This window comes from Channa argus, chromosome 9 (assembly GCF_033026475.1).
Source record: "Channa argus isolate prfri chromosome 9, Channa argus male v1.0, whole genome shotgun sequence".
Taxonomy (NCBI): domain Eukaryota; kingdom Metazoa; phylum Chordata; class Actinopteri; order Anabantiformes; family Channidae; genus Channa; species Channa argus.
Window position 1 is genome coordinate 10,867,290 of NC_090205.1, and position 69,890 is coordinate 10,937,179.

At 38.2% G+C, this 69,890-nt stretch overlaps 3 protein-coding genes across 6 annotated transcripts; all 3 read left to right on the plus strand.

Annotated features, from left to right (window-relative positions):
- The first annotated feature begins 722 nt into the window (after nt 1-722).
- On the plus strand, nt 723-5,323 carry atp6ap2 (ATPase H+ transporting accessory protein 2). Its single transcript, XM_067515357.1, has 9 exons — nt 723-862; nt 1,863-1,993; nt 2,091-2,219; nt 2,314-2,409; nt 2,494-2,631; nt 2,993-3,046; nt 3,137-3,286; nt 3,379-3,498; nt 4,496-5,323. The coding sequence occupies exons 1-9, from the start codon at nt 787-789 to the stop codon at nt 4,688-4,690; spliced, it is 1,089 nt and encodes a 362-aa protein (XP_067371458.1). The 5' UTR covers nt 723-786; the 3' UTR covers nt 4,691-5,323.
- Nucleotides 5,324-7,697: 2,374 nt separating this feature from the next.
- Nucleotides 7,698-24,027, plus strand: senp7 (SUMO specific peptidase 7). 2 transcript variants are annotated; one of them, XM_067515356.1, is made up of 23 exons: nt 7,701-8,022; nt 8,597-8,685; nt 9,526-9,591; nt 9,673-9,779; nt 10,656-10,907; nt 11,993-12,114; nt 13,030-13,145; nt 14,120-14,450; nt 14,886-15,001; nt 15,961-16,110; nt 16,245-16,278; nt 17,084-17,311; nt 17,591-18,030; nt 18,367-18,494; nt 19,801-19,917; nt 20,013-20,129; nt 20,736-20,831; nt 20,926-21,137; nt 21,255-21,301; nt 21,437-21,480; nt 22,527-22,595; nt 22,718-22,868; nt 22,990-24,027. In XM_067515356.1, exons 2-23 carry the CDS (start codon nt 8,629-8,631, stop codon nt 23,125-23,127), a joined length of 3,138 nt encoding a protein of 1,045 aa, XP_067371457.1. In that variant the 5' UTR covers nt 7,701-8,022; nt 8,597-8,628; the 3' UTR covers nt 23,128-24,027. The 2 variants fall into 2 exon arrangements, 1 of the variants encoding a protein (XP_067371457.1); XR_010915149.1 differs by lacking the exon at nt 21,437-21,480 and having other exon boundaries at nt 7,698-8,022; nt 22,990-23,082.
- impg2a (interphotoreceptor matrix proteoglycan 2a) lies at nt 22,994-43,420 on the plus strand. Of its 3 annotated transcripts, none has more exons than XM_067515355.1 (20): nt 22,994-23,082; nt 29,134-29,300; nt 29,400-29,425; nt 29,514-29,546; nt 29,884-29,930; nt 30,258-30,316; nt 30,419-30,574; nt 31,251-31,309; nt 31,427-31,447; nt 33,074-33,270; nt 35,013-35,056; nt 36,391-36,562; nt 36,917-37,854; nt 38,143-38,430; nt 38,520-38,739; nt 39,574-39,784; nt 40,952-41,140; nt 41,995-42,196; nt 42,790-42,869; nt 43,357-43,420. In XM_067515355.1, exons 2-20 carry the CDS (start codon nt 29,211-29,213, stop codon nt 43,397-43,399), a joined length of 3,075 nt encoding a protein of 1,024 aa, XP_067371456.1. In that variant the 5' UTR covers nt 22,994-23,082; nt 29,134-29,210; the 3' UTR covers nt 43,400-43,420. The 3 variants fall into 3 exon arrangements, with proteins under 3 accessions (XP_067371456.1, XP_067371454.1, XP_067371455.1); XM_067515353.1 differs by lacking the exon at nt 22,994-23,082 and adding an exon at nt 25,126-27,143; XM_067515354.1 differs by lacking the exons at nt 22,994-23,082; nt 31,427-31,447 and adding an exon at nt 25,126-27,143.
- Nucleotides 43,421-69,890: the final 26,470 nt, after the last annotated feature.

Here is a 69,890-nt window from a genome sequence, read left to right on the forward strand (position 1 = left end):
ACAAATATCAATAAAACTGAATCCTTAGGAATGTGAAACTAATCGATCAATTGTTGTCTATTACAAATACTTGGAACCTAGGGTGATGTGTTCAAAATTGAACCAAAGATATTCACTTACTGGGAGCAATTGGAGATGCTTCGAAAAAAATCAGTGACAATAAGCGATTCAAACTGCAAATTATTTTTGTTGTTCAATTGTCAAACACTAAAAAAGAATGGTATGGGACCATGTAAAAGCTATGTATTGTATTTGTATTCTGTTCCCCCTGAATTGGTGGGGTTGACTAAGCTAGTAAAATTTATTTTTCAAGTTAAGCAATCATTACTTGGAGTCCTAAATTAAATTTTACCATTTACCTTCTTGTTGTTTCAGTTGAAACTGTATTTATAATCAATAAAATCTGTGAAGTGCCTATAGATTCCGCTCTTGTCCATGTTAAAATTTGTCATAAGGCATTTTCAAAAAATTGTGCCTTTCAAAAAATAGAAGGTTAAATGTTAAAATTAAAAAGAAAAAAGGAGGAAAACATTGTTCGTTTGAACCAAGGGAACTACAATTACGTGATAAGAAATAGACAGTCTCGATAGAGCACTTGCATAAAGCTCGAGTAGTGCCGATGGTTTTTAACTGTTGCAATGTAATATTTAAAATACGTAAAAATGATAAAATAGAAATAATTTTATTTTGAGTTTCCTATTAAATGTGATTGTCGCAAAACGTCCCATTGTCCTTTGCGCTGTTGTGACGTCAGCTCAGCTGATCTCTGCTGGAGCAAGAAGAAAGATGTCGCTGAGAGGCTGCCGAAGGATGGAGGCTCTTTATTCAGTGGTGTTGGTCCTCTATTGCTTTGTCACACTCGGTAAGAAACGTGTAACGGCGGATGGTCGTGATTCGCGTGTCGGGAAGCCTGTTCCCGCTTGATTTAATCATAATAGCAGAATATATACACAAGGTAGATGAGAGCTAGCTAACCAAGTCAGGAACAACGTTAGCATCGCGCACTAGCTTAACGTTTGCCACCGTCCGTGTTTTCTGTGCTTGGTCTAAAACCGTCGCATTAATGTGAACAGCATTGTGAAGAGTCATATTTTACTAGTACTAGCGGGGTAGCAACTAACTATTAATATGCGGATCATAGTGAAAGAAACTGTGCACTGTTGCTTGCATTATCTTAGCGCATTAACGAAACGTAAACGCTAGCATTTGAGTGCAGAAAGTGTATAGCAATAAAAACATTAGTCTAGATAATATATAATGACGGGAAATTTACATTTAGTTGCGTCCTTGTGTCTGGTAAGTTATTCACAGAAGAGTTTCCCGTCATGTGACGGGCTCCTAACTGGTAGTTCCTCTTCATGGTCAGCTCTCTGTCACGAGTTTGTGCCTCCATATACACACACCTCTATGATGTTAAAGGGTTTTCTTTACTCTGATCCGTGAAGATCTAGTCGGGCTGATGAGAAACCTGATGCTGGTGTTTCCTGTAATGTAACGTTAGAATTATATGTAGCGCTGCACAATCAGAAGTGACACGGTTTCTTTCACGTTCCACTGTTGCAAAATAGCAGAGAAAGGAAATGCATGGCCAGTGGAGTCAAAGTCATCTGTGTATTTGGTGTTGTGTCAGAAGTTATCGGGAGGTGGCAGTTCTGCGAGGTGGGCTCTGCATATGTATGGATGTTACTCCAGCTGACAGTTCTGTGTCACAACTCTGTGACCTGATTAAAATCCCATATGTAATTGTTATTGTCTACAATATTTATCAAAATGTTATTTATATGTTCAGTTTCATTCAGTGTTTTTCATTCACTAGTTTTTATGCTATATAGTCTACAGTTTTCTTTCTTTTTTTACCACAGGTGTTCATGGGGACACATTAACAGTGCTGCAGGCTCCAGAGTTTGTCTCCTTTCAGAAAGGAGACTGGCCAATCTCTGGAGAAAAGGTTCCTGATCTGGTGGCTTTAACCATGGGCTTCTCTGTTCAAGAGGTGCTGTTGTTAAACAGTGCTCCACAATGTCAGTTGCTGTTCGTATTTACGGAGTTATGATTAGCAGAGTCTTTACGGTGGGTGTTTATTTGTGCAGGATCTGTCCTGGCCAGGCCTCCAGGCTGGTCCATTGTTCCAGCGTCCTCGAGCTAATGCCCTGGTGGTGGTGAGAGGAGTTGATAGCCTGGACTTCCCTCAAAGCGTTGCCTCCTACCCATTGGAGAATGTGAGGCCTTATTTAGATGTATTGGACATCAGTCATATAACTGGATGTGAAAACAACACACAAAGGTAATTTGATTCCATCTTCTTTCTCGCAGCCAGTACCCTTCACCCTGGACAATGTTGCAGAGACGGTACACTCACTGTTTGCTGAGGACACCCCTGTAGTGCTGCAGCTGGCTCCCAGTGAGGAGGTAATGAACAGTTACATCAATCTGTAACATAACTCTTATGGCAAAAGGTACTCATTGGAATTAATTACCTGATTTCTCTCTCAGAGGCTGTATATGCTTGGGAAGGCCAATGCTGTATTTGAAGACCTACCAGTTACCTTGCAGCAGATCCGTGCCCGGCTGTCCCAGGATGGCTCTGTGCTGGCCTCCCTGCCCCTTAACTCCCTCAGCAGAAATGCAGAAGTCAGTCAGTTTCAGAAAGCAGCATCATTTGCTGTTGATCCCTCATATTTTAAGAGCTAAAGTGGGATAAAGCCTTACTCCCTACTTAATCAAAGTTTCTCTAAATGTGCAGTAGTTTCCAAAAACATGATTGTGACAGTAATGACATGAGAGCTGTTTTTTAACTTGGAAGATGATACTCTCCTGTAGCCCTATCATTGTGCTATTGTCTTATGTCGGTTTACTCTGTTTACTGTTTACTCTGATTCTGCTTTTATATTGCACTCATGGTTTATTCTAAAATTTTTATTTTTATGTAAATACACTGTTATCAATACATGTCTTTAAAAAACTATCTTACCCCTATTGTTTTGCTTCTTAGGCTGATTTGCTCTTCCTGTCTGAGGTTCAAGTGCTGCATGATATCACAGCCCTGGTAAGTCTAGGTTGGCTAAAATTGTTTCTTTTGAAGATGAGCTTAGTTTATTAGATTTGACTCTCATCTCCATGCCTCCTGCTCTTGTAGCTGCAGAGACACAAACATTTAGCGCGGGACCACTCCCCCGACCTGTACTCCTTGGAGCTGTCTGGCCTGGAGGAGTTAAGTCGGCTCTATGGCCAGGACTCCCCTCAGTACAGAGATGCCATTGCCATTCTTGCCTCTGTTCTCCAGAAAGTAAGGAAAAGCTCTTGACCCCATCAACAGAATCTTTTCAGTCAATAAATTAACCACTGTTTTTAACTAAGTTTATGTCTTTTGCGCTTTAGTTTGGAGAGGAAGTGTATGGTCTCTATGGCAACAGTGCTATGGTGGAGGTTGTTACGGTGAAAACCTTTGAGGCTCCTTTGACCAGGAAGTCTCGTTCAATCCTGCAGTCCGAGTCAATTGTAAGTCTGAGGCAGACCAACTTGATAACTGTTTACCACACAAGTATAATGCTTAGTCTCAGCTTTAGGGACATCCTCATTGTCTCGGCAGAACAGTAGCACACTTTTTTTTAGTGGACAAATTCAGCTTATTTGCTGGTTTGTTTCTAAACACATCATACATGCCAGAAAACGATTGCTGAAAAGTCTGTGAATTATGTAGTACTGCACCATGGAGTTAGTCTGCTGAATTTTTGGGTATCACTGAAGGTAGCTTAATGATGCACTGGTGTCTCTACCCCTGAACTTGCTCAAACCCTATTCAAAAAAAACTTTGGAGACTTCGAATTTTTCTAATACACTAACACTCCATTTTTTCAAATGACAACAGTTTTTCAAAGTAAGTCATGTTTTGGTAGGCATCAAAGTCATGGATTGACAGATGAGACAAGTCCATTGGAGAGTGAACAGGTTGCAGGGAGTTCAGACAGAGGACTGTAGCTATGAATGTTTTTAGACAGCAAGGATTACATCCAAAATATTGTAAGAATGATTTTGGAAGAGAGCGTCAGTGAGTCTTATGTGTGTGGATGAAACCAGGTAATAACTCAAACTGCCACACGTAACTTTTATTTTATGGAAGCGGTAATTTTCCGTATGCTAAAAATTAAATCTTTTTAAAAAAAATTTAAATTCACAAATGTTTTAACTTCTAACGGTTTGTGTCATTGTGGTTAATAATTTGTCTTTGAGTATGAAAAGAACGTGGTTTGTCCTTTTCCCCAAGAAATAAAGGCTTCATTGATTTTGAACTTGCTTGTTCTTATTCTAGTTTAGGCAGTACATGTACAAAAATGCCATTAAACTCAACTTTGATGTCACTATTTTAAAATATATCTCTACTTAAAACTGAAAACCGCCTCCAGATTACATCACTTGAAAGGAACCTTCAGTTCAGATTAAGTTATCTTGTTGCTCATACTAAGGGGTTCGTAATAATGGTCAATATTTTTTGCAGAGTAACCCTGGGATTCCATACAACCTGGCCTACAAATACAACTTCCACTATGCTGTGGTCTTTAACATCATTCTGTGGCTGATGATCGGTCTGGCCATTGCTGTCATTGTCATTTCGTACAACCTGTGGAACATGGACCCAGGATATGACAGCATCATCTACAGGATGACAAATCAGAAGATAAGGATGGATTAAGTCCAGGCCATCAACACTCCAGTTGTCCCCTTAGATCCATCTAGTGATTGTGTTTTTTGTGAGGTCTTGTTTAGTCAAAAAAACTGTGACAGCTTGATAGGACGAAGAACATAGTACTGAATTACTCTTGTTTTTGCAATACTGGCATGATAACAGACATAACAGCATCACAGTAGTTGGTTCTTTAATTCTTCCTGTATGAAGCAGTTAGGTATCAGCCCCTCAATGTTGTATATACTACGCAAATACATACTTTCTTCCTTCAGCCTCACACCTCAAATCATTCTTCAATACCTTTAACTCCTCACTGTTTCTTTTTTTCTGTCCTGGTGATTTGCAGTTGTATTTTATTGTAAAAACTAATGTAATGTTGAGGAATATGGAGATTTGTCTGGTATGAGTTTGAAGTTGTGCTTGTCTTGATGTGTGAAGATGTTTTAAAGTTAAATTAAATATGTGTATATATTGAATATACAGATGTATAAGAAACTGCTGTACTGTTGTTGTGAAAAGATTCCAGGTATGTACTGCATCTATTTAATTACATCAAGATGTGGTCAGAATGTTGTAATGGATACGGATAAATTAAGCTCTGTAAATCGCAATAAAATGCCTGACAAATTATTACACCCACTTCCAGCCTGCTGTCTTGGACACAACACTGCGTGTCGTTAGAGATATCAATTTTTAGTAAAAGATTATTTTTCCTGGATAGTGGAAAATAGAAAATGAGAATTGTTTTTTCAAGTTAACCATTGTAGTTTCTTCGATAGCTGGCGTGTAATTTTATTCTTCATTAAGAGCCTGGAAATAACAAATCTGAAAGTGTTGATACGTTTGTGTTAAATGTTATATTTGAAAACATACGATCTGTAAACAGCTGCTCAACATGCAAATGTCTACACAAAAATATAACTAAAATTAAATTTAACATATGAAGAAAAACTGTCCCATTAAATGTTTGTTTTTAAAGTTCGTAAGTTAACGCAAATCTGGTCATCGTACTGTGCGACATTTTCATGATGTAACAGCTCAGCCAATCAGAATGCAGATGGTAAACCACAAGTTCCGCCCATACTTTAGTAACAGCTACACCCTGTATGTGAAGATATGATCGGCTGTTAATATCAACAGGCACATGCTACTGAAAATTTGTGCTACAGAGGAGTTTATGTTTATCTGAACCACATTTTAAAACGGAAGGAGAATAGTGTGACTACTAATAAAAGGTAGGATTGTTTTGTGTCAGTGTACCATCTATTTATCTTGATGTAACACACTATATATGTTGTTATTGTTATTATAATTATCACGCTAAATGTATATAGATTTGTGTCTAGAAAAGGTGTCAATATATCCACATTTAATAACATAAAACATTTTATTCCAAATGTTTTGTCTCACATTCCATCTAGCATCTGTGTGGTTAGATCCGGGCTTCCATTGCTGAAGGGGAGCAACACGAAAAGCCTATAATTACACCATGTAGTGCTATTGGTAAGACAATAAACACAGCCATTATTACAGCTTCTGCAAAGTAAACAAGAGGAAGAAGAGGAGAAAATAATCACCCCCGAGCACTGTTGCTACTGCATATCACTTTTTTTCCATTTTCACTTTAAAGTAGTGTATCGCCAAAGCTCTACGACTTTACATTATTTTTACGGTATTATACACATGATTGATTCAACCTGGTATCAAACAATTACCACAGTTTGTACTGCTCAGACATGATCTGGCCGTTATGTCATTCAGGATAGAGGAGCTGATAAGGGAGCAGTATATGGCTGAGTAATTGATTCGAGTTTTCCTTTTCTACTTGGCTGGAGGCAGAGCGGGACGTAAAAGTGTCTGGTCAGCTGCACTGATATGAGGAGCTGATGACCGTATCAATGGAGTAATAGCCTCAGGGACGTTCTCAGAAACAGTTGTGAAGAAATTTGGTTCCTGACGTTAAAGGTTGCACTGGACAGTGGAACTGGGGTCAACTCAGTGTAAAATATAATTTGTCAGCTGTGAAGTTTTGCAGTATAGGGCAATAATACGGGGGGAGTTTATTCAAAGCATAAGGTATCAGTAAAAAATCAACTAAAATCCACCTCAGGAAGGAGGACAAAACTATTATGAGCAGAAACTGTCTTCTTTCTGTCTTATTTAACTTAGATGGGCTAATCATAAACTGGGCTACGTGAATAGAGAAAAAATATTAACAAGGGGTGTACATGAGCCGGGGTGGGCGAACAAGAGCTGTGGTAATGAACAGCTTCCTAATCCAAGGAAACAAAACCAGGGAAAGAAGAATTAAACGGGGAGGAGAGAAGAAAACCAAAATGCGGGAAAGGTAGGGAAGAAGTGCGAACAAACTCTTCAACAGATATAACAACAAAATGCACGCGCAACAAGTCAGAGCAGGCCAGAAACAGGTGTAATCAGGAAACCAAAACGTGCACAGAGAGACAGGTTACAAACACAATCAAACGGCAAGAATCCACCGGTCAGTGAATCTATGGTGTGGTCTATGTTTACTTCTTTTAGAAAAGGTCAGATCTCCCTGAGTTGCATCCCTCCTGTACAGTTCACACTCAGGTGGATTTGACCTACTCATCAGATGCTTGTTCAAGCTCAAAGTACACCCATTGTTCACCTCTTTTCAATATGTTGTGCCTGGAGTCTCCATCAGAGCAATGCATAGTGGTAAACAGCATCAGAGGTAAGTAAAAGTGTCAGCAGTCAGTCGTTTGTTTGCACAATTACACGGAACAAAAGGAACCACGCCATAAGACCAGTATATCAAGTTTTGTTCACTTGGGATCACAGATGTAGATTAAAGACCGCAAGACGCTAATCATCCAAAGCAGTTTTAAAACGTAGGCTGTCATGTAGAGTTCAAAGGTCAAGTGGCGTTCTCTATAAAATGATCTCATGCTTGTTTCCTAACATAAGATGTCATAACCCAAATGCTTAGTTTGTCGCTATTGTCGCTATTTCTATCAATGCAAAAGTGCTGACCACAAACACTGCCGGAAACGTTTATTATAGGGACACTGAGGGCTTAGAGTGACTTATGTGATGTAAAATTAAAAAAACTACCACAATTTCCTGCGTAGACTAACGTTACAGCGGAACAAACGTTCACCTCACGAGTGTAGGTTAGTGTTGTTTTCCTGATGCAATTCCGCTGGTAGCCGGATGTTGGTGAAACGTCTGTTAACTACAGATTCGGGTCCGGCGAAATGTGTTGCAAGGTGCTGGTGGAACCGTTCGCGGGGAAATAGTTATTGGCATTTAGCTTTTATATACTGTGTTGATGTCACTTTAGGCCTTGGCCTCCGGTAAGCTTTCGCTCTTCTACGGTTAGCTTGGATAAGGTAGCATTGACATGATTAGCCCTCAGTTAGCTAGCGGCAGCGGATCTCTGTTTGTCGCTTTGTTTTGTTCTGGTGCTTGAACAAAAGCCACTTTTACATCAAACACGTGGTTTGCGGGGTTGTCGATAACAATGGCAATGATATGTGTGGTCTGTTTTGAAATGATGGCTTTGCACGTGCTACCTGTGCAAGACAAATGTCTCCTCGAATGACAAGAAACATCTCCAGGGTTTCATAGTTGGCAAAGTCAGTCTCTTCTGATTAGCTTCAAGACGGTGGTCTTAATTTCATCTTTAAGACGTAACGTTGGTGTCGCATAGAAAGTGATCAGACATTACTATTGTGCCTGATTTAAAAATGGACATACTCATAACAGCTAAAAACAATATTCTCCGTTAATGACCGTTGTTACATTCATAGCAGAAGCTAATTCATATTACTGTATTACTGTTCCGGATACTCATGATCGACCCTTTGATATTTGACTTATTGTGATAGATACAAAACTTTTTTTAAGAAAACATATTTTTTCTTGCAGGGTTCTTGCTGTGCCTTAGCAAATCGTGGATCATGATGGAGCGAAGAAGAGCTTTAACTCTTCCATTCACTGTCGACAAGGATAATTTGGTATGTGCGACTTATAGATTCAAAATAATCATTGCTATTTATCTCATAGTGATGCTTGCTTAACCGTTGCTGTCATAAGCTGTGCTGATCACAAGCTCTTCATGATGTGGAATTGTTTGAAAATTCTACTCTGTGCTTGTTTATACACGGGCAGACTTGTTCCTGTGATAGCTATTGCTTTTCCTGTATTGCTAAATTTTGGAGAGAAGTAAGCACACTTTATCGAATAGCAGTGAGGGCAGGGCAGTGCGCAACTTGAACATGTTTTGTTTATACATTTGCATTATCAAAACATCCATGCCGTCGTCATGCTGCTGTTTCCATAACAATCTCCTATTAGGATCACAACTAAGGCTCTTTTATAACCTGTCTGTAATCTGATTGTTCTCTAACTAAATAAATTTCACATCAGGTAAGATTATAAAATTTATAAAACTTTTATTTTTTCATTTAAAAACACCAGTGCCATGGAAATGTCAGCGTTCTGTTAGTAGTGTCATTTGTTTCCAACTATTTAAGGGTCTTGCACAACTTCTAGACGCTACCTAGTTGCAAAGTGTTTATTTTATTTGTTTCTTGGCAAATTTAAATCTTTAAATCAAAAGTCCAAACTCCTAAAAAGAAAATGAAAAAATCACAGATAAAAAAATCAAAATTATTAGAACAAAGGATTGTTTGGTATTTTTGCTTTAAAAAATACTTAAAATCATATTTTAAATCAGTTACCTTCATTTACATATCACACATTTATTCTTGCTCTTGCTTCACATCTGTGGAAGAGTATGCAAGCTTTTGGCTAATACATGTAGTTCATTTGACTAAGTGCTCTGTGAATTTTAGATGGAAAACCCGCTCAAAATCCCCATGAGATGTCTTTCACCAGAGTGTGGAATGTTAGAAAGACAGGTACTGTCCAATTCTCTGTCTCTGACCACATAAAACATTTAATTCTGCATTATTCTCACAGAATATCCCCTCCTTAAACAGGTTTCATGGACTGCAATAGCAGGTTGCAAACTCAAACAAAATGAATCGCAGCTTAAAAATGGATCTATGAACAACCGTGGAGCCATGGTCTCACTGGAAATGGCCAGGTAAGCAGGCATAATCGAGAGAGGTATAGTATTTTTCCCCACTTTGCTTTTTTGTTTATTTATTTACCAAACTAATAACACTCGGACTAGAGTTTTTACCACCGGACTAATTATTTCTATTAATTACAGACTGAAATACTTGGTCATCATTTTATCAGTCAGGTGAAACTGACAAATATATTCTGACATTTATTTAACACTCTCCAGAACCATATTTTTCTTGTGAAGGTCTTTGCAGTTTCTTAAACCTCCACTAGATGGGGCACCCGCCCTGAAAAAATTATTTATTAACTTACCTACTTATTTACCTACAGATGAAGCTTTTTAGCGGCTTCCTATCAGTTCCTTAGCCAGTTTGTCTGAAAAAAAACATTTACTGCTAGGTTTGTAGTGCAGATAGCATGGTAAGAAGTTTTGGATAAAAGCAAAATAAAGATAAAAAGTCAGCAGTGTTCCTTTTTTCCACTGCTATGAAATTAATTATACATTTTTTTAAACAACTAAAGTTGGATTAAAGGGATATTCAATGCAGTACATTTCCAAAAAATAACTCTCAGCCTATATATAACTTAAATTATTATTGCTAGATTTTATAAACTTGACATGGCAAAAGAGTTTGAAAGTGTGAACAAATAAGTTGTCATTCTTAAGTCCAAACAAACAAACAAACCACCAAGTACATTGGCTACAAGAACCTGACTCAAGGCCAAGGTTACCATTACTGTACACGTCTTATCTACACCAGTTCATCCCTCCTTTTTGAGCGTGTGGTCTGACCGATAGTGGTAGATGAGCTATTAGTCAGCTCATCGTCTTATTCATGAGAGGACACTCTAGGAAGATTCTGAATAATTACCTCCCTGCTTCATTTTGTAGGAGGGAGCCCTGTCTCATTCTCAAAGATGTCCTCAAGACAGAGCAGGGGAAGACTTACATCGAAAGGATAAAACAGAGGGATTCTTTGGGAAACGAAGCACAAATGACTAGTGCGCGGAGAGAGAGAGGTCGGTGCATAGAGGGACATCTGATATGCAGAGAGACGAGGTCCAGTCAGAGGGAGGCCAAAAACGAAAAAAAGTGTGTTACTCTTATACACAACCAGTTGGTCACCTCCTTACCCTCTTCAAGGTAGGTACCCTTGTAAAAAAAAGAATAGCATATTATTGGAGGTCTTTTAGTGCTAATTCTGTGTTCTACATTTTTGGAAATACCAATTATACACTCCTCACTTTCTGATAAACACGAGGCCAAATTCAGCAGCCCGTCAGTCGTTCACAATGTGCTTCCCCTTTCTATGCTGACTGTGAATTTGAATTTGGCATGAAGACTGATTTTGACCAGATCTGTTCCAGTCTGTGTCAGCTAGTTAAAACAGTCAGCAGATAAAATCCTGAAGTGTTTGATTACGTCAAGAAATTTTTATATCCAGTTGTTATCAGTTATATTATATACTACTATATAATCAGGTGCATTCATCAAGGGAAAATCACAAAAAAACATCTCCCACACTCTAAAAGATGCCCCAAATCTTTTGGAAATTCAGAGATTACGTTTGTTGACATGAGCACATTCTTCAGTGTGAGAGAACCATTCTACACCTTGTAGCAAAGCTAGTGCAGGTGATATTGATTAAACAAATGAGTGGGGGGACATGTCTGTGCAAGCCACAAAAATAGTCGAGGGCCAAAGCTAATTAATGAATAATATATAGAGGCAATAAAGTGGGCTACAAATTAACATATGGCAAGAACAAATACCCAAGGTGCAGTAAGGTTTAGATTTATGTTGGACGTGTTTATGATGGTCAAGCAGCTCCTTTGTTATTGAGATTTAGGAGACTCACATATTAAGTGACTGGTGACAGAAGGGTCAGAAAGAGTTTAATTATTTTGTTCTTAAAAAAAAAACATTTCCTGTGGGCTGCTGCTTGGCTTTACATATGATGCAATGTCAGGATTTGCTCAGGAGGCAGATTTAATTTTAAAAGTCATAGAATCTGTAATGAAATTTGGCCTAATGGCTTGTATCATTGGCCATTTTCATTACCAGGCAGGAAATGCTGTACTGTTCCAAATAAAATTACTAAACAGAAAGATTCTGGTCTTGAAATATTTTGAGATTAGGTTCAATTTTAGTATATGACAGTCCTCCTGAATTTTTAAACTAGTACATGTGAATTTGATGTTATTTATTTATTAATTTCATGTCTCCAGGCAGAAACTAAGGAGAAAGTTAAACATTTCTGATGAAGATAACAAGGAAGAACATGAAGATAACGAGGCGATGATAAGTGGCAAGAAAAACGGAGCTGGCTACAAGTTCTCAGAGGTTGTAGGTGGGTAGACACAAAGAATTCAGAAGTGCAATTATTGATGTGATGCTGACTCTACGTTGTACCTGCAGTGTACACTTCAGACAAGTAATAGCTCTACATTAAAACAAACCAGAGGTTTTGTGAAAAATAATCGAGTGAGTCCAAAAGTGGAGGAGCAGGTTTATGTGCTTAAAACCTATTAGACACAAAAGCACAGTCTATTATGAGCACTTAATTGGGCAAAGCATAACTTTTACACATGATGTCGCATTATGTTGCAGAAAAAGTTGAAGTGGAGCAAAAGATTTTTTTTCCATCATGCTGTGGTTTCTGCATTTTTTTTTTTTTAACGCAACGTGAAAGCCTGTCTGAATACCGCATTATTCTGGGTTGGTTTTAGCCTTTAATCAGTCATTTCCTACTCCCTGGAAAGCATCAACATTCCACTTTTCCTACTCTCCCCTGAACTTGCTGAAGGATTTCCCAGATGCCCTTTTATATAAGCCCAGTCCCCACTGCTGAGGGCTATACTGACACTCCCTGCCTTGCTTCCAGATGAAATAAATTATACTTAGTTGCTAGTGTTTGTTTTAATTCTCGCATAGCACAAGGGGCCTGCTGAATTAATAGCTTCTTTGTGTTAAATAGAATACAGCAGTTCTGAAGTAGAGCCCAGTGATGGAGTCTGTCTGGAGTGCAAATGTATCGTAGTTAACTGAAAGCGAAATAGAACCCCCCCTTGAAGATGATATGGTACATCTCAAGGGGTGTGATGCATAATAAACTTCCTACCAACTAAAACTGAAGGAAAATAAAAATTAAAAAAACATTATTAATTAATAAACAGAAATTAAGTTAATTAATTTCAACTAGATAGAAATAAAAAGTATAGGTTTGTCAATATGATAGGTTTCACAGATTGTCTCTGTCTCTTAGATTGTGGGTTGTCAGTGAGCTGGAACCCTGCAGAGGATTCAAGAGATTGTGAAGAGTTGTCTCCAGCTAACATTGAGGACAAGTGCATCGACCCAGAAAAAGTACAACTCAGTTTGGTGAGTGCTGTACATGGTCATACTGATGACAACTAAATTAAACCAGGCTAACCCATTACTTAAGAAGTGATAAAATCAAAGCCCAGATATGCGCCTCATTATGTAAATGTGTCTTTCAGTCGCAAAGTCACTTAATAAGGCCCATTCTTTAAAATTCATGACACTAAATTTACTTGAGAGTAATATTTACACAACAATTGAACATTGCGCGCAAGTTTGAAATCACTGCGGAAAGATTGATGTAAAGGACACAAGATTTTCAATTTTCATCTATGCCACATAATTTGAGATAAAAAGAAATACCCAGCAAATTGGTTACATCTAGCTAGAAGCATGAAAATATTGGCAGTGGAATTCTCTGTTTCTGTTCCAGTGGAGAAGTTGATTATTAAATATGAAATTCACTAATGACAAGTTATAAATTTTAGGCTTCAGTGGCCTGGTATATTTTTAGAATATACCTGACTATAAACCAACCAAGATTCTTTATTGATATTATTACTATGCAACTTCGCACAGCTCTATCTCTTTGTGTAGTGTTTATGTGTGTGGTGTCTGAAATGTACATAGTCTGTACAATATTAAACAATGCCGGGTAAGGACAGAAAAAAACAACAAATCTTAAAGCATTATATTGTTTTTAAAAAGTTTAGTTCTGTTAACTAATAAGCCAATAATTGTTTCAGTTTTACGCAGAACCTTTACTTAACCGAGAGCTATGCTTTAAAGTCACAATTCATTATTTTGACAGATTGCACATTAGGACACATTTGCACATTAGAGATTAAGGTTCAACAACTTTATTGATCCCATAGGGAAATTGTGTTGCCCTGTTACAACTGGTCTTGAATAAACAATTACAACTTCCATAAGTATGATTAAGATATTAGGCTGTGTTTTTGTGCTGTATCACACTGAGTGTTCTGATAAATGTTGACAAAAATGATGCACTGTATTCTTGGCTTTCTCAACAGAAAAGGAAAAGAAAAGATGAAGTGTCCCAGTGCAATGGGACAAGAAGCCCTAAATGCCATAGGGAGAGTGTTCTTCGACTCATTGGAGAAGATGGAAGAGATGAAGGAGCAGCCCCTCCAAGTGTTTTTCTTGAAGAATGTGGAGAAGATGGAGACTTGGGAAACCTGGACCGGAGCATTTTACAGTTCACTGTGGGAGGAGATGATAGAACAGAAGTGCTGGTTCCCATTATCAGCCCAAAGTTGAAGGGTGGAGAGGTTATTAGCACTCCCACACAAAGGCTATCATCTAGCCAGGACAGTTCAACCAAGACCAGCCCCTCAGAACCAAGTGAGTATAAGAGAAGACACACACACCTACACACACCTGTTCTTGTTAGGCTGTTCAGTAAAATAACACATTCCATAGTCGCTTCCCTTTATGATCCCAACTAAATGCCTAACCCTAACCTAAACCCAATCCTTACCCCAAGGTTTAACCCTCAAACAGGCCTTTAAACTTGTTAAGAGCAGCAAAATGTCCGCACGTCACCAAAAAGTGTAAAAGGAAAAAAATGTACCGCCCTCCTAAACCTAGATTAGGTTTTTAAAGATCATTTAATGCCTGGAAACACAGATGAATACGTTGAAACTTTTTTTTAACAACCCTTCAAAGGATTACTCTTGTCCTTGTTTACACCTCTCGAGGGAGGTCTAATGGCCAAATAAGGGCATGAATATACTTGGGACTGTGGCTTCACGTTTGGTCTTCATGTGTGTATTTCAGTTGTGCTGTCCAGTGATGATGAGGAGAGTGGTGATGGAAATGTGGAAGTACAAGGACAGACCTCAATGGAAGCTGCAGCCAAACAGCAGAAAACGTCTGACACGCAAGGCATGGAGGTTGGGAGATTGTGTTTCTGTGTCATATTTGAGCTGCACTTCTCAATCCGGAGCACTGTGACATGTTTTAAGATTGATGGATCTTTTTATATAACCTACAGAAACCCTTCTCGCACCACAGGTCTCTAAACTGAGATTAGTTGATGCCTAGATTAACACATAATCATAATTGGTGTTTTGGACTTAATTCACCCCATGGGGGCCTGCTCACCACCTGCTCATTGAATGAAACAAATGGGACTATTTGGCTTGTGTGACAGCCACATAGTCTTGTGTTTGTTTCCTATCTAACGTTAATCTTAGTGTATCTTGGAATACAGTAAAAGGAAAATACTGTTTATTCTCAGCACAATGTTTCACAGACCATTTTCCTTTATGTCACATACTGCAAATAATGCCAACAAAAGATTTATTCCTGGTTTATAGTCAATGCAAGTATTTACGAAAGTGCTCCCACGTCATATAAAATGACATTTTTTTGAATTAATCTCAAATGTTTATTTGTACATTTGCACGAGTTTAGATGTAATCTGTGCAGTTTTGAATTATAACGTCATCTTGTAGAGCAAGGAGAATAATCTTAATACTTTGTAAAGTGTTGTACTTACTCTCTGAAATGTTTTATTTTGATACAAACACAATAGTCTTTTCATTAAAAATTGTTCCCACGTAAACCTTGATTACTTAAAAAAGAAAAAAATGTCTTCTTATGAAAACATAACTTTTAGTTTCTTTTACTGCTTTTATCATGTAAAAAGTTACTCTTGGTGTGAATATTTGTGAATTTTTTACAACTACGTGAGAGGAAATGGTTATTTTTGGTATGACCGATTGTAGGTGCTAAATTGAGACCATATTTAGTTTTTTATGGTAGTGGATAGAAATTTCTAAAAATGTCCTTTTGTAATATTGGTTTCTCCCATGCTGCCAACCAATACATTTGTGTATGTGTGTTGCAGGTGGTTCGTGTATCTGTTAAGGATTTGGTTCTGGACCCTGTTTCCGTGGCACTTCCTTCCACCTCCAGTGTAATGTGCCACTATATAGGCGTAGCCTTTTCCACCATGCATTGTGGAGGTTACCAAGGGAAAGCAAATGGTGACATCAAGGTAATCCATATAAGCCTCAGACATGTGTTTTGCTGATGGTATCACTGTTGGTAATGTCATAATTTAACATGTGAATTAAACAATCTTTTCTGCTCTTTTTTTTTTTTATTTTATTTTATTTTTTTTATTTTCAGATGACTGATGATAAAATCTTAGTTCCACTAAAAGGTAATGCTGTGAATAATTTTCAAACATGTTTTCACCAGTGTCAAAGAAAGAAATATCATTATAATATTGGTGGAGAGGCTGCAGGCCTGCCTGTGTCCCTGGGTGTGGGTTATATAAACTCTGAGCCCATGGGACCTTGTGTCATTGTGTTTTGCTCATGCTGTCTATGCGGCATCCTCTTCCAGCTTAGTGATCTATTTCAGATGGTAAAGTGTGTGTGTTCTGGTATTAGACCCTTCGAGTGTACTTTGATCTGTGAACATGTGAAATCTCCCCATCAGGGAAGTAAGATTGTTACTTCATGAGTTGTGATGTTGGTTAGATGAGGTTTAACTTTAGCAATTGGCTGGTCATTCCACATTTAAATAAATGTGGGGGGGAAACATTTTGTACAAACATTTGGGATTCAAAATTAATTTCAGTGACCCCTATTTTTTCCTTTAGCATCATTTGTGGTGCCAGAATGAAAATATCTCGACAAGTACTGGATGCATTGCCATGAAATTTGCTACAGATATTTAAGTGGATAAATCCTAATAACTTTGGGATCCCTTAACTTTTCGCCTAGCACCATTAAAAGCTGAATTGGTTTTGTATTTATATTGTCAGATATTTTGGTTCATAACCAATCTGCATGTAAATAACACTCCCAAAGATCCAGAGTTACACTGTTCAGAGCTAAATGAAGACTGTTGACCTGCGTCCTTTGCTTATACAATTTTTGCTTGCGATACTATGGCAAAACTGTGTTCGACAGTAATACTGTCCATCATTTCAATTGAACCGGATTTTCTCCTGTTCCTAGACTCTAATGCAGAGGTCAAGATCATGTTGACTATTCAGCAAAAAGAGTTGCGGGGGTACAGTGTTTGGGAGAAGGAGGACATGGAGGCCCAGGAGCTTCACTTTAAGGACAGTGATGAGACTGCTCCTGCTGCCGTCGTTTTTCTGTGTGTGACAGAAACTGCTGCAGCTGCTATACAGAGAGACCTCAGCAAGCTGTGTGGCGAACAAGATAAAACCACAAGCACTGGTGAGACTACTGGAAGGTTCATGGTATAAAATCATGTTCAGTACTTGGAGCCAGTACCTCACTTTGCATTACTCTAAATCCCACTGGATTTGTGTAAAAGTAGTTTTTAGTTTTTTTTTTTTGTTTGTTTTTTTCCTCTATGTGAAGGATTTGGAGAAGATTGATAACAACGTAACATATTGTCCAATAAGAGTTGCAGACCAGACTTCTGCTTAAATAAAGTGTATGTGTGTGCATATGTATCTGTAATATATGTATATATAATCTAATATTTTATAGGCAAGGCAAGCCCCTTCATCCTGCTGACTCTAAGAAATCCTCTGGAAGGGATAGAGGGGGCTTTATTTCGCTCCTTCATGGAAATTAACTGTCTTGGAAGTCTAAAACCTTCCACCATTGTATCCTATGGTCCACGCACAGTTGACATCCGAGGTCCTGTTCTTTCTCTTGATGAGAGCATAGTGCTGATTAGAAGGACTGCATTGGATCCTAACCTCTTGTCTCTGCTGGGTCTGGAAATGACCAATCCTGCACTTAACACGGTCAAAGAGGGTTCCCATTGTGACGGAGATGAAAACACACTAGCACACAACTTGCTGGAGGTTGAGCCGCATGAAAAGACTGTATTAGAGCCAGAGTCTGCACCAGAGCAAGACTCAGGGATACTTCTCAATCCAGACGAGGATCAGAAAGAACAAGAGCTCGATTCTCCTTCTGAGGTAAGTGGTTCCCAAATTATTTTGGCATGTGATCACTGCAGTACCTACTCCATGGGAGTTGAATGATTGGTATTTGAATGAAATATAAAAGTAAAATTGTGCCACCAAAAGCAACAATTAGAGTAAAGTCTAAAAATACATGCATTATTATAAGAAACATATATGTTTGTTCCTTTTTTCCTTCCTTATCCTCCTCACCCTCAAATTTGTTTTGCATCCTATGTGGGTCTGTGTAATCTACCAGTGGTACAAGTGTAACAGTACATGTTACAGTAAATGGTTTGCATGTATGTACATTTCCATATACATTGCATATGTATACATTTCCTCCCGCAGAAGAAAGAGGAGGAACCCACCCATCTATACACATTGTGCCATCGAAGAACCAAAGGATCTTACTCTGTTTCCCTGTGTAAACCACCTTCCAACTGGACTAAGTATAAGCATCAGGGTCTGGCCTGCAGGCAAGTGGCTTAATGTGCATTATCCCATATTCTGAAGTGATGAGCATCTCACTTCAAAGCTATGTTTATTTAGGCGACTCAAATCCGAATCTCTTTCTTTTTTGTGTGTGAATATTCAGGCTTTTCATAGTAGAACTGGTTCATTATAAAATCTGGTCCTACAGCTTCTTTAAAAGAGCCACAACATTGACAGTAATTTTGGGAAAAATCGTGTTATAGGGAAGACGTTTTTCGAAGGCCAACCTGAAAGTTAGCATCTTCCTTGTTTCCTTGACGAATGTGTTTTTCCATTGACGTTTGGATTTTTTTCAAAATAATAAGTTTCTTGATAAGCAGAAGTTTATGATACTTACACATTTTTTTCAGCATAATAATCTGAGATGAGCACCACTTTATGTAATTTGAATCTTGAATATGATTGCCAGAAGTAAAAAGCTGCTGTTAGGCTATAAACAAATTACACCTTGGTTGTGTGACCTAAATAATTTGTAATTCAATTTAGTCCTCTTCTACAAAAGTCTGTTTTTCTAATGACCTGATATGGTCTGGGATTGAACTCAAAGTTGTAAAGGTGGATTAGTGAGTGGATGAGGCTTCATCACTGACCTCATGAGGTTTGATGTTCCAGACAATCTCTGTAGTCTTATTTAGCCGCTTTTTGACACAAATAAAAACTAAAAAATGGCACAAGTAGGGTATTTATTAATGCATTTTATGTTGCAGAATAAAAGTGAAAACTTTTTGTGTTAACTATAGACCAATTTCAGGCTTTTGACCCATTGAGAAAACCAATAAACTTGGTATGAGAGAACCGGAAGCCCAAAAATGCCAAGTGATTTCTGGCTTTTCGGACTCAGTCCTAAGGCACTGTGCAATCTGACAAGAGATAGTAATGTCAAAAAGAAAAATCTGAAATGAGCATGTACCATAAATGAGGAATATGATAACAACGAAAATATAGCATTGCGCCGATCCAAGGATTTCTCTCTGAATTGTTTACTCCATTGTTAATTATTTGGTGATACAGAATATACATCAGACTAACACGTATATCTCAATGCATGGAACCTATTGAAATGTTTTGGTTTAAAGAAAGAGGTGAACAGTGTCAGTGTCCAGTTTTTATCTTAATGATAAAACTGTGTACCTGTTCTGACAGAACAGATGGAAGAAAAGTATGAACTATCAAACCTACCTGCAGAAATTCAGAGTCAGATCTGTGCTAAAAGCTGCTGCTTATTGTACGTGTATGACGTCTGCAGTGATTTCTATCTGGGTCATTCTTCTTTTATCCTCTTTCATTTAGGTTGATCCAGTTTCCCCCGCCACCATTAAAAGGGGGAATAACCGTAACAATGGAGGACCTGCAGTGTCTAGACAGCGGGCACTTTCTCAATGATGTTATCATTGATTTTTACCTCAAGTTAGTAACACGTTTTTGAACAATGCTGTGTTCTATGAGTTTGTAGAAAAAAGAAATCCACCTTTGAATTGTTCGTTGATTTGTCTTTGACATAGATATCTCCTCCAGAATGCTTCAGCTTCTCTGGCTGAGCGCTCCCACATTTTCAGCAGCTTCTTCTACAAGCAACTAACACGAAGGGACAATGCCAGTGAAGGGACCACCAGTGACTCGTAAGTAGTGTAAAGTGTAGTATTTACTGGGTTTGTACTGGTATCTGTACCTAGTCATTGTCTTCCCCCACCTGGTTGGGTTTTATGTATCTCCAAACAAACTGCCAGGAACCAAAATGGAACTAAATGGACTAAAGGGTGAACTGATTAGAATATGAGTCTGGACAGATGTTTTACCATCTGTATTGTGATTGTACACAAAACAATAATTTAGAAAATGACCAGAGGTTATCCTTTAACTTTTTTATCGTCCTTATTTCTAGTGTTTAGGGTTTTCTCTTGTCATACAACATACAACCAGAATGTGTATTTGTTAATATAGCAAAAAAGAATATAAAGTTATCACAATAACAGAAGTAAAATGCTCTGTAGTTAAAGACGTTATCAGCTTTGTGTAGCCTTCAGTTTTACATTTTGGCATAAATTACTTTCCCTTAGTTTCCCCCATATGTGCACTCTCAGTGTGTAACCCTTCATGCTCAAAAGACTTGAACTCAAAAATGTTTATTCAGACCCAGGAGTTGCAGTTTCTGTACACTCATTTGTGTCTGCCAGTATGTGTTAGGGCACAGGGAAACAACTGGTGTGTTTTTTGTGTGCACACAGCTGTCAGAGGCAGAGGCGACATCAGCGGGTAAAGACATGGACACGCCATGTGGACATCTTTGAAAAGGACTTTCTGTTTGTCCCTGTCAATCAGGAGTGAGTTTAATACATGAAATTGTGTATTGTGTAGACTATTATTATTACTTCAATAATTCGCATTACATATCATCTTGCTCTGTTGTTGATTTAGGGCTCATTGGTATTTAGTTGTCATTTGCTTTCCTGGCCTGGAGGAGCCGAAAGTGGAGGCCTGGACTCGCCCAGATCCGCAAATGGCAAAATGCCACAGTGAGATAGATGAGTCACAGGACCAAGATGAGGCCCAAGGGTCTAAAAGCCCAAATGGCGACACAGATACACGACCCACGTTAAACCACAGTGACAGCGTGGGCACAGACACAGGTAGGTGTGGATAAACGATGCATTTTTATGTCACCGTCATTTTTTTATTTGCAAAGATCTCTGTGTTCTACTTCTTTGACTTATGTGTTGGTGTTTGTGCTTGTTGGTATGTTTCAGAAAATGCTCAAGAAGAATCCACCAAAGACTCGCCACCTGGTCCAGTGGTGAGAAATGTTTCGAAATTATTTTCTTCAAGATCAACAACAGTTATTTTCTTGTAGCTCTCAGACAAATGTTTGACAGTTCTTATTTATTTGTTCTTCAAAATCTGCTCAGCCTAAAATGTGCTTTGTTTGTAGAACTGTACAGAGCAGACGTTTCAGAAAAAGGCTATTTGCAAGAGGTGAGGAACACAGTTACCATCATCCTGCAACAGTGACTGCTGCATAATGAGAACGGTCACACATGAAATCTCTCAGAATATGGTTATTGTTGTTAATATTACTATTTTCTGTTTTTATTTAGCATCAATTTAATCTTAATTATTATGCATATATTGAGGTATTGCTTATATTTACAGAACAAATGGGGGCCTGGTGGCTCAGTGGTAGCGCATTGGGTGGGGATACAGAAGGGCAAGGTTTCGAATCCTACCTCACCAGGTGTGGCCCCATCCTCCCAAACCCGAATAAAATGGGAGGCATGCGGCGTAAAAAAAAAAAAACATGCCAAATCAAAATGCAGAACAAATTTTGCTGTTGCGACCCTTTGATTTGAGTGTCTTTTAATCATGTTAGTTTTACAGATGTGCAGCCCCAGCACTTGCTTTTTTATTGCTACTAACTAAAATGTTTCAAAGTAGAACTGACATAGTTTGTAGGTTTATAAACGTGGGTCCTTAATATGTTGGATTTCTACAGAAACCTTATTTATTATTTGGTATTTGTTATTCATGTTAACAGCACCAAGTTTAATGATTCTTAAAATACAGTAATTAGATTTTTATCAATAACTCAGAGAAATCATTTTTTTGATAGAGTAAGTTTACGTTTCTGCTTAAAGTACATTTTACATCATGCACAGAATGGATCCTTCTAGTTATAGTGGTGTGCTTTTTAGGCAAGTAATTGAGTTTTTGTCCTTCTGTTACCCGTGGTCAGTACAGTTCAAAGACAGTGTATTCTGATTGCAGTTAACATCTAACTTCAGAAAGTATATCACGTCTTATATTCACTGCATCTATCACGTCTAATTGTTTCTGTGGTAAGCTGCAGCTCCTCTTACGCAGATAAAAACAAATACAAAACACACAAATACAACAGAGTTGTGGTGGTTATTTGCAAATACCACGTTGTGAAGAGTTTGCTCTGTTTTGAAGGTCTGTAATGTTATACAAACCAAAAAAGAATCCCAAACACTGAACGATTGATGTGGCTCTCCTCTCTGCAGGCCGTGTATTCTCATCATGGATTCCCTCAAACTTTCTCTTCACGAACGGGTTTTCAAACTCTTGCGGGAGTAAGTATAAACCCTTTTAATGCATCTGTTGCTGCATGAGTGTCTGCATTGAAGCGTTTAGGATGCTAAACGCTTCAATGAAGACAGTCAAATATGTATCATCGTACATATTTGTCTCTCAGGTACTTGCAGTCAGAATGGGAGGTCCGTCGTGGTTCAACCAGAGCCTTTGGTCCTGATCAGTTGACAAGCTCGCACTGCCTAGTTCCCCTCCAGGACAATAGCAGTGACTGCGGCCTCTACCTGCTGCAGTATGTTGAGAGTTTTTTAAAGGTAAGGTTTTTGGTGCTCACACAGCCTTGTTAACAAACAAACACAACAGCTAAAGATTGTGATGTTAGGGTTAAAACTTAATGATTTATTGGGAAAGTCAAGTTTCCATTTCTTCTTTTAGGACCCCGTGGTGCACTTTGACCTCCCTCTACACCTAGAACGATGGTTCCCACGGCAGCAGGTGCGAAGGAAACGTGACGAAATCAGAGATCTGGTACTTAACCTTTATCGGCATCAGAATCGGGATATTAACAGATAGGGACAAATGCAGCTCTGCTGCTCAGTGCATAACATTCCTGTTGCCACTATCACTGCTCATACTGAGCAATGGACATTGTGAACTGTATGAAAATATTTTCTGTAAATTAGATTTTGTTACTGTTTTTATGCGTTAACTAGAACAAAGCGTAACCCTTCGACTATATGTTGTTGGTCCTTTGAATTAATATATAGGCATTAATTAAGTCAAGTAGGTATTATTTCAGCCAAAAAGACTTATGTAAAGTACAGGTAGAGTCAGTGTAGACAAATAAGTGTTTGTACACCCTCACATTTCACTGATTGTTTTATGCAGAACTATATTTTATAAAAATAATTATTTGTATTTACATTTCTCTGTAGAATTACCAGGTGTTTTGTAGAAATGCAACAATGGTAAAGCCATTGTTTGAACAGCAGTTTTAAGTTTACAAAGGAATCATGTGCTCAGCTGATGTTTATTAGAGAGTTCATAACATGTGTGGGTTAGTATCTTAATAACAATGTCTCGTTTATGTGTTTATTCATTCGCATCACAGCACCTTTACTGGATGATCTGCTCACTAGATTTCGATTCCTAAAACATAGCCATAGTTTGAAATACATTTGTGTGTCTTTGTATATGGATTTAAACATTTCATTAAGGTTACAGCATTGCAGCCTCAGGAACTGGAGACTATCCCACAACACAGAAGACACTTTCAGTCTTTTGTCCATTGTTGGATATATATTGAAGAAGAAAAGAGTTTCTTTAGTCACTTAGTGCCTCACTTATTGTTACCCTGTCTGTTTTCCTGGGCGACAGGAAGCACTATGTTCTCTTTTATTTGTAGCATACAGTAGCTGCACGTGCCTCTGTCTATGTGTGGTTATGTTAAAAAAACATTGGAACACAACAATAGTACCTGAAGTCAATGTGAAATCAATGCACCCAACAGTAAATTGTTTGCATTTTCTAAATCAGTGTCAATTAATGACACAGGTATTGAAGTTTCATTGCTCTGAATCGTTAATGAATTAATTAGAATCCAAGAAGAAGAATTATAAAGTTCAGTTTGTTTGTTTTTTTTGTTTTTCTTTTTTTGGGTTCTGATGCTTCTCTTAACACTTCAGTGACCTCTGGGTTCTTAATAGGCATTGTGTTGGATGAATGTACAAGATTTGAATCCAAAATGCCTCTAGTATCAATAGTGTATTAAAAACCTTTAGGCCAAATTGTAAATGAATTGGTTGATATAGTTTTTTGTATTAGACATTTTCTTTGGCAAGTATTCCAAAAAATAAGTTTTCAGTGTGCTTCATAACTCTCTTTTTGACCACTGGCGACAACTTTCTTTTTTCTAAAGCCAAAAAGCGTCAGTATACATCATCTTTCAGTTTACATCTAAGCAGGACAGTGTTTGGCAATTTAATCTGTTCAGAGGGTCACATGGTCGGCTTAGGTGTATTTAGTGTCCGTTTTTCAGATGCCTTCAGTCTGACTGAGTAATCCCCCTCCCATTCTGCACCGCAGCTTTGTGTCCACATAGTCTGCACTGTATAACCCAAACCTTTGATTATTGAGCCCTGTACGCAATCTGCACTTAGTGTGACAATAGAATAAGAAAAATAAGTCTCATAGTGTCACTGAAATAACTCCTCTAGGAATATAAACGTACAATAAATGAATTGACAGATTAAAGCCACGTACGCCATGTAGGCTTTTAAATTGCTTGCCCTTGTAAACTTCCATGATCTCCTGTTACCGGATCAAGCACTGTTTGTGCCTGACAGGGACAAACATTGGTCAGTGGTTGCACAATAAACATAAGCAGGTATTTGACTTGGTACCTGCACCATGAAGAACATCATCAAATAAACTCTTCTTCATATGGAGTATTTATCAAGGCACTTAAGTATTGTATGTATAAATCATCACAGGCTCAGAAACATTTTAAATCCATTAGTATCTATAATTCAAAATGTTAGTAATATTTGCTGTACATGGTTTAATAGGAAAACACTGAACTCAATTAAAGTTAATAATAGTTGAGAGCAGCTTAGGCTCAACCAGCTCCAACGGTAAAATGCTGCTCACTAATTTTTCTGTTGGTATTATTATTCTCATTTGTGATAATGCATCGCTGTACAGGAACATTTTTAACATCACCTATACAAAGCAGATTTATCCAACAATAGGTCTCCTCTACTGGTGATCTACGACTTATCTTCTAGCACCACCATGACATTGACATTTGCAGATGTAGATTGAGAATTCTTCATTCAATTTTGGATAATTTAGATTGTTGCACTAACCTCCTTGTTCCCAAATGGATGAATCCTAATGAATTTGTAAATCCCTTCCTTTTACACCCCCAGCGCTCTATAAAGTGAACATTTTCAGTTATGCAACACTGGTTTATGAACACATGCTCCCAAAACTTCTGACATTCCTCTTAGCTTCAAATGTGCTATATATTTAGTGATATTTGTTGGTGTTATCATTCTAACATGAAAACAGGAAACTCACCTGCCGAATGTCCTGAGGTTTTTAGCATCTAGATATTAGCATTTCTCTGATGTGTAGCATGTTTGTAGAGGTTTGACAGAAACCAGATTTAAAACACAAAACATCCTCATGAATATTACGAGATGAGATGTAAAATTCCTTCTTTGTTATGCCCCTGTCAGCGTATATCACAGTTTTCTCCGATCTTCTTTCTTTGGTCGTAAGACCGCTACTTAAAGATGAGAATGGGCAGATTTCCCTTTTCAAAATGAGATAAATCCCACAGGAAGAATTTGGGGTTAGAGGCCGGCTCATCACTAAGCCTATAACTCTGTGCTGTCAATATTTGCAGAGGGAGAGGATTTCAGTTGTTGCTCCTAAGCTCATTACTTATTTTTCTGTGCGATTGAGAGTGTAGTGAGAATTTCTTCAAAATATCACCTTTTTTTTTTTGGTAAGTGCTTTACTAATATATGTTTTGAGTTTTTTAACTATCATTACTCTCTCTCTTCATTTTTGATTAGGAGGCAGGGTGCAACAACAATTAAAGTAAGCGACCACAGTTCAAGGCTCTGCACTGGCATTAGGATTTAAGAGGTCTTTCATAAGACATTAAAACCAAACGGCTAGAAATATAGTACTTGTACAATCTGTGCAGTTTTATGTATTAGTGCATCTCTTTCCTTTGTCTTGATTTCTGTGGCCTTTCTCGTCTCCTCTCCGTCCATGTTTCCAGTCTAAGAACCCTCCCTACCCAGTGTTGCTCCAGTAACTTCTTGGTGAGCACTTCTAAAAGGCTTAGAGTAAACAGGATTAGATGGCATTAAAAAATCCCCCTCTCTCAAAGAGCCATCTGCCTACGTACCTGAGTCAGGAACTGTCCTCTCAACACCATGGGACACACCTCTCTTCACCTGCAGGGGAAAGCAGGAAACCAGCTTGTGATTTTATTGCTGAATGTTTTCTGGATGGAGTTGTGGTATTTTTCTGCTTTGGGAGAATTCTACACAAACTGCAAACTTGTAAGAAGTTGCTCACATCGCTGATACGTGACTTGGGAGCACATACGTATCTACTTGATCTTTTTCCTAGTCCACTGATTTAAAAGCAATTACAGATTGAACATGAGGTTCCTATTGTGGAAATGTGTTTCCTATTCTGCAGTGTTCAATTTTGTGGTCACGGTTTTGGCCATAAGCACAGGTATGTATGATAGGTCACTTCCTGTCTATTACTTCCCCAAAGCACAAGCAAACATTAGGTCCTCAATGTGTTTGTGTTTTAATGTGGTAACCCAGATGCAACACTGGAAGGTTCTGCAATGGGATACCTGAGTCTGTCTTACATTCAGGAGCCTCCAGGGTTTCCACACATCGTTCGTGTCTCCGATGTTAAGGTAGCCCACAGAGGCCATGGGGTCCTCTCTCGATGGAAAAGGAACATCCTTTTCCCAAGTGGAGTCAAACTGTGTGCACAAGAGACCGCTCAGCAAGTTGTTGCAAACCATCTGAGCTACTTTCATCTCAGAGGTAAGTGTAGGTCACTGTAGAGGAATATTCATAAAGTCAGCGTCAGGTTAGATAAGGTGCAATAAACAGGAAGTGGTGTCAGGAGGGGGAAAAAAAAGAGCAAACTGAATTTCTGAGATTATCTATTTGCTTGTGTGTCTTGTGCAAAGAATTGTCCAGTAGGCAGGGGAGTTAACCTTTGCCGCATTTACCGTACAGGGAGGGTATCATCAGTAGCAATTAGGCCTTATGAGATTTAGCATGGAAACAGACTAGTCAGCGTCAGGTAGATGTCTCCTTACGGGGTCAGTCCAGCAAATGAATACAAATGAAACCTCTCTCTTACACCACTAGCGTCTTAGTCTTGCTCACAGTTTTTGTTTAATGTGGCCATGTTTTGAGATGAACACACCTAAACTCCACCAGTTTTACCGTTAAAAATGCCGATATAAAGCCTTAAAAAACAGGATGAAAATAGATGCTAGAGACAAATATTGTGCATCGTATTTCCTCCATTTGTCTGTCTTGTCAAAACCTACATTACAATGAAACACCTGCAGTACTGTCATATGGAGCTATGCTCATATCTGTTATCATAACCCAGAGCCCACCACCGAGGAGCAGCAGCTACATTGTCCACACCCTCTGCCTCTTGTCATTTTCAGACCTTAGACCCAACTAATGCTGCCTGCTGATTTAACCAAACCAGGCTTAACTCAGTAGCTGTATTTGATTTACACGCAAAGATTGACAATCGTTGGATTATTAATCATTTTGCGATTATTATGATCATAAACAGGGTTTGCTAAATAAAATACATGTAAATACTGAGCTACAAATAATAGAATCTTTACATTTACATTTAGACATCCAGTGGACAAATGTTACACTCACAGGGATCCCTCTTTATTACGAGTACTTTTACCATTGATACTTTATTTATTGAAAATACTTCTGCACTTGAAAACTGGTACTTTTACATTGTGCTAATGCTCCTTTTACTGAAGAATTGAAACAAATCCATTACTGTGTCCACTAAGTGAATATTTGTTTCAGTGTGATATGAGTTATTAGGTTAAATTGATGCCTCAAGATAAAGTGTGTATGAGCTACAGTACACAACAGGTGGGCAGGAGTCCAGATGTTGTAAGAAAATAAGTACATTTATTTATTTAGGTCTTTATTTAAGTACTGTACTGTAATTATACATTATTATATCTATTTTATGTTACCTTTTCTCCACTACAGTTCAATGTAAAATACTGTACTTTTTAATCCACCCAATCCAATATTTGACCGATTTAACCACCTGTCAGTACATATAGTTTTCCACAACAAACTTCTGCAGTTACACTCTCTTCAATTTTTTTGTTTTTGTACGTAATATTTTTGTATAAGGAAAATATTTGAAGTGGTACTTTTGCTTGTTGTGGAATACTTGCACTTTTACTTGAGTATGGACTTTATGTACTTTGGCTACCTCTGCAGGAGGATTTGAAAATAATCAACAGAATAGAAACTTGTTTTGTTTCTGATGGTCACTGTGATGTGTGAGTGGAGAAAATGGGGGATTCCTGTCAATGATTTCATCTTACAAAAAAAAAGAAAAGAAAAGAAAAAGCTTGTTGGTGTTGTTTATGTAAGCTAGTTTGGTTTCAGGCCTCACAGACATCACTGCTTAGTGAGGACACTGGAGCATATGTCTGTGCACTGACTCTGGATCAGAGCCCAGTAGGCTGACTCATGGATGAGAGTTCTAACAGAAAACATGGCAGTGGACACAGATGTGGGCATCAGATTTTCTAGCTATATTTCTACTTGCCACTGTTTTTGATGAATTTGAAGATGATATTAATCCCCCACTGATTTAACTGTTCCGATTCGACCTTCTGAACCTTAAAGAGCCATTTGCAGGTGCTATGGGGTCCTCTTAAGAAAAATGAGCTGGAAAGCATAGCTACACATGTGTTCGGGACATTGTTCTAAGTGGATGCCGTCTTTCCCACAACAGTGTGCCAGGAGACCATATGGGAGGCTTTCAAGATCTTCTGGGACCGCCTCCCAGGACAAGGAGAGTACCAGTCCTGGATGAGCCAATGTCAGGAGGGAACCATTACAGCAAAGGCTATTGGCAGCTACTTCAGCCAATCAGAGGAGCACCAGGCCTTGGTCAAAAAGGTTAATGGATGGCTAATGATTTAATACATGCTAACAGGTCATAATGAACCATTCTGCCAGTCGGTGATACGGTTACTAAATATAAACTTTTTTTCCCAGAGAATGTCACTGCCAGGTGTGAAAAGGTAAATTCCACTCCAACTTCACAATAATTCTGTCATTACTTTTTTAAGATTAAGCCTGTAAACATGTCATTTTTCCCACTGTCTGTAGTGAGCCCACCAGGTCCTGGCAGCATATGTGCAGGTAAGGTTGTTTTTACCTGTTCATATTCACACTCATTTGTTACCATGCATAAACTTCAGCTTTTAATTTTCCTTTTGGATTTGTATATTTTTGGACTCCTGCTGACATTCAAACTATACTGTAGAATATTTGTTTTTTCACTTTATATTGAAAGTTTTATTTTATTTTTTATTCAAAAACAAAACCAACTCATTCATTTATTCTTCTAACAGGTTTTGTCTGAGCAGCCATAGTCTGATAACCCTTTGAAGCCTGTGCACTGTGCATTCTCTTTTGTTTTTAATCATTAAGTAATGTGACATATAGTTTGAATAACCAATTTTCTACTGTTTGACAGCACTGAAACACCAGATATAAGCGAAGCTGCAGAGGCTCCTGAGCTCGGTCAGTAACACTCCTGACATCTCTGCTTTAGGGAAACTGATAAAGTAGCTGTAGCCACATCACAGCCTTAGTTTGGTTTTCTGTAGGACTGATTCCTGGTTTCCAGCTTTCTGGGCAGTATGTTAGTGTATCTTTGTCAGTGTGTTTGATGAGTGAGCTTGGCTTTAGGCCACTTCAGGCTGAGATTTAGTAGTTGGGGTCACGACCGTCTAATCCGTGCAGCCATCAGGAATCAGAGCACTTTCCAAAAGGTTTAAGCTTACATCCACTTTAACTAAACAATGTTTTTTTTTGTTTTTTTCTCACACAAATTAAACCACTGGTTAGCCAAAGACCAAGAGGGAGAAGAAGCTGCCACCTTGGTTCCAGATGTGGAGGAGAGCACAGTGAGCACACACGAACCCATACACCTTGAATGTTTGGACTTTTTTTATGTTTGTATCTGCATCTGTACTACAGTGCAACTGTTTCTCTTTCTCGTGGCCCAGCTGGACAATGACATTGCTGTGATGCCTCCCACATCGGCTGTTTTGGAGCAGGTGGTGGAACTGAGCATCCTCCTGACTGGAGAGATGTACAGTGATGACCTCAAGGATTCATCCAGCCTCCACTACCAAACACTCAGCAGGCAGCTCGCTGGAAAGGTTTGGCTTCTGTCTCTTTAATGACTCCCCACTGTGCTGCTGTACTGTGTCTTGGCTCCTGCTTTATCTCCTGCTTTATGGTCTGTGATAACTGCATTGTTAGTTTTAATAACAGGCCCTTTAACAGCAGCAGTAGTTAAACCCACGCTGTTCGGCCAGCTTTCAAAAAGCACTGATGTATGGTACACATTTGCTTTGTTGTGTTGACAGTACAAATTTAGGTCTTGGGAATAAATAGGATTTTGCACAGCTGTTTATATTTGAAGACAAATTGATTTTACAGATATTAAAACACAATTCAGCAGATTTGTTTAGGTACTCAACACACAACGTGACATACTAATGCATAATATCTGCTACATACATGTGATCTGAATACATTCACATACACCAGCACACACCACGGGGAGCTGGGATTTTATTTTTTTATTTTTTAAATAAATAGAGAGAGAGGGAGAGAGGTAACTCTCACCTTGGAGTTTTTCTGTTTTCTAAACAAAAACAGTTCCTTTGTGAGTTGACCATGGTGGTGCAATGCCACAATACTTTTGAGCTAGTTCTAACAAAATAATCAATAATCTGATTTATTTTGTCAGGACATTTTTATGAAGCCCTGTCCTATTAAATAAAAACTTTAAGTGAGGCTTGTTTATGTTGCCTGATTTGTCTTTTGCAGATAGAGGATGCTCTGGAGGGGCTTCCTGGATTTAAGAGTGTGTCTGTGCTGGACTTCAGGTGAGGATCTGGACCACACATCTGTCCACAGATTATAGCCAAAAATACCAATTCATGTTAAAGAAAATTTTTTTTAGCTCTGTGCAGAACTTAATAATTTTCCTTTTTTTAATGTAGACCCCCAAAGGATGCCCAAGGGTGAGTCATCAGTACTCTTATTAGTTTGACCTTGAATAGTTCTGCCTATCCTGCCTTGTATTTAAGACCATGGATCCCTATCAATTATTCCTTAGCTGCAGGTTTGCGGGTGTGTGTGGCATCACCTTAATCTCACACTGTGTTTACCTGTGAGCGTGGCACGTGTTAGGGTGTGTCACTAGTTGCCTGTGTTAATGGTCTTAGTGTGGTCGCTCACCTGTTAAGTGGGATAAGGATTGTTCCAACTGAGTGAGCAGGTGCTCTTCTATAGAGACGATTATAAAGGCTTTACGACCTCACGGCACCCAGGAATGGGTTTGAGGGTGTCGGGTGAAAAAATGCAAAGAAAAAAAATATTAAATAGACAAAAATGTAAATAATAGGTAATGCTGTGACAGTTTTTTATAAGCTAATCAATCAATTTAATGTAAAATGTTAATCTGCAAAGAAACTAGTAACTGCAGTCACCATTTCATTACATAAGTGTAAAAAATACAATAAATATTTTCCTCTGAAATATAATGTAATTAAATTATAAAGTAATAGAAAATTTTAAATAACCAAGTACAAGCATCTACAATCTGTGTAATAGATGGTAAATTTACTTATTTGCCATTGAGTACTCTTTGCAACAAGTAAATGGTTTTAATTGGTCTTTATTTTGTACTTTGGCCACACAGACATATGCAGACATATAAACATTAGCTATGGCGAGAATTACATTTGCACTCATCCTGAACCTGTGATTGATCTTGCATGCTGCTGCTAACTGCACATGGTATTATTGCTTTCACAGTGGGAGCAGCGTTATGTGTGATGAGTGTGTGCTGAAACATGCTCAGCTGTAGCCAGAAACTCCACAAACTAGGTCAGAGTGGAGGGCTCCCAGTAGTCAAATAAAGGCTCACTGAGATGTTTTTTTTCCAGGGTCTGGAATTTCTTGTGAAGTTTCCATGTTTATCATGATGATATTGATCATTGTGCTGACTGAGTTCCTACTTTTGAAGCGGGAATAAATCTCTCAGGTCATCAGTCTTTTCTGAGGACTCTGCAACATTTTTATTCAGTTTGACGTTAAAAGCTTGAATGACATCTGCTTTTTTTTTTCTTGTTGTAAAACTATTTATAGATTGAAGATAAAAAGATTATCAGCAAAGTGTAGACTAGTGTATTGACTAAAAAATGTCTTCACCAAGTTTATATTACTCACTCAACAACCACTCTAGTGGAGAATAAGGTTCATTGAGACATATTCAGCTTCAGGTACCAATTTAAAATGAAGGGGCGGGAAAAGACATCAGAAAATTTTGCAAAAGTCCCTAAAACTTTGCTGAGCTTCTGTTTTGTGTTGGGTCTAAAGTAGGTTATCTTCTCTCTGCTCTTGGGACGTTCAGCAACACGTTTCTTTATTTGTAGTTCTACTTAATCACCAAGTATTAATGAAAGAAATTTCAGTATTTGAGATCTACCATAATTGTTTACCTGAAGACATTTTTAAAAAAAAGTCACAATACATGTTCATACAACATGATTGGTGTATTAATGATAATAGGGAATTATTGCCCATTATTGAGACTTCTCAGTATGTGTGTACTTGATGTAACTATAACGCATTTGTGTCTCCAGGCTCAATGGTGTGGTCGTGGACTATGCTGTCACTGTGGATGTGGATGTTGGCACAGGGGTGAGCAATGACCAACTGGACTACCTGACCTTGCAGTCAAACCTGGTGGAGAACTCGTACCATGAGGTTAAGGAGCACCCCACAGTTGTGTACACCATCGGCGAGGTGAAAAGTTTTGCCACAGAAGCTCCGGAGAGTGGTAAGATGGCTCCTGGGCTCTTTGCACTTAAACAGAACACACTTGCCTCCATTATAACTTTTTTTTTTTATTGGCATGGCACTGGAAAGGCATTGGCACAGGAAGTGCATGCAACGCAGGGCCTGTCTCCAAAATGTCATATCAAATAGAGACACAGTAGACCCAGCATTGATTGAACATACGCTACAACACTTGAGAAAACATTCCAGGGTTTTAATAGTCTCATCTGTTTCTTATTTTGTCTGCTTTTTCTTTCAAAGAGGACAGACACATATTTCTAAGAATTTTCTGCCCTAAAGTGGGTCATTTTTAATGAACAAATAGCAGACTCATTACTTATATATGTACTTTTTTTTGTCCTACAGTTTAATCCTTGTCATTAAATGGTCTGCGAAGGAGAACTCTGCAAAAGGGACATTTGAAATCTGAGACCTCAGGTTTCTTTGCCTTCCCCTAACTACACTTAACTCTTGATATCATTGGCCTCCTACGACATCTCATTCCTCTGTTTGATTGCATTGCACTCCTATGACACTGTCAGCCTCACAACTGACAACTTTCTGCAACACAACCAGAGATAAATATGTCTAACATTGTCTCCATCTCATTTGCTGTTGAACATATTCTTTATTGTCTTTGAAAGTTGACAAAGACTAGAAGGGAATTCCCTGTGTGAGTGAGTGTACAGTAAAGTAGACTACGATGTCTTATTCCATGTATTCTTCCCCGATTACCCACAATGCATGACGACAGCTGACAGTTTGGTTGGAGATTTGAGTTTGTTGTGCTAGAAGGAGCTGATGTAGCCTTGAGCTTCTAGCAGAGACGAGGAGCAGCTATGGAGGTCTGGATAGCTCATTTCTTTCCAACTGTACGACCTCAAATTTTTATTTTTAATAAGTGGCATCATGGGAGGCAGATGATCAGGCTTCGTTTAGCTCCAACTATTCCAGCACAACCCTTATCATCCATCTTCTGATTCATTGAACACACCTGATCCTGGTGGAGCAGGGATAGTTAAAAAACAAGCAGGGTTGTGGCCCTCAAGGGCCAGGGTTTACCACCCCTGCTCTAGAGACACCAAACATTTCATACAACCTTTTTTCCACATATGCAGAAGCACTGGAAGGATCTGTTAACTGATTTTGCTCTCTAAAATTGGTGGCGTTTCCCTTTAATTGATGCAAACTCCTCAGATGCTTTATACCACTGCATCTGTTAGATTTGGCCAGTCAGTAAGTAGGTTAGCACACCGAAATGTGAAATTGAAGCATGTGACGATGTGGACAAACGCTCCTCCTGTGAGACTTCTCCCTGATTGTGTTTGGGAGAGAATACGTGTCATCAGTGTACTGTGTAACTGAGCTCCCCCTGGAGACGGATGCCATCTGATGCTCACATTAATAATAGGCTGTGACATTTGAAGTGATTGCTACAAGCACTCATATGGCTGACATGTGTGGCTGGGGAACTTAAATGCCCGGCCTGGATTTGCGTTTCAGCTGGCAGTAACAGCCTTGGCCCACATGGGACGAGATTCACTCCAGATTTTAGCACTGATTTGTAGTACTGATATTTACCGCTGAAGATAACACTGTCAGAATGAACGCTGTCAGTGCTGAAACTGTCACAGTTAAACATATTTTGTAGTCTGTGGCAGGCAGAGTAATTTAGGCTATTTGGCACATTTACTTTGTGTGCGTCACTTTGTATTAATATGCGTTTCTCTTCTGGTTCCACAGTGTCTGAGATCCCTGAGCCTGTCAATGCTGCAGATGGAGCCACGGTGAGTAACAAATTACCTCCACAGAGATCCTGACAACAATCTATCCAGCTGCACAAAGCTGATATATCACTTTAGCGTGAAAGAAGCTGACGGTTGTAGCAGGACTGATGTTGCGATAACCTGTAACTGGCTTGTGATGCTGTCCAGGCCAAAGCATTGCGGGTAGGGGATGAGCTGGCCAGCCAGGATGAAGTGAAGCTTTCAGGATTAGCTTGGCTCTCGCTATTATAATCCACTGCTATTCTGGAGCAAACGCTACAGTACACCACACAAGTCAAGAAGAGAGACTGCACATATGAGTTTAGTCTGGCTCTGCTGTGCGGTCTTGTGGTGGCCTGTGCTCTTTGGTGGTAATCGTAGATTAGGTCGAATTACATGCATCTGCTTGTTCACTTTGTAGCTCGGCTCACAAAAATCATTAATTTGTGAATTGAGAGAGTTTGGCAAACTTCTCATCAGTAAGTGATTTGCAGGCAAGAGCGGAGAGCTACTGTGCCACAGAGGCACTTTCCTGCCCTGGTTCGGACATGGAACATATTAGAATCGGGTGGTTAATTTGAGAGAACATTGAGAAGTACAGAGGCTGCAGTTTGTCACAAAAATAACTGTAGACTTGTATAGTTCAGTCAAAGCATGAATAAATTAATAAAGTTGTTATATGATACATTCAAAACAAACATGCCCAACAAGTACATAGCTGTCAATTAATTCAGCTGCGAAAATAACCATTGCCGACATTGTACAGATTTATCCCCTAACTCATTCATAAACAGAGGTCTCTGCCAGATCGGTTGTTGTTTTATGTGTAGTTTGAGGCAGTGTAATGCCTGATTAATAGCTCAGTCAATCAATAATCTGGTTTTTAGAAGAGCCGACAGATTTCCAGTGTGTCAGAAGTGTTGTCTTGCGGTCTTGTGAGCAGTTCCACGTCAGCTTCAGTATAAAATGTTATGAGCGTATTATAAAGTTAAACTGTCTTTAGTCTGCTGTGATATAAAAACCTAATTTTACTGTCTGACTTTTCAAGTATATTTTAGTTTTTTCTATTTATTTCTAATTTGTGGTGCAGTTGCCAAAGTCACGCTGACCTTCTTTCTTTTTTTAAACCTAATTTTACATCTTACATTTACATCTGTCTTCTCTTTAATAAATACTTCATGTTTTTTAATGATTCAGTCTGCGTTTTTATTTGTCCCAGGTTCAGGTAGTGCACAAAGGCAAAATAAAATGTTAAAATGTGTAGTGCTAGTTAATCCAATGGACAAGATTCATAAAACAGTTGCTGGATTCTTTACTACTGTTTTTCCCATTCCTAAAGTCTCTTTGTGATGCAGGTCACTGTTGTCGATCAGTCACAAGAGTACAGGGAAGATGATTTCCTGCCTGGACCCTCTGAAACCAACACCATGACGTCAACAGAGAAGGATATAATTATTCTGGAGGAGAGTACTATCGTATCTCCTCCTCCTCCTCCCACCCTGATCACTATTGTACCTGAAGCTGGCAGTAAGTGTTATTCCTGAACAACAACGGCAGTGCTCACATGGTTTTCAGCTAGATTCTTATTTCCCCCTCTTATGACAATATTTTTTTAAAGTCATGTACACATATGCAGTTTTTCCTAAAATAATATTATTTATAGTCATTTATACGGAGCAACCACAATATATAGAACTTCTAATTGCTTTGGATTGACTTATTTGGAAAGGTATGAGTGATTTTTATTTTTATTTTTTACTTTCTGTTCTCATTTTGTTTATCTTAAATCCAATACTTTGTCTGGTTTATCAAACCATTGCCATTTTCTGAAAAGGGAGCCCAGCAGGCAAAGTAAAATTCTTTTTATCTTTGTTTTTCCAGGCATTGAGGAGGAGGGTCTGTTACTGAAGGAGACTGTCCAGACTCCTGCTGTAGAGAACCCCCTACCTGAAGATCTTCCAGCTGAACCTCCCTCTGTTGAGCTGCCAGTGGATTTCACTCTGCCTGAACCAGCAGTGGAGCCTGAGGCCTCTGGCTCAGGTACAGAAAACCCGGAGGACCTGCTTCAGGCAACCAGAGCTACAGAAAAAGAGGCTGCGTCTCTTGAGGAGAGTGCCTCAGAAGACAGAATGATAACAGAAGGTGTCCACATTGACTCAGATGCTATATCTGAAACAAAGGATGTTACAGCACAGGGAGGGCAGCCGATTGCTACAGACATAGTAACGCTCAAAGAAAAACATCCCAGTGAGGTTGTTGTGAATGAGCCTGAGATTCCAGAGGAGATGAAGGTTTCAACAATTACAACTGAGACCCCAGAAGAAGATGGTCTGCCTGTCCTAGTTCCAACTCCAGAGTTGCCAAGTGCAGCAGAAATATGTTGTCTTCCCGTCAGTGAAGGCTCGGTGGATGGAACAGGTGAAGATTCGATCCTCTCAGATGTTCCACCAGTAGATGTGGAGGTAAACCTCAAGGAGCCTGGGGAAGATCCAGCTACAAATGTTCTTGCAAACTCTGAACCATCTGGAATCAGTGAGGAATCTGGATTTAAAGAGGGAGGTGTGGAGGAAGCAACAGAGGCAGCGGGTTCAGAAGGGAAAGAAGAACCCGAAGCCACAAAGATCTCGACAAATGATCTAACACAGGATGAAATCTTACCAGTGGACAAAGAGGGACCAAAGCCACCAGTGAAAGATTCTCTGAGCCCTGTCCAACCAACTACCTGGTCTTCAGAGAGGTTGATACCTTTCACCCGTATCTCTGATGTTATCCCTGAATCTGAGGGACACCCTGACAATACCATCCCTTCAGTGGTGGAGGTAAAGTGAAAAAAGACACAGCATTCAGTTTTAATGTTGCAAATTCGACCAAATACATTTTCAACATCTTGACATGCTTCCATATTTACAGTTAAAATGAATTTGAAATCTCCTCGCCTTTTCACAGCAAATAATACCAATTGTAATCAAAAAGCAACACACAAAAAAGTGCACGTCACCCCCAAAATACCCATTTCCACGCCAACAGTCAGCAGCAGCCAGCAAACCACATATATACAAGTCAACATTTTAGCTGAGATTCATTTCCAAATAAATCTATTTTTATAGATGCAGACCACTAATGAAGGCTTGGATGATTCCAGCACTGGAGACCCGGGTTATGATGTGGTTCAATATGGTTTTGGTCCCATTAACCATACAGAGGAAGGCAGCACTGGATTCCCATTTGGTGTAGCACACAACACAGACCAGGCCAGCATCGCCATGCCTGTGAACCCTGGACGAGCACTGATGGTGTTCTTCAGCCTGAGGGTGACCAACATGATCTTTTCTGAGGATCTGTTTAACAAGAGCTCCCCAGAGTACAAAGCTTTGGAGCAACGCTTTTTAGAGCTGGTGAATGCCTCACATTTACTCACAGCTTTTCTCACTGTTTGGCCTTCAATTTGTAAAATGAAATTGTACCGTTGGAAATCTTTTCCCAGCTTGTGCCCTACCTCCAGTCAAACCTGAGTCACTTTGAGAACCTAGAGATCCTGAACTTCAGGAATGGAAGCATTGTGGTCAACAGCCGGATGAAATTTGGGAAGCCGGTGCCTCGTGGAGTCACCACCACTGTCTATCTGATCCTAGAAGACTTCTGTAACACAGCTTACCAGACCATGAACCTGGCCATCGATAAGTACTCGCTGGATGTGGAGTCGGGTAGGTGCTCACTGATGGACAGCACTAGTGATGGTATCGACAGACTGAGGCTTAAGTCGTGGGTTGGGCAGTGAAGAATTTTTAACGTTCCTGCTGAGATTCAGATGAGATCGATCTGTATGCTGTTTGGTGAAAATTTGTGTTCTGTGGAAACATCAGACAGCAATCACGCTCGAGTTTACTGTCATGACTGAGTTCTCATTATGTGTCACATCCAGCACACAGTACTGAATCCCATCTTGCATCAGGACTGATTCAGTATTAGTAAGATTATTGTTTGTGTCTGCATGTGTGTCAAAACATAATTATAAATCACTGCTAAAGTTATTACTAAAAATATCTGCACTATTTCGGGAACTGTTTGTTCTAGCATCAATTTACACACGGTTCTTTTAAAATTAACAAATTCTTAAGAAGGAAACGTATAACAATTCTAGAAATGCAATTGCTATACTCTAATGACTCTTGTGCTCATTAATCACATGGCTGCAGTCAGCAGAAACTGGAAACAGGTCGAAACAACTCGCATGGTTTAGTTTGAAGATACAAAAGAGTCTTTAAAGTGTGATATAACACACAAAGTAAAAATAATGTGCTGAACTTTAGAGGTGGTGGTAGCTCCAGTTTTCTAAGCTAAACTGACATATGGCCATATTTATTATATACCATAGAGAGGTGTGTGTTTTTAGCAGTTTTCTGATCAACCTTTTGGCAAAAAAGCATTTTAATGTATTTTTCATGTAAAAGAGATAAACGTTTGTCCATATCGACAATTCAAAATGCTTTACTATTTACTCACTGTGTTTGCATGTGCTCTGTATCTTTAATGACAAGGGGACCAGGCTGACCCCTGTAAGTTCCAGGCCTGTAACGAATATGCAGAGTGTAAGGTGAACAAGTGGTCGGGTGAGGCGGAGTGTGTTTGTAACGCCGGATACTTCAGTGTGGACGGCCTGCCCTGTCAAAGCATCTGTGAGCTCCAGACCGACTTCTGCCTCAACGATGGCAAATGTGACATCATCCCGGGCCAGGGAGCCATCTGCAGGTAAATTGGGCTTAAGGGAAGGGATCTGCGTGTGGAAAGAGTGTTTGTGAAGCCAATGCTTTTTCACATTTAACCAATCTCCAAATATGACTCCAGTTCATGGAGCAGGCCTTTGCAGTCCAAGCATTCGTTTTTTTTTTTTATTGGCTCCACATACTTCAAAGGTGCAACTAAATTATAGTCCTTAACTACTAAATGTAAGGAGGTTTTGTTTTGCACCTTGATTTACTGCAAAAACCAGTTCACTATATTCAAAGATTTATATACAATATGTTCTGTCTAGATCAAGATTCTTAGGGGCATGTTAGAGCCTTTTGACGGACGAGAGACAAGGGGAGAGACCGGAGGGGTATGACATGCAACAAAAATCCTGACCAGGACTCAAACTGTGTCTGATATTGTAGCTATGGGTAGAAATGAAAATCAGCATTCTTACTTAAACCATCAGCCATTAAATGTTCCGTACATAAATAAAAAGTACCATTTGCTGGGTTTTATTGTTAGGATTGCTCCATTTCTCAACTCCAGGATACGTATTATTATATTTCTGCTTAATTACACTTTGTGCTTGATGTTGTGTTAAAATCCTACTTTTAAGACACTGAAATGATTTTGGATCTTTTTGTTCCCGCCTTTCTTGTGATACTAACAAAGCACATTTTGTGTGTGTGTGCGCCTTAGCATGTGTGCATGTGCTTCAAAATCCAGACAGATCTTTTTTGTGTATAGGATGTGTAAGATGCTATGCCAGTAAACCAGATCAGTGACAGAAACACAACTTCTGGCACTGCTCAGGCTGTTGTATTTAGTGAACTTTAAATTGAAAAAGTATGAACAGACATATGAGACTGTGTGCCAAGATGAGTGGTAACCTTTGTTTCACACCCACTACCACATCGTAAAACAAGCAGGCAGCTCCAGATGCTGTTGGATTGTTGTTTACTTCACACTGTCCAACCAAAATTGTTTCATTGCTCCATGGTGACAGGAAATATTAAACCAACACAAGGAATTAATAATAAGATGACACATGCAGAATATTAACTATGTCAAGGCACAATACAAACCAGTTTTGCATTATTTCAACATTTATTTGTTCAATTTTCTCCTTTTGTTGTTAGTTTAATCAGTTTTAAACCAGAAATCGTCTGTCTATCATCATTTCAGGTGTCGCGTTGGGGAAAACTGGTGGTACCGAGGGGAGCACTGTGAAGAGTATGTGTCTGAGCCACTGGTGGTCGGTATAGCAATCACCTCCGTAGCTGGGTTCCTATTGGTGGCTTCGGGAGTGATCTTCTTCCTCGCCAGGACGTTACGGGATCAGTATGACAAGGATGAGTCAGAAGACCCCATACGGTAAACAGTCTCACTCAAAAGCAATACATTGATCATAACAAACGCCTATTAGTATTTAATCCATGCCAAGTGTTGTATTTTAGAAACATGAGTACAGCTTAACAAAAGAGATCCAATGTTGAATTAAACACTAGACATTGGTGGATTAATCAATAAAAAGAAGTTTACTTGTATCTTTAACAAAACAAATGCTTGCAGAAGAAGCTTTAACATCTGGACTTCATCCAATTGACTATAATTGTGTTGGCAAGCTTTGTTTTAAACCTAACAAACTGGTGCATTTTACTTTCTAGTGCCAATACTAAACTTTTCCAGAGATAGCACATTACTCAGTGTATAAAATTATACCATTTTCTGTTGTAATGCACAAAAAAAAAAAATGCCTTTTGAATAAAAGCTGCAATGAAGATGTGGAACAAGCTGAAACTAAATATGTGATACTATGCTTCGTAAGACCAAGATGTGTGTGATGAAGTAACCAGTAAGATATGTTTTTTTATTAGCCTCCCTAACCTCTGTTCATGAAAATAAGCCAACAGTTTCATTTGAAAGTGAACAGAAACATTCAAACTTAATGTTTGAAGACGTTCTGTCCTCTGTGTAATCAGTTACAGATGAAAGGAGTCCGGTTATTTGATTGAGGTGACTGAACACATACGTGGCATTGATAGTTTTCCAAAAAGCCTTAAACACCTGACACAACTGGATTTGTAATAGTGGGCACCTTGACTGGAACGTAAACGTAAAGACTTATCCAAGGTTAAGGAAGGTTAATCAGCTTCAAAGCCACTAAAGTCTATTTTCTTTTCGGGTTCCTGTGACTGATTTTTCCGTGTTTTTGTGTCATTTGGCAGGCGAGCAGAGAGTCTCCCATCTCTGGAGAGGGCCACCAAATACAACCCCATGTATGAGAGTGAGGCCACCACAGGCTACAGCCACTACTACCGTCGTTATCCTGAGGTTCCTGTGTACAGCAGTGCCAGTGCTGAGGCCTCCACCGACTTTAGCAGCGAGGAGATACGACACATTTACGAGAACAGTGAACTGACCAAGGAGGTGTGTGTGGGCTCTGGGCTCCACTGATAGATTTACAAGACGTGTCCGAAGGGGATTTGCACCCTGTAAATATGCATATATGAAAACACTTGAGCTGTGTTGACATTTAAATCTACAGGACCACAGGAAGCGCCCATAAGTCTTTTTAGGACTTATCTGACATACAAAAAGGAAGTCTTACGTCACTCTTTGACTTTTTTCCTTTATGTAGAGTAATAAAATCACAAAGCAGGTCTATTAAGCCTTAGATTTTTTTTAAAGAATCAATTTTGGAGGGTGAAAGATGCCATTTAGTCTGGATGGAGGGCTGAAACACAGAAAAGCGAATGTGGTTTTACCTTTTAATATGGACGTGCAGGTGGGAAAATGTGTCTTGATTAAACAGTGTGGGTTCCAGTTATTGACAAAGTGAATGCCACCTTTTCACGTTCAAATTAAATCAGAAAAGGTTCTGGTTTAGAAGCTCTAGTCTCTGTCACCAACTGACTTTCCCAGCGTTTTAATTAAAAAAATCACAGTAAAATGTTCAGTTTACTCTTTATCTGCTATGATGTAATGTAATCTCTCTTGACTGATATCATGTGTTTCTGCAGGAAATCCAAGACAGGATACGCATCATTGAGCTCTATGCTAAGGACCGACAATTTGCAGACTTTGTACGGCAGCATCAAACGTGAGTTCCCTTGTTGTTTTTCCCACATTTACGCTCACTGAGATAAGCACAGGGGCCAAACAAACCAGGATATGAAGAAAAGAATGGAAGTGTCTTTGAGATACAGGGGGCTGCCAAAAGCGATGGAGAGTGAAAAAATGTTTGTTTGCTATATGCTGAAAGAGATGAAGAGATCAAACCATGCCAAACCAGTGAGGAAGACAGATTTATCTTTCCCAAATCTTCACCAGCCAAGCCAGACGCTGATACAGTGAGACAGAAACCATTATGAGACATAGACATTCCTTCGTCTGCCAAGAGTCGGGCAGTAGCAACGTGTCTGTGTTTAACAGCGGTGATGATTTTCAAGTGGTATCTGGCTGTACATCATTGTTATTTGTGCCATGGAAATACTTCATGAGAGATAAACGTGAATTTATTTGTGGGTACTTGGTTGTGCAGTAAATAAAGTAACTATTGTCTTTGTATGTGTCTGTATGTGCTGCAGTGTCCTGGATACCCAAAGAGAAAATTCCTCCATACAGACATGAAACTCTGCTGTGAACACAAAGGTATTTTCTCCATCTGAACACTGTCTTTTACAACATGATGCTGTCAAATATACCAACTGTTGTGGTGATAAGAGTAAAAAGCACAAGCACGAGCATTACTCAGAATCAGCTGAATTTCATTTAAGTTATTTTTCAGTCACAAATATTATGCATTTATATTTTATAAATGCAACTTATTGTACTATTAATGTATATCCACTAGAGAAAAAAAGCCAGAATAAGATACAAAACTGTAAAGTGTGCATTAAGGTTTAGCTTTTAAGTGGCTGACTGTAAAGCTAGATGGCAAGAAATAGAGTGTGTGTGTGTGTGTGTGCGAACACACACAGTAACCATGGGTATTAGTTCACTAGAAATGTGCAATAGGGTCACTAAAAAACATTAGATAGTAAGATTGACTCCTAGTAAGCATAAAAAATATTTAAAGCAGTAGTGTGTGATATTTGGGGACAAATGCCTTATTTGACTTAGATTGAGGTGTCAACATATGGTAAAAGCTAGATACAAGTGGAAATGACTCACCTAACTCAGTTCAATGATAACAGTAACCAAAAGTGCCAAAGATCAGCTTGAAGTTTTTTAGAGGTTTAGTTACAGAAACAGCAGGCAGCGACTGGAGAGACTGCAAGATGTTACTGGTTGAGCCAAGAAATTATCTGGCACATACAACCCCTAACATGATCAGTTGTTGCCTTCTGTTTCTTTAGTTTGTGTGTGGATTGGTTCAGTTTGGACTGAAAGTGTCTAACCATTTCCCACCTTTTAATTTTTTTTAATAAAAATTTAAGAAAAATTATTGTAATTTTCTAAATTATTTATATTGTCCACAATCACCTTTTCATTCAGATTTCAGAGATGTCAAAGTGGAGCAGTGTGTCTGGGCATCTAACTCTTGATAAGGAAGCAAATATGCATAATTCCTAAAATTATAGTTGATGTCTGTGTGCTGTGTATCTAAGTTGTTTGAGATATATTGTATATAAAGCATTGTTTAAGTTGACCCATATCTTCTACTTCACAGAAACAAAATATCTTATTCAATGAGGGGCCACTCTGTGTCTGTCCCCGTGTGTGGTGGCAGAGGTGTTGACCGTTCTTCCTCCTTCCTTTGTGCCTTCTCTTCCCTGGGTGAGCTGGCTGAGACATCAAGGGACGCGTTTGCTGCTCATCTACAGGCTGTCTCCCTTTGGCAAAAACCAGATTACATCCTTCTACTTGAAAATTGCCACATACATCCTGATACTGTCTATAGTAGTTCTTTTGATTAGTGGAGTAATCATTTGTGTTCCGTTGTGTCATTTCTGTCGGTTCTTAAAGGGAAGAACCAAAACTACGAATTTGTGTATAGACTTACTGTTGGGATGTTTCCTAGTCAATATAGAAGCTAGTTAAGTTGTCTCTATGTTTTCTTGTCTCTACAAAGTATTTAAATTCTTTTCAGAGAGAATTGCTATTTTTAGTCATGGTGCTATCTTGAACATTCTCATGGAAAAGTAGAGGTCCACAATGATAATTGTTACAATTTAAAAGCAAGAACATTAGATCAGCTCTGTATGTTAGTGTCGTTAAACATTTCTCCGGTGGAGAACTAGACGAGATGCAGAGCTTCAGCCAACAGCAGTTAGTCTCACACAGCACAAAGAGACGAGCCCATATAATGACATTTAACAATTTTATAGTTATTTTGTAAATAGTAAACATACAATATGTAAGAGATGTCAGAGAGCTTTATAGGTGCTGATAGATTGATTTTGTGACCAATAGACAGACCAACTGACTGACTGATTCCACTTTATTTTCAATCTCTTAGTGTTAAATGAAGCTAACAAATTTGCTGGCTGTGGACTTGTATTCAATGCATCGATACGCATAAAGTGTTTCCACCTAAATCTCCACCAGAAACAAAGGGTATGTCCAAGAATGTCACACAAGTCCTATCGGTTGGATAAATTCATACCGTGCATCACTGTATTGCAGCTGATTTTCTAATGGGGATTTTTCTGCCTTTTTAAAAGCTCCAGTCAGACGATTCGCTGTTTGTTTATGAATGTAATGTTTGGTGAGGCAGACATGAGTGAAAAAAAGAGGGACCATAGGAGAAAGGCAGAGAGCATGAACCCCTTCATAGCTCTGGGATCCACAACTAAGTGAAAACACATTTCACTGGAAAAATGCTGTGAGGCATGAAGCCCAGGGATTTGTTCCAATGGTCTGTTTTCAGATGTCATATGTAATGCAACTGAAAGAATAGGAAAAGCAGGAAAAGCAAGCTGATAAACAACATGTGTTCTTCAGAAGGACAACCTCAAGCGTCATCTCCTGTTGAAAAAACTTCAAGGTTACCAAGAATTCTTAAAAATTGCTCTGCCCTTTGACTAATTGTTTGGCCCTGATTCTCCTCCAATCTGAAACCTTCCAACTAATTTGGGTGTCTTGTTTGAGTGGACCCTCAAAGATGCAGCTGTAGGTTTTTTTTTTTTTGTTGTTTGTCTGATAGGTCAGATCATTTCCTGGCTTGTTGTTTACATTACATCCTTTGTCAGTCCTTCTTTGTAGATGTCTATGTAAGCGATAAACACTGGTAAAGCAGACTCTTATTAGTCAAGCGTTATGCCTTTCACAATCGGCATAAAAAAAATTTATTTTTATGTGCATGCTTTTTATTTGTCTGCATACAGTTTTTGTCAGCATCCTCCGTCGGTCGCCTGGACAATCTACCAAGCATCCCATACAATGTTCTTACATGTAAATAATAATAAATATAATGGATTCTTACATTATTATGACAGTGGCATAGGTGTTGATCATGTCTCAAATGTGTCACTATATAAACATATTCTTTTTTTCTACTGATAAGTGTGTCATCATTTTAACAGTTCTAGAATGTTGGGCAGCTGTGTAACAATCCAATACAAAGTGTAACATGTCCAAAAATAAAATGTTTTTATTAAGTGCTGGTCCAGTGGTTGAATATAAAAAACCTTGTACTTCGCCTGCATTACTTTTTTGTATTTTATATGCTACATTGTATAATCTGAGATTTGTAGTTACTATTCAAATGTGTATATTCATAAATACAGTATAGTGTGACCCTGTTTAAGTGTTCCTAATATAACCTAAAACTGTGGTGACATTTTAAAGCAAGTTGGAAAAGTAGATAAAACTTTTTAAGCTCAGAAATTACACTTATTTATTTTGGATCTGATCGTGTAGTTTAATGCTAATGCACAACCACAGGACATCATGTAAACATATATGGGGTCTAGCGAAACAATTTAATTATGAACAACATGTCAAACTGCCTGCAAACATATCCGAATCCAGCTGATCTTTCTTTTGTTATGTTTTTAGTATGAGTATTGTTTGTTCCAGAGGTTTGGATAATATTTTGTGTGGTTTAGTGAGGTCAGTTGGAACATTTGTAGCCATGATGGCGTCATGTAGTTTTTAATATTAGAAAATCAAAATAATCATCGTGTTCAAGCAACAGGGTGTTTCTCGTTATGTAAATGCTAAAGATGAATGAAGAATGACAGAGTGGCTCTGTACTGGCCTAGCTTGGACTTTTTACCAGTATGAAGTCAGTGTCCGTTCAATGCGGAGCAGTGGAAAACACCACATGAAGAAGAAAATCATCACTGTTTACTCACACACTGGCGTGTAATGTTTTCATGCTGGAAGCTAATTTGGGTTGTGGAGTGTGGAACAGATGAGATTCTTTAGTGGTAAAGGTTGTTGCTGACCAGTTGGTTTGATGTTTACCAGCTTGAGAAAAAGCATCTGCCTCCAGTTTCAAATCTCAGCTCTTCGCATGCCAAATTGTCAGGTGCATAATGTATGACAACACTATTCCTGTGCATCTCCTGTCTATGCAAAATAAAGTAAAAAAAGTAAAAACTAATTTGTCTCAAACAGCAGCAAAATCTAATATTATTTATGCAGTTTCAGATTAATTATTGTTTAAAAGATTGATAATTAACACTTATATTCAGTGATGTGTTTAATTAAAAGAGCTTGTGACATAGACAGAACCCCTATCAGTTATAATATACCATAGGTGATTATAAAATTCAGTGATTAGCACATTACTGATGAATTAACCTGTGTGTAGATTTTTGCTGTTATAGTTGGATCAATTTCATTGAATAGTATTAGTACTAATAAGTAATAATAGGTGTAAATAATAACATAATTAGCCTCAGACGTTCTATCAACACTATATCTTATCATACTCCACAACAATATTAGGAACAATAATAATAATACAGATAAGCTAAAAACGGTTTAAAAGGCCACAGACTGTACAAAAATGAACCCTGATAACTATGAAATACTAATGTCTCTGAGGACTAGAGTTAAAATGGCCACTCTGAGCAGTCTGCAGGTACACAGCTGAATGTGATACACTGTGTGCAGAGGCGGTAGAAATACACAAACTTCACTTCAAATATTTTACCAAAGTAAAAATACTGATGTTATCTGCATTTTACTTAAAGTGCAAAAGTAGAACGACTTTACTAAGAAAACTATGTATTTGAAAAAATACTGATTAAGGTATTATGGGCAAAACTTGTACAGTAATTTATAAAAAAAAATAAGGGTCAAAGATCAACACTGGCATAAGTGGAGCAGAGAGCAGCAGATTTTAATCACTGTTTTGACACATTTTTTTAAAGGAGTGAAACAGCGCCTCCCCATTACGCTTCGTAAACCTCAGTGTGGTAAAACATGGTATTGCAGCATTAGTCGAAGTCAGTTAAGATGAGCCCTCGGTAAGTTGGCGTCCCTCGATTAAAAACAGCATGAAACAGTCACACGCGTTCACTGCCAATTTTCATATGGACAAGTTGAAGAGCAACGAACTCCAAATTGCTAAGGCGTCCACAGCTTAGTATCTTAAGAAATAATAGAAACTTACATTTTAATTTAATTAATACAACTGGAGAGTTAGTGGGTAGCGTGTCTTCTAGCGCCGCTAGCGATGCTAGTTAGCTACATTAGCTGTTAGCTGCGATGGGATTTGTAGTGGCACGAACACAACATGACCAGTCACAACTGCAGTTGGACATTCAGGACACTTTGTCTTCAACAAAGAGAGAAAAAACAGCAACGTCAAAAAGTGAGCCACAAAGTTATTTTACCCTCCCTCTCTTTCTTTCTCTACCTCAGATTCTGTTTGTTCTCTGGTTTGCTGATAGTTAAATTTGTTTATATGACGTCAGTAGATGCAACCACATCATACTGTTAGCCATGAATGGGTTAATGTCCCCCCCATTGACCCCCCCCCCCCACACACAATATATGCTAATAATTCCCAAGGCAACAAGTCTATCAGATTCTTTTGTTGATAATGAATTTACTAATGATGACGTTTTTTGCTTTGTAATGTTTTTATTTTATTTTATTTTAACTGAGCCAGAATATTTTCATGAGGAATTATTGGGTTAGGTTAAGTTACACTTATCAGAATTTGGGCTTGTGATGGAGACTGGTCACACCTTGCAGGAAATGGTAACGTTTGTGGTGTTTAGTCTCACACAGCACCTTCTGTGCAACCTTTTGTGTTCTTAAATTGTAAACCTCTGTGCGTAACATGGCAGGGTTTGAAAAGCAGCCATTTATTTAAAAAAACATAGGAAATCTTGTCTTCTTAACTCAAATATGTGTGTGACAGCATCTGTTGCGAGTTGAGAAATCCATCAGAGAGGCTACAAGAGGGATGGAGGGTTAAATAATAGTGTGATAGATACAGTAATACACCTGGCAAAAGCACACTAACATGACGCTGACTGGATACAAATTTACATGAGATTTCCACCTTTTGTACAGAGAATAATTCCTTTTTAATCATGAAGATAATAAATTACAGGTGCACTAAGTGTACTGTTTTACTGTCCTCCTACATCTGTCTTTTCAACAGCTTATCATTATAATAGTAACCCCACTGATGTATTATTTAAGTTCACGGTAAATCTGCAACTCATTTCCCTGTGTCTGTGTGGTGTCTTATAAACGTCAGCTGATTTATTAAGAGATATATGACAGAGCGAGCGGGAAGCGTAAACCTAGCTGGAAGGCTAAAATGCTGCATAGAAACTATGGCGTTTATCTCCTGTACAGTACCGGTACTTTCATGGCTTTCATGGCTTTGCTACTGGTTAACTGGTACCACAGTATTAAGAAGTTAGAACTGGCTCTGGGAGAGATTTTGCTCAATGCCATATTAAATTGTGTCTGGAGACAAACTGGCTTTAGTAAGATGAAATCATTTTATACATTTTCCTTCAGTCTGTCCTTTTGTATTTTCCTTGGATGTACATTTTTTTTTCTTCAAATGCAGACTACTAAATCTACAAATGACTCCCCTTTGGGTGACCTACATGAGGACCTACATTTACATCTGTCTATCTATATATGTGTGTGTACGTGTGTGCGCTGGATGTTTAAATAAGCAACTATTTTTTAAGATAACAAGTTAATGTTGTGTTCATAGCTTTCTATGCTGCCCTATTTACTTGTGAAACAAAATGTTTTTATTCTGAGTAAAATGGCGGGCCTTTATTTTTCATTTAACAAAAAGTTAATAAACTCCCAAGTGTACTTTATAAGGCTGAATGATAAAAGGAAAACATTGAAATGCAAAAAGAGCAATCATTTTTTAAAAGCAATATTTTGATTCAGTATGTACATGTTTGTCCCTCTTTATGGTTGCTTTGTATAGCTCTAGTATCAGAGGATAAGGACAAACTTAAGTCTGTTCTAAAAGCACAGTAGAGCATTTGGACTTGTTTATCACACAATTCATACTAGAATTAGTAGTATAGCACCCAAGGCTGACATGTTAACATCTACACAGTTATACAGACCCCTGGAGACACATTTAACATAATAGGATGTTGTTTTCAACTTGCCGTTGCTTCAGAATGGTTTTTTGCATGCTTCTACACCTCATCTCTAAATCCCACTCAAAGCATAATTTCAGTGATTTGGCAATTATAAATGATGTATTACAGCTTATGATGGTTAGATTCCTTCCTCTTGCTTGGCGGTCGCTGCTAAGGGCTTCTCTTTCTGTCATTTTGAGGCCTGGTGGTTTGTGAGGTAACCTCTCTGAGAGTGATTTATACTGCACAGATGTTCTGGGGTGAGCTGGGATGTAGTGTGTGCGTGTCTTTGTGATGAGTGTAATGCCATTAGCTGTGATATAGAGCTGTCCAAAGTAGTGTGCAGGGAAAACACTAAAAGTTCTATAGGCACTGTAATGAAAACCCATTTTCAACAGTTTTTTCCACTTAAGGAGAATTTAGTTTCATCCCCATCAGTCAGAAAAGGCAGATTAGTGGGGTTATACTGTTTCACAGCCAGCCTTTTTTGTCATCCTCCCACAACCTGGTCAGATGATCTTGGGTACCCTTTTATCTACTGTATAATTTTACATCAGTTTGAGTTTTAATTTTACTACTACTACTACTACTAAAAGTTTAGTATTTCAAAAAAGTAACACAAAATGTTACTTTTAGATATTTCACCTATTTTGTTTTAGCTAAACCTTTGAACATTGTTTCTATTAAGTTCCACAGTTTTATTATACATGTAGTAGTTTTGAAAAGAAGTCACCACTGTTTTAGTCAGTACTATATTACACTTAATCCACTAAACTGTTTTACCTTTTTATTTCAAATTTTCCATTCAGGAATACAAGTTTTGATAAATGGTTATCTAAAAACACAAGGTTCAGTCAAAAATTGCTATCCTTCTTTAATCAGTGGTAGATTATTTCCAGGTTTTTTTGCCTCAGCACAGACCAGTATCAGTTGGATATTTGGCACTGGATATCCCTCTGTTTTGGTGATTGTTGTTGCGTTATGAAAACACTTGACTTACATTTAATGGCCGGGACAATCTGTTTAACAACATGCTTTGATGGGATGATGCATTTGTCCTTAGTGATATCAAAAATGCAAAATGAATATTTGCTTAGTACATTTTTCCAATGTTGTTCCTTTATTATTATAGGGGTGTAATAGAGCATCTAATCCATGACATTATTCATCACCACACTGGATTTGGTAAATCAAGGATGTGAATCTCAGCTGTCGTCTTGTCCTCATGTCCTTGACAGTTGCTCATAGGGGATGGATGTTTCAGTGAAAACCCCCTCTGGTTGGTCAGTACCTCAGATTAAAGTTTTGGGAAGAAGCTGCTTATATTGATCTCACAAACCATTGTCGCTGACATTAGCTTTTATAGACTACATTGTTAAATGTTACAAATTGTAGATCCCTTGGGATGAATAAATGTGCCCACTGTTTATGACCATTAAAAGTTTTACATTGCTAGTTTTGTAGTTTTATAAGCGTTGTGATCATGCATTGGCTGTTTTTGTTGCTTAACAGTCTGCTCCAGGCTGACTGTTAATGAGGGGGGACTACTGTCAGCATTTGGAACAGACAAGTGGTGGAAAAATTAAGATCAAAGTCATAAACATCCCTTTTTATTTTCCTACTTTGGCTTTCTGTGTGGAATAACAAAGCTCAACCATTTCCAAGTGTCTGCTTGCTGTGACAATACAGTGTCTAAAATACTAATTAAAAAAACTGAAATGACATGCTGTTGCTGCCTGAGCTGCTGTTTACCATATTGACTCAAATGTTGGATTATTGACCTTGACAACTCTTGTAAAATCATGGAGTCAACTTAAAACATTATATCCTGACTGTAAGCCCCGGTTCCACTAGCTTCTGCAAATGGGCAGAATAACTGTTTCTGTCATCCATTCACTCTTAACATATATTTTTCCTTTGAGGAGATTTGTTTTTTTTATTTGAGTCTTTTCATTAACCTTAATTGACTTATGTAATGCTCTCAGTATAAAAGGCCTAAAAATTTTTTAATCCCACTGGGCTTTTTCTGGGTCTTTTGAGAATTTGTATAAGTGGCTTTTGGGGTAGCTTTTTCCATTTTTTTTTCCTCAACAGATTTTTCAGATATTATTGTTGTCACAGCGTTTTAACAGTTTTGCTTCCTTAGTTTTAATAGCGGTTTAGCTGGAATGGGAGTAGGTACAATAAGGGTTTTACAGTAGCACTAAATGTAAGAGCAGATAAAAAAAAACAGCCCTCAGATAATGAAAACATTGTTTTATGACCTAATGTAAAACCACGATCAATTACAGTCATACAGTACATGTGGTGGATGACCTCTGATTGGCATTTACTACAAAATAATGTTTTGTATTTTTTATTTGCATTCCACAAGTACTCTTTTAATGAACCATGCCTGTTGACTCTTTTGTTGTTTTTACTAAACTCATTTTCTAAAGCATACTGGATGTTCTACACAGATTTCTTGCCACAGGTAACCAGGGGCTGGTCATTTGGTGTATGCAATGTTTGGATGAGTAGTGGGAAGGATTTTTGTATGTGAAAAACAAACAGCAAAGACACAGGCAGGGCAGGAAAGGAGGGAGTGAGGTGTTGAGTTATAAGGCTAGGCAATCAGGTGTACTACGTCTCTAACCAGGCATGTGGGCGACTGTGGCACAGGAAGGTTTGCAGGAAGGTAGAGCGGTTGTCCACCAATCTCACAGTTGTTGCTTCAATCCCCGGCTCCTCCGGTCACAAGTCGAAGTGTCCTTGAGCAAGACACTGAACTTACACCCCAACTTAGTGGGGATGTAAGTTACTCAAGTAAGTTACTTTAACTCATACACCTCCACCGGTGTATGAGTGTGTGTGTGCCTAAAAAATGGGTGAATAAGAGGCAGTGTAAAGCGCTTTGAGTGCCAATAGGTAGAAAAGCACTATATAAGTGCAGACCATTTGCCTTAGCTCCACCCTCCACCCCATTTTCCAAAACTCAAATTATGAGTACTTTATTGTGAGCCAGTGTCTTTTCAATTTGGAACAAAAAAGGCATAGTTGAATAAAAGGAAAGTCATTTAGATTTCCAGCTGATAAATACTAGCAGCTTTAACAGCAACATGACAAAGGATTCGATGTGGTTGAGTGAAGGATCCCAAAGAAAAGTAAATTATGTACAACTGTTTCTGTTTCAGTATTAGTCTGCTGTACTTCCGTCCCACCGTTTGTTTTGCTTGGCCCTTCTGTTGTGGTATTTCTCATCATACTTTATTCATAGTCAGCAGTGATAATGTTTTAGATACATGGTTCTGTAAAGAGGAAACTGTGGCTAACCGACCAATCTAAAGAAGAAAAAAACATTCTGGGCTCAACAGGAGAGGATGTTTTAAATCATCTGCACTTACAGTACTCTTTTAAAGAATAACTTGATCCACTTAGCTTTTCCATTTTAAATCTGTATTTTTGTTCTTGTCTTGTCTAATTGGATTTCCCTCTTATTCTATCCTGTTTTTGTCTTACCCTCACTACATTACTTTTTCCTTTTTAAAATGAATCTTGAAGGATATTGAACCATTCAGCTTCCACTGAGTTCTCCGTTTTGTGATAATTGCAGGACCGATTTGGCTCAAGCTCAAGAGATCAGAGGGAATCCTTTTAATTTCCAAACGATGGGCTTGAGCTAATTTTAACCTTTTTAAGGTTTAAGTCAGAATTACGTGATCTAAAAATCTTTGACATTTGTACAAACTGAGGATTCGTTTTTAAATTAAGTAGTGTCATGGCACATCTTTCTCAACTATCAAAACAACTAGATAGTTTAAACTGCTCATATTAGGCACATGTTTAACACACTCAAATATACCATTAAAAGTTACCTTTCAGCTGACCCTGTCAAGCTATTTCTCTAGATTTTCTGTCCTTCTTGATAAGACTAGCTTTTTTGTTTTTAGTCCTTTTGGCTTTATCCCGCAAGTACAGGCTCACCACAGTTAGCTTCATATTTAACAAAAATCTATGAAAATTTTATACATTTGACGGGTTATGGGGTGATGTGTTACAGCAATATCAGATTCACTAGGAGACTGTTGTGTGGTGCAAGATATGTTTTCGTAAACTAAACTAAACCCATTAAAAATACATTGCAGTGGCGGGTGCAGGGGCACTTGCAGGATCACTTGTATGAGCCATCCATCTCTGTTTGGTTTTTAAAAGATCAGAGGGTTCTTTGTTCTCATCAGGACGTGATGAGCCCCTTAGCCAACTGTTAATCTTAGCTGATATTCTTTGGTTTCTAGCTAACAGTAAAAGTTTTTTTGTCTGACAGACATATGGAAACCAGATGGTCTTTTGCCCGAACAAATCAGCCAAGGCTCTAACCAGTGTTAGCAATCAAGAGATTGTGCCTTACACACCAACCTGTCAACTGAAGATAAACAACCTTGTACTGTATGTGGTATCATGCATAGTAAAACACGATGCTTTTATGTGTGTGCACGCAGTGTAGACCTTTGTGTCCCAGTTGTTCTTCACACTCTGACTGTTGTGGATGTGTTTATTTGCACACTGATATTTGCATGCATCAGTGAAAGCTGAAAACGTAAATTTGTCTACTGGAAATTTAATGCAGTGTCAAGGCAAAATGTAAATGTGTATAATATATATATATGTTAATCTGCATGTGTCTGGTTTATGTGGAGGTGGCCAGGCGAATTTAGGAATGTTGTGGAAAATAAAAAAGGTCTTTTGGGGAGACAAGCCAATCTGGGTGACTGTGGCATTTGAAAGCGGGGGCAGTTTTTCCAGTCTGTACACTGCTCGCCTGCTGGTCACCTGCTGACAATTAGACCTGGATGTCTTCTCCTCATTATTTATGTCCTCAGCAATCAATATCCAGATGGGGCCTCTCTCACACATGTCAGACAGTGGAAGCAAAGTAGTAAAGCTCAGACAAGCTTAGAATGGATTTTAAAATTGTGGTGCTCACTTATAGAGCCCTTCATGGCAACGCTCCTGAGTACATTTCTGACCTGTTGACCCCTTATGGCTCCTCCAGAGCATTGAGCTCATCAGGTCAAAATCTGCTCGTGGTCCCTAAAACCCATTTTAAAACTCGGGGGGGGATCTTTCTTTTCAGTCAGTGGCTCCAAGACTGTGGAACGCACTCCCCCTGACTCTGCGTGTGGCTGATTCTACTGATTCTTTTAAAAAGCAACTGAAGACACAAGCTTTTAGCTGACTGTGCTCTTATGGTTGCATCCTTGATGTAGTTGTGTTTTAATTTATATTTGTTGTATTTTAAGTTTTATTGTCTGAACTATTTTCTCTTTTTTACATTTTGTAAAGCACTTTGGGATTTTTATCCGTGAAAGGTTCTATATAAATACATTTTACCTACTTACATGTACTTTTTTTGGGCAGTTAAATGGTCTGCACTACACTTATATAGGGCTTTTCTACCTATTGGCACTCAAAGCGCTTTACACTGCTTCTTATTCAGCCATTCGCACTGGCCAACATTCACAGGGAGCAACTAAGTTGGGGTTCAGTGTCTTGCTCAAGGACATTTCGACATGTAACCGGAGGAGCCGAGGGTTGAACCAACAAATGTGAGATTGGTGGACAACCGCTCTACCTTCCTGCACCACAGTCGCCCCAGTTGTATTCGCTTTGTGATTTTACTATGAAAATGCAACATTTCATAGATATTGCACCATACACAACATGTCAGAGTAAATATATTGCAGAGGACAAAATACAACAGACACAATGTGTAAGAGAGTTCAGCCCAACTCTCTGGCAAATTCACTAGCAGGTACTACCTGAAGCTGGCTGTTTCAAATCTTCTTTTCAGTGGTTGGAAAATATTTTAATGGAAAACACAGGATGGATAATCCAAAATAAGAAAGGAGTTAAAAGCTAGAATTCCTCTCTTCTCCAGGCCCAATTAGATGTTGGCTTGTTTCTATTTGGAATCTTTCAACAGTTTTTTTGGAGAATCAAAGTTCATTACACCAGCAGCACATCTCTTCTCCACCATGATGAGTATTGTATCCGCAGAGAGAAACATATTGAGGGGATTAAAAATGTCCCAGCTCACTACTGACCTTCGTTGTTTAATTTGACATGCCAGTCATAATAGCCTGTTTGGTAATGAAGTGAGATATTATGTAATAATTGCTCCTGGTAAATTGCTGGATAATGCATTCATTTGTATCAAATTATATGCAATCAGGCATTAGTATGGTCATTACAGAGCTGGCCCAGACTACTTCCATGGAGAATATCTCCCACATGCTGCACATGATTTTAGGTTATTTCCAGTTCAGTGCAGACTTTTGTATTTTAGTTTACTGTGGGCACACTTCAGGTGTGTTTATTCACTTTTTACAGTTGTGCAAGTTTAGGTCCTTCCAGGATTCTCTGCGTATTGATGATAATCCTGTTTATTATGTATCCATTAGAATAAAGACCTTTAGAAGGACTTGTTACACTGCTGACAGGCCCAAGTAAGGCTTTTTCTTACAGTAATTGTAGATGTTGTCAATTGAATAATGATTTGTTTTTCTGAAAGATGCTTTTCTAGTGCCAACTCGACGTAAAATTCTTGAAGACATTTCACCCCTCAACTGAAATACATCTCTAGTACAAACTCAACATTGTGAGTCACCAGGATCTTAAAGTCTGTGGAGTCTTGCAGTCACTGACACTTTGTGGGTTGGCAACTTAACAAGCACATTTTGGATGATCTGGATGAGTAAGAATCTTCACAGTTTGGTTGTTTATTCATTATTTGTGCAGCACTTGACTTTCAAAACTTTGAATGTCAGAGTGCAACTAGGAGATACATCTCAGACAAAAAAGCTACAATGACTCAATGTACTAGTGTAAAGCTAATATGGATTGCATTCCAAGTGAAATAAAGTCTGTAAAAGCTGATTTTTATAGCAAACTGAACACAGCAAATTACTGGAAATCAGGAAAATCAATATAAAAACCTTGTGGTGTCTCCTGGAAAATGGAAAGTAAAACATACTCTCTGTGATTTTTTAGTTAATGGGCTCAAGCATGCAAAACCACTGGCATATCATTTGTTGCTATGGACCAAAGAATAAATAATAATTAACAATTTAAGATCATCTACATCCTTGGTCTTTAGTGATGATTACAGTCATCACCTAAGACATTAGCAAAACACTCCAATCCCTAAAAGTTTGTTCTCAGTTTGAAGAAGTTTGTGATCTAAATTAGCATGTGCATTCTGTGTGAAGATTTGTTGTTGCAAGATGGTGCTCATAGTAAATTGTAAATAACTGTCAATATTTCCAAATGCAAAGAGTCTCAGTGTGTGTTCTTTTATATTAAAGTCAGTCCTTCCCCAGCTTGACTCATTTGAAAGCTCCCCTGCCGAGCAGAAAATCCATTGTCCATGTGAGTCCAAGTGAATGACAATGGAGTGTTTTTATCATTAAAGGAGATTGAAAACATAGTAAATGGCCACATACCACTGGCTCATGAGTTTGCCCTGGCAGAGGGGAAACGTCCCTCTGCACCAGGAATTTCGTTCCAAGCAACATTTTTGCCTTACTGGCTCATAATCAGCTGCTCTTAGATTCACTTCTCATGCAGCTCCCGAGGACACACAGTGTTTTAACTAAAGATGCAGTGATGTCTGTTCTGACTGGTTTCCTCACATCCAGATGTCACTCTGCATTCAGTGACAGATCTTTAAAATATCTGGTTTTATTGGTTTTGGTAGTTCAGCATAGAGCTAGAACAAATAATTGGTTAATGCAATTAAAGTCTATTATTAAATAATTGACAATTATTATTTTCATAATTATTTACTTTTGCTTTTAGTTCAGTAGTAGAGTTTGAATAACTAAAGCCAATGCATTATTAAAGGTTATGCTTTTGGTGTTTTAAAATACAACTTTATTTATTTTATAACAATATAATTAATCAGACAAATCATTTACTTATTAATCTGATAACAAAATAATCTTACTTGTAAGATTGTACACACTGCATGTAAAAAAACAAAAAACACAAATGAGCAAACAACAAAAACAAAAAAAGTATAATCCACCCCCTGCATTAAGATTGTCAGATCTGGTGTGTATATAGTCCTATCAGCTGTAAATTCTTTAGAATGTTATTATGACCTTATATAATCTCATTGCTAAGATAACGGACTTGGCAGCTAAAAAGTAGTCAGGCTGTTACATTAGGCAAACTTATTTAGGAGAGATATATGCAACTTAAATTTTAATCACAATTCCTGATTTAATTCAATTCAATCTTCATTTATATAGCGCTTTAAAAACAACCAGAAGTTGACCAAACTGCTTTACAACGGATAAACAGACAGAATTCCTAAACAGGCAATTACAAAAAACATTAATGCATGACATTTTAGTAAGATAACAACAGTGATAATATGATAGAAACAATATAATTAAAGTAATTTAAAAAAATTAAACGTGAAACAATAGGACATGCCCAATCTGTAATGCAGCGGATGTCAGTTGGTGAGAAGTTCCAAAATTTTGGTGCAGTAACTGCAAATGCATGATCTCCCCACCTTTTACAGCTTGATCTCTGTCTGAAGTACTTCATGTCATTGTGAATAAGTATTAATTCACTTAGGTAGAGTGGGGCTTGACCATTAAGATCTTTAAAAACAAACAACAGTTGAAAGTGAATTCTAGGTCGAGCAGGAGCATTTTGAACCAGTTGGAGGTGAGGTAGTGAAGACTGGTTGACTCTGACATAAAGTGCATTGCAGTAATCCAATCTTGAGCTAACAAAGACATGAATTGCCTTTTCAAGATCCTTTTGAGGCCCAAAAAGCTAAAAAAAAAAAAAGAAGAAGAAGAAAAAAAGCTTGCTTTTACAACGGAATTAACGTGGTTATCAAATCTTAGGTCACAGTCTTTGCTGATGTTCTAACAAAAGTGACTAGAGTAGACTACAATTTAGACTTCCTGTACTTGCTGTACATGTTTTCTTGTAGCATTATTGATTTATACTGACATTCTAATACACCCACTTTTGGTATTAGCTCCAAATACAGTTTTGTGTGTGTGTGTGTATGTATATGTATGTATGCCGTTGCCGGCTAAAACTCTATAGATCAAAAAAGAAGCCATATTTAAACATAATCGAGAAGCACAGGCGTTTTCTCTGAGCCAAGGCTTATTTAAAATGGACTGTGGCTAAGTGGCAAACTGTTCTGTGGTCAGACGAATCAAAATTTGAAGTTCTTTTTGGAAAACTGGGACGCCATGTCATCTGGACTAAAGAGGACAAGGACAACCCAAGTTGTTATCAGCGCTCAGTTCAGAAGTCTGCATCTCTGATGGTATGGGGTTGCATGAGTGCATGTGGCAATGGCAGCTTACACATCTGGAAAGGCACCATCAGTGCTGAAAGGTATATCCAAGTTCTAGAACTACATATGCTCCCATCCAGACATCATCTCTTTCAGGGTAGACCTTGCATTTTCCAACATGACAATGCCAGACCACATACTGCATCAATTACAACATCATGGCTGCAGAAGAAGAAGGATCCAGGGTATTAAAATGGCCATCCTGCAGTCCAGATCTCTTACCCATAGAAAACATTTGGCGCATCATAAAGAGGAAGATGCGACAAAGGAGACCTAAGACAATTGAGCAATTAGAAGCCTGTATTAGACAAGAATGGGACAACATTCCTATTCCTAAACTTGAGCAACTTGTCTCGTCAGTCCCCAGACGTTTGCAGACTGTTATAAAAAGAAGAGGGGATGCCACACAGTGGTAAACATGGCCTTGTCGCAACTTTTTTGAATTTAAACATTTGATATGTCTTCTATGTTATATTCTGAATAAAATATAAGTTTATGAGATTTGTAAATTATTGCATTCCTTTTTTATTCACAATTTGTACAGTGTGTATAATCATTAAAATGCTCATGTTTTGTACTTATGTGCCTATGTTGATGATAACCAAAGCAACAGATGAGACCCAAGTTGTAATAAATAATTTGTGTGACATGTGCTTCACTTCAGTGAATTATGCAGTATATGTCCCGATCAGCTCTGTCACATTTTACCAAGACATTTTGATTAAATCATTGTCAGATAGATTTCTGGGCCACATTAAATACATTTTCATGTAAGGCCACATGGCTCTGTGTTTACTTCTTTTGTTTCACATAGAGCACAGCATTGTGTTTTCTCTAGCTATTTCTTTCTGCGGCTTAAACAACACTGCTCCACCAATTTGTCATTTTCTGAATACATTGCCAACACACAGCAATAACTAGCTCTACTATTGCGCCAAACTTCCACAGTTTGACATGAAGATAAATAGATGAACTCTACAAAGGCACCTGTTGAGAGTTATCTGTGTCTGTTGTGAGGTCGAACAAGGACTGCTGTGTCCATATCGTGGCTCTTACTTCATCGCCTGTCACTCTTTGATTTACTCTGGTTCGTATCCAGTGAAATCTTCCTTTGGAAGACTCATTTTTTCTTTTTCTCTCCAGTCAAGATGGCTTTAAAGATAAATGAAGCGATAGAAATGGTGAAAAGCAAGAGCAATTGGTTTATAAATTGTCTTGCTGTTACATAATTTACTGTAAATTGTAGAGCTGATGATATGTTCAGTACCTGTGAAATGATGTGATAGTGACTGAATGAAAGTTTATTTTCTACAATTGCAATGACATCCAGTGTGCTTTCACCTACTGATATGGCCTTCACTGAATATTTTCAAATCTCTCCTGTCTTCCCTTATTCTGTCTTCTAGAGTTTGTCTTTGTTTGATCCCATGGTTTATTTATCTTAATCACCCAAAAGAACAAAGACAGAGTGGAGACCAAAGAGGCTTTCTGTAAAATTATATTTCCATGCCAGGAAAACAAGCTCAGTTCAGTTAGCGATTGTTGATTCTTTCTTTTCTCTCTTTTTTTTTCTGTCTCTCACAGTTCAAGCTACCTCACCCAAACTTCACCACTGGTTTAGAATGTCAAGGTTGTACATAATGGCAGTGGGAGCCTGTCGTGGGTTACAGTAAGAAGACGTTCAGCAGACGAGACAGCCATATGGCAGACAGTGGCGTCTGTGGTGCGGGAAGGTAGAGCAGTCGTCCACCAATCCCCCCCCCCAGTTGTTGGTTCGATCCCTGGCTCCTCCAGTCATATGTCGAAGTATCTTTGAGAAAGACACTGAACCCCAACTTAGTTGCTCCCAGTGAGTATTGGCCAGCTGAATGAGAAGCAGTGGTAGAAAAGCGCTATATAAGTCCAGACCACTTACTATTTATGTAGCTACTGTACAAATGGGGAATAATGCCACAAATCTGTCTCCCCATGTTAACAGCTCCTCCTACTATTCACTTCCAGTATTAATCTGCTCACTTTCAACTCTCAACTTGTTTGCCGCACTAGTTCTGTTTCAGATAATCTTGATCTTAATTTACATAGCTTAGGGTTACAGTTAGAATCACTCATAGGACTGTGAAACATATAAGGAAAAACTCATGAATTTCAGGTTTTTTTTATCTGGTCTTATTTTAAAATATGAAAGTTTTTTTTGTGGTGACTGTAGTATTCATGTTGACAATTCTAATAATCCTGCTTCAAAATTTTAAATACAATGAACTCTCTTAATTTACAGCAACATGTAGCTTGTGACACTCATTCTGGTGGTCACACTCTTGATCTTGTTTTTAGTCTGGGTCTTCAGAGATTCTTCAGAGACTGGGATTTCAGAACTGAGCATGTTGGATTTCTCTGCATCTGACCATAAGCCTATTGCTCTTAGCTGTGAACATTACAGGTTCTTAGGGACTCTCCACTTTCCACGTGATCACATGTGTTCAATGAGCATTGTGCCATTACGTTTTGTCATGTTTTTTATTCTGCTGATGTGGCATTCCTTGACTCTAGCTGTACTAATGAAATGGCTGATTGTTTTACTTCTCTTTGCATGTCAACCTTAGACCCTATAGCTGCTTTAAGAAACAGACCTGATCCATTAACCATGAAGCCACCATGGATTAATGAGAATATCTGAAATTGTAAACGAGTATAGAGAAGGGCTGAGCATAAATGGAAGAAATCTGGTCTTACAGTAAGAAAACATATTACTTTTCAATAGGATGGTGAAGGATGCCAGAGTATCTTACTTCTCACAACTCATCTATGCAAATTGTCATAATCCCAGATTTTTTATTTCATACTTAACAGTTAGCAACTGCTGACTCTTGCTTGTGCTGTGTCCTAGTGCTGTTGGATTTGACACAGTAGATAATAATATTCTGTTGGAAAGACTGAGGAAGTGGGTGTGTGTGTGTGTGTGTGTGTGTGTGTGTGTATGTATGTATGTATGTATGTATATATATATATATATATATATATATATAGAGAGAGAGAGAGAGAGAGAGAGAGAGAGAGAGAGAGAGAGAGAGAGAGAGAATGTCTTGTGTCTCCATTGACAATTATATGTCCCTCCTCTCCCCCTCTGGTGCTCCCTAAGAATCAATACTTGGCCCAATTCTTTTCTGAATCTACATGCTTCCACTGGGTGATTATTCGCAGACATAATAATTCATTTCACTGTTATGCCAATGACACTCAGCTGTATCTCCCTATTACTCCTTTAGACCATTGTAGGCTGAGTTCTCTACAACATTGTATGTCTGATATTAGAAACTCGATGTCCTTAAAATTTCAATTCAAAAAATCAATTCAAATAAATCACAAATTCTCATAATTGGACCTCAAAATATTTCCAGTAATATCCTCCCATCCTTAGGGCCTCTATTAAAATTCGTTAAGCCAGTTGCCAGAAATCTTGGTGTTTTATTTGACTGCAACTTGAGTTTTGAGCAGCACGTCACTAAACTAGTTCAGTCATGCTTTTATCATCTTAGGAACATTGCAAAAATCAGACCAATGTTAAATTTTAATGATGCTGAGACTATTATTCATGTGTTTATCTGTTTTCAACTGTTTTTATTTTATTGCAATAGCCTATTTTCCTCACTTCACCAAAAGGACTTAAAATGCCTACAATTTGTTCAGAACTCAGCTGCTAGGCTCCTGACTAGAACCGAGAAGTTCAGCTACATTACTCCTCGTCTTGCATCTCTACATTGGCTCCTTGTTCATCTTAAGATGCTTTATAAATAAAGCTATTATTACTATTATTATTATTATCATAAAACTAGCTCAGTTATCTTGATGTTATATCAAATTTGCATTTACAGTGAGCTGAACAGCTTCTCCAACTTTAGTAATGTTCGCCTTTTGAAAAACAAGACATTTTAAGTTCAGGTAGCCAGCATGTACAGTAAGCGGGTAAAATAGCAAGTCTGTGTGTTTAAGTCTTTGTTAGACAGAGACTTTCAGTCCACTAAATGTTTTGCAGTATGTAAAATGGGGCAACCAACTTTGTCCATTTTCCCAATAAAAAACGTTATGCCCATTTTGAAATTAGGTTTTAGGTTAGATTGCTTGTGTAAAATTATTATTTTACATCAGTGCTGAAATCTAGCTATGACTTTAGATCTTTAGTCAACAATATACAGCATTGCAAACACACTCTTGCTACCCCATATCAGGTGTGTGTGTTAGTCTGTGTGTACATTTGAAAGGGAACACAAAAAATAGTTTCAACAAAGGCACTTTTTAGTACCTAACCAATAACGATACTTTTTAATAATTAAGCAATTAGCAATTGCTAAATCTGAATGACTTTTCATGACCTTTAAGAGTTTATGATTTTTTACTTTATTTCTTTATTTTTTTTCCCCTTTGGATTATTAATTAGTTAAACCCAGGACAGAATTTGGGCAAGGTTTATAGGTAAATAAGAAATACTAAAAAAAAGATGTGGGTCTGTTGGGACCAGGGGGTGTGGGATTTCTCCACTTCTCTCTCTTTCTGTGGCTCAGTGTTTTTCATATGGTTGTATAGGTTTGTGTTACCACTGTAACTTACAGCCTTTTCACAAATTATACACTTTGCCGTTTTTAAATTTTTTGCCTGAAAATACAGCCACATAGCGCTCCTCTTCCTCTCTTCCATTCTTCTGCCTTGCATCATTTTAAGATTGGTCTAAGATGGCTCTAAGTTAGCTTAGCATCAAGCAAGGTGTCACTGGGATTGGAGGAAAAAAAACTGACATTAATTTGCCATGCAAAACTATTACTACAGTAGGTGAGAGAGCAGAGACTGTAGCTATTGTAACACACAACATCACAGTATTTGATTTAATTTCTGTTAGCTTTTGCAGTAATGCAGATGATGAAGTGCAGGTAAGCAATGAAGCAAGGAGTCATGTAATGTTTACAAATATATGTAAACAATTTATCTGTTAGCTTCTTAAGGCCTCCTGTGTTTAACTCCTCTGTATGCACACTGACCAGGTCTGTAGCCAGTGTTCCAACACAAAACATTATTTCACGAATGTGTCGTAACTATAAAGCTAAATATGATGCTGGACTTAAATAAGCAGAGGTTGTGTCAGGGGCTGAAAATCACTTTAATATAATATGCATCTAATATGTAACATTAGTCATAAGTGTATTACATAAAGTAACTGTTGTTAAAGAAGCACCTTTTTCTATGTTTGAGTGGTCTGTGTTCTGTGGATGCTTAATGGACTAGTAGAACATAGAGAATACATGATGCTTGAAGGGTTAATAACACTGCACATATCCTAAAGGGGCTTAGATTTGCTTATATTTCCATCTGCTCTTAGCTTAGTGTGGTTGGGCTTAGCAAAGGCCAAAAAGTATACACATAAAGTATACACATATAAAGCCGAAAAAAGAACTGAAGAAACCAGTTTCAATCGATAGATTGTACACTGGAAAAATATCTTTTTATTAATAGTGGCAAACTTTGCTAATTAATATGTTTTATTTCATTGGTTTACAGTAGTGTTGTTGCTTCTATGTTTTATGCTTGGCTAAGTGTTGCCTGGAGAAGGTGTCAGATTTTAGGCTATTTGTGAATTCAAGTTTTAATGTGTACCACTATTGCTTTTTTCTTTAAACTATTGTCAGTGAGATAAGGAAGAAGTTTGTTTAAACTAGGACCTTCATGAGCCTGTCAGATGTTTTTTTGAATTACGATATGTGTAAATTTGTCTTGTGTTCCATTTGCTGTCAGCTCTAAGCTGCAGGCCTAATCCTCCCATGTAATGTGGTGAATTATTGTTCATATGGAGGATCCGGCCCAGCTCTTGCATACATGTACATGTATGTAAACACTCAAACAAAGGCACATAAAATTAAAACCACATTTAGCTTTTGGTCACTCACTTCAAATTTAGAGTGAATAAATTATATTTTTATCTATTTTCTTTCCACTTAATCTTTCTGGTTCACTATCCACACCACTGCTGTCCACCATGGCTTTCCAAAAAACAAAAGATTTACTGATTGTCACATGGCAGTTGGCAATAACAGTAGCCTGACTATCAAACATTGGATTATTGTGGTTTTGGGTTTCATATTCAGAAAAGAATTACAATTATGAATTGACTCTTATGTAGAAAATGTATCTCTTTCCACATCACAGCAAATGTAAGAAGAGACATAGGTTTAGCTGTATGCGGGGGTGGAGCAGATTTATGTATGTGTAAAACTTGTATAGCAACATCCATAACTGAAATGTATAACTGAAATTTGTCCTAAGGTTAAAGAAAATTCTGCTCAAGCAAAGATAAAAAGGCCAAGGTGTCTTTAGTCAGCACAAACAAAGTGGGTTTGCACGACCACATCAGTGTGCACCTTTGATAAATAAATGCTTATCAAGGGCAGTGAAGGATGTGGTTGCACTTCTTTGACACCTAAAGGTTGTTACATGTAATGATTAATTCCCTGTGGGGAAAAAACTAATCAAGTTTGACCACTAATTGTCCATGTTTAAATTTTGTCCTAGACAGCTGATGTTGATCTTATGACTTATTGGTGTATGTTGCAAACTATTATCCACAAAGAACAAGCGGTGATTTCCAAGTTTTAGGTCTCATTCCTACGGCACTGTGTTTTCTATTTTGCTATGAAATGAAGAGCAGAATTGCTGCATTACCACACGTCTTGAGGGGCGCATATTGAATTACCAATCTGTATAAGGGTCAGAAGTCAGAGACACTCTTTTTCTTTTTCGGAATTTCATCAACATCCTGTACTGTATAAGTTATAATAGAGTAATTTAAGTATATGATATTTGACAATGTGTTTCAAAGACTGCAACATTTATATCCTTGAACTGCTCTGACCTGGTAAAAATTACTAACTTCTTCATTCATTGCATCAGTGCAATGACAAAAATAAATTGGGAAAAAAACTAAATTATTGCCTTTTTCCATACTCTAAATTACAACCAGTTGAGGAAAGTTGCACACTTGACTGAGCTGTGAAAGACCTTCTACTCCTGGCCACAGCAGCAAACATTTTCCAGTCATCTGCCCATACTGAAAGGGAGAAATTGTGAAGAGTTCCAAAAGAAAAAAAGTCATGATCCTAAAATTTCAACATGTCAGTTTCAGGAAGGATTTTGTTGATGCCATTGCAGAGTGGTTTTCCACCTGAGCAAAGGTAATTCTCTTCATGGAGCATAAATCCTATTATTAGTATCATCAAGCTGGCTTACCCATAAACTAAGCTGTGTGTGTGTGTAAATCTGCTCGATCTCTTTGGCGCCCAACCCTGATGCAGCTGTGTGGCACGTGTTGGCAGGTGGGGCTGATGAGGTGATAAAATGCAACAAAGAAAAAGAGAGACGAATCTGATGGACAGCAACACCTTACATAATCTTCTCTATCCTCTGCCTCCTTCTCAAACCCTAAGGGAAGAAAGAACATCCATAAAACACTCAGAATTCCAAAAATTAAAACAAATGACCAAAGGTATAATACTAAGGGATAGAGATTTTATTTTTTCCAGACAATATTAGCAAGTTGTTAATTACAACTGTAGCCAAAGTACTTTATAAGTTAAAATCTGTGAAAATAAAAATGATAAAGTCAAAATATTGACAAAATTATTTGTTATTAGATTTATTATTTTATTCAAAAAGCCCCATTTTGTTACCATGAAATAAATCTGCAAGTTGGGTTCTGTCTGGGTTCTGATATTATTTGTACAGGTAAAGATTTTAACCTTTTGTCTCTTGAACAAACTCAAACAAAATGCTTGATAGTACAAACCTGGTGCATAAGAAACTGAAATCGTGCCATTTTTTAATTTATTTTTTGTCCTTTTGGCTTATCCCGTGAGTTCAGGGTCACCACAGCGGATCGTTGTCTGTATGTTGATTTGTTACAGTTTTATGCCGGAGGCCCTTCCTGATGCATCCCACCCCATTTCGACAGGGCTTGGACCGGCACTGCACAGCCGGGGATGGGAATGGGCTGTTGAGGGTTCAGTATCTTGCCCAGAGATACTTTGACATATATATAGCCAGGACTGGGGATCGAACCACTGACCCTGTGGTCTGTGTCCGACTGCCTTTACCAACTGAGCTATAATAATCTGTTAAATTCTTGCATGCTGATAAACATATATATAAGTGACGCAACGTTCGTCATTTAACACATTTCAGGGTTTTTCAGGCTTTTCTAAAACAAACCTCGATTTGGTTTTCGAAGAGGACAAAAAATAGTTGGCAAGCAGCAATCAAGTCCTGATCATTACAGAATAAATCAAAGTGGACTTGTTCCTCTAAAAAGACATATGACCTAAAATTCTTTAAATTTTACTGCTTAGAAAATAGAAAAGGGGACCCCATTCTAGGGCCTTCAGGGTGTTACACCTGGTAATACAAATTCAGACAATTTTCAGTTCATGGCCAATTATACCTTCAAGTAAAGTAGATTTTGCTTTTGACACAAACCAGACTGCATTCCTCAAGAAAAGGTGTAATAAAGGCCCAGTCCCAGTTCTCTCCCCCTTGGCCTTAATGCCTTTGTTTTGCACATTCACGTGCAGTGGTGGGGTTGTTCCGATTAACTTCACACAGTGAGGGGGGTGAAGGGAAAGCTATGTAGCCATTTACACCAAGGTAGACTCAGAGCTGAGCTTTATGAATAAACCACAGGATTATCTTAATTTGACATTGTTTTATGTGTATTGTACATGTATGAATGTGTATAATGAACTGTGTTGAAGAAATATGCTTTTTTTTCTTTTTCTTTAACCTGAAACTTCTCAGCAAACAGGACAGATCATTCTGTGCTCATTGAAGGGCTGGCCTATTTTTTTAGGAGGATTTTTCAACCATTTTAGAATAAACAGGAGGAAGCAGTGAAGGAAAATAAGGAAGGAAATGAGTGTGTAAGAAGTAGTGATAAATATTAGGATGGCATAGGCACGGGATGGCTATTTTGTGGAGAAAAGCTCTAAAAAAGTACAGAAGCTGTTGAAAATCCTTGGTAATTTAGCTGCCTAAATTAAAACACAGAAACTCCATTTGGCCAAAACACAAACAAATCTGTTAATGCAGATTCACATACATTATGATGACATTATCATGACTTAGAACTGTATTTCTAGGAGGATTTTTCAACCATTTTAGAATAAACAGGAGGAAGCAGTGAAGGAAAATAAGGAAGGAAATGAGTGTGTAAGAAGTAGTGATAAATATTAGGATGGCATAGGCACGGGATGGCTATTTTGTGGAGAAAAGCTCTAAAAAAGTACAGAAGCTGTTGAAAATCCTTGGTAATTTAGCTGCCTAAATTAAAACACAGAAACTCCATTTGGCCAAAACACAAACAAATCTGTTAATGCAGATTCACATACATTATGATGACATTATCATGACTTAGAACTGTATTTCTACATAAGTGGTATTTTGAATGCAGAAATGTAATTGAATCTGATCATTTTTTTGTATTGTGTACATTTCGGTGTTTTAGTACTTCTCCCTTAATCCCAGTGTTATTGTGACTTGAAAGACAAACCCGTCCCATCAGCCAAACAGGCTAAGTCAAAATGCTTATACTCCAGACTTTTTAAACTCATTTTAACTGTCTACAGTCTGTGATTCATCTTTGTTTATTGGGCTCTGGTGTGGTGAAGGCCGGGGTTCCACTGCAACAATCTGTTCAGGGACTTCCTCCGGAGACACTCCCCCTCTGGCACACAATATAATTTCCTGTCTTGTGTGATGACATGTGGGAAATAATTGACTGCATTGGAGGGTGGAGATGATGAACTAAAACACGTGCAAGTAGAAATGTGTGCATCTTGCACAACTCACACACTTCGTATCCTTGAGGACCAGTTCTGGCTGTGAATGTTGGCTGACCAGGTTTAAAACTGGCTTTGAGAAACGCATGAACATTTGCACACAAACAGATGAAAAAGCTCAACAACAATAAATTGCTGTAAGTTTTACTTCAAAGCTCTTCTCTTCTTCAACCTCTTTATGCAGTCCTGTCACGTGTCTGTAATGCACCACAAAGTCTTGTCTGAATGTGCTACACATGGCTGCAGATGACTTAACTGTGGTGCATGTGATCTCAATCTGTTTTTTGTCATTGTCGAAAGACATATTTATAGATAGGATGATGAAAGACATTTCCATGGAAAGTCAGCCA

Bases quoted from the DNA above. Each gene is read 5' to 3' on its own strand.
- senp7 (XM_067515356.1), top strand. From the start codon at position 8,629: ATGATGGAGCGAAGAAGAGCTTTAACTCTTCCATTCACTGTCGACAAG. The intron at 16,279-17,083 runs GTAATGCTGTGA...TCCTGTTCCTAG, and splicing joins AATCTTAGTTCCACTAAAAG to ACTCTAATGCAGAGGTCAAG. The intron at 21,302-21,436 runs GTGAGAAATGTT...CTTTGTTTGTAG, and splicing joins ACTCGCCACCTGGTCCAGTG to AACTGTACAGAGCAGACGTT.
- impg2a (XM_067515353.1), top strand. From the start codon at position 26,936: ATGGGATACCTGAGTCTGTCTTACATTCAGGAGCCTCCAGGGTTTCCA. The intron at 29,547-29,883 runs GTAAGGTTGTTT...ACTGTTTGACAG, and splicing joins TCCTGGCAGCATATGTGCAG to CACTGAAACACCAGATATAA. The intron at 38,740-39,573 runs GTAGGTGCTCAC...TTTAATGACAAG, and splicing joins CTCGCTGGATGTGGAGTCGG to GGGACCAGGCTGACCCCTGT.
- atp6ap2 (XM_067515357.1), top strand. From the start codon at position 787: ATGTCGCTGAGAGGCTGCCGAAGGATGGAGGCTCTTTATTCAGTGGTG. The intron at 1,994-2,090 runs GTGCTGTTGTTA...TTATTTGTGCAG, and splicing joins TGGGCTTCTCTGTTCAAGAG to GATCTGTCCTGGCCAGGCCT. The intron at 3,287-3,378 runs GTAAGGAAAAGC...TTTGCGCTTTAG, and splicing joins TTGCCTCTGTTCTCCAGAAA to TTTGGAGAGGAAGTGTATGG.